The sequence below is a fragment of the Calypte anna genome, chromosome 13 (genome assembly GCF_003957555.1).
Source record: "Calypte anna isolate BGI_N300 chromosome 13, bCalAnn1_v1.p, whole genome shotgun sequence".
Lineage (NCBI taxonomy): Eukaryota > Metazoa > Chordata > Aves > Apodiformes > Trochilidae > Calypte > Calypte anna.
This window is the reverse complement of record NC_044259.1, coordinates 17029651-17099397: the sequence shown is the minus strand read 5'-3', so window position 1 is coordinate 17099397 and position 69747 is coordinate 17029651. Positions and strand designations below refer to the sequence as shown.

At 51.3% G+C, this 69747-nt stretch overlaps 2 protein-coding genes across 4 annotated transcripts; one reads left to right on the top strand and one right to left on the bottom strand.

Moving 5' to 3' along the window:
• Positions 1-12429: 12429 nt before the first annotated feature.
• Positions 12430-45894, bottom strand: KCTD16 (potassium channel tetramerization domain containing 16). Its single transcript, XM_008495445.2, has 2 exons — positions 45063-45894; positions 12430-12881 (listed from the first exon to the last, which is right to left on the bottom strand). Exons 1-2 carry the CDS (start codon positions 45892-45894, stop codon positions 12430-12432), a joined length of 1284 nt encoding a protein of 427 aa, XP_008493667.1.
• Positions 45895-50999: 5105 nt separating this feature from the next.
• YIPF5 (Yip1 domain family member 5) lies at positions 51000-56263 on the top strand. 3 transcript variants are annotated; one of them, XM_030459321.1, is made up of 6 exons: positions 51000-51063; positions 51384-51493; positions 53006-53178; positions 53777-53922; positions 55125-55306; positions 55977-56263. In XM_030459321.1, the coding sequence occupies exons 2-6, from the start codon at positions 51393-51395 to the stop codon at positions 56149-56151; spliced, it is 777 nt and encodes a 258-aa protein (XP_030315181.1). In that variant the 5' UTR covers positions 51000-51063; positions 51384-51392; the 3' UTR covers positions 56152-56263. The 3 variants fall into 3 exon arrangements, with proteins under 3 accessions (XP_030315181.1, XP_030315182.1, XP_030315183.1); XM_030459322.1 differs by having other exon boundaries at positions 55894-56263; XM_030459323.1 differs by having other exon boundaries at positions 51006-51063; positions 53056-53178.
• Positions 56264-69747: the final 13484 nt, after the last annotated feature.

Below are 69747 nucleotides of genomic sequence, written 5' to 3'. Positions count from 1 at the left end.
CCTGCAGCTGCTCCCAGGTTTCACCCTCTGGTTCCCTGCCCTCTGCCTGTCCCCTGCCCAGCTCCTGATGGCCCCAGCCCCTCAGTTACCTTCTGGATTGCCTCCTTGCATTCCACGACTCCAGTAACCAATGGAAACCACTTGCTTGATCTTCCTTTATATCTATGTCACCAAATTATCTATAAATCCATGTATATAAATATATAAATATATATATATAAATCTATAAATATAAATTATCTATAAATCTATAACACCACATTTCCTCTCAAGCCCCCAGAATGCATCATCTCACGTTTGCTTCCCAAAGGAGCAAGAGCTGTGATCCTTCCTCTCTCTGCTCAGCCCTGGTTTAGCTCGGGTCTCCATACTTCATCCCAGTTCCTTATTGAGTTTTCACCTGGTGTCACTGAGAGAAATAGTTCTGTTATTTTCCAGTGGTGACTCACGTGGCACCTCATGAACTTCAGCTGCTCCCAGGGTCGTTCTCAGTGACAGATTGCTGTGGGCTGCTCCACTGCTTGTTTGTCCTTGGGAAGATGTATGGCCCTAGGGAAGGGGTCCTAAGACTAAAAGAATCTCACTATTAAAATGCCTGCTTTTGTCATGGGAAGATTAAATACTTTTCCTTTCCCTGGCAGTCCTTGAGCAGCAGAGATCCAGCACCAGGTGCTCCCCAGAAGGCCAGAGGAGGGATGTGATCCATATGAATGTATGGAACTAATTCTGATCCACTGCTATTTGCCTTTCATTGGGGTGGTTCAGAGCTGACAGCCATCTCCAAGGAAACTGGAAATTCCTCTCCAGAGCTCCAGCAAAGCTGGGTTGGATGCTGCTGGTCAGGGGCAGCTGCTTCCCATGGCTCGAGGACAAGAAGCATCAAGCACCCCAGGTACTGACTCTCCCACCCCAGGTACTGACTCTCCTATTTGCCTTTCCCTTGGCTTTAGAGCCCTCCTGAGCCCCCCAGTGTCACTTCTGCCACCTGGGGCCACAACTCTGACCCCAGATTGGGTAAGGGAGGGACAGAGAGTGGAGAAGCTTTGGAGAAACTTCCCGAGATGGTTCCTGGAGCCAGGGAGCCCATCCCATCCCTTCCCTCACTGCTCCTGCAGCCTCAGATTCAAGGACTTCCCATAAAGGAGAATCCCCATTTCCCCCTTGCCCTCCCCACCCCATTAATGTCCTGTCTGCTCATCCCAGGATTGGTGGGGCTGCTGTGACTGATGCTGAGAGAGGCTCCTGGTGGTCCAGGTGCTGGAAACCAGAACTCCCCTGCTGACAAACTGCTAAAGCAAAGATTTCCTGCCTCTCCTTGGGGTCATTGGGCTGAAGGGAATTACTGGGGCCAGGGGGAGGGATGGAGTCCTGCAGGCTGACAGCAGCACGGGAGGCAGGGACTGCTCCAGCCAGGAATATCTGCTCTGGGATGCTCAGGTGCTCTGGGATGGGGGGATGGATGCACAGGGAACCCTCCTGAACTCCAGTGGGATTAATTTTTTCCCAGCACTGGAGTGGCCAGGAAGGACAGCAGCTCCCAGGCCAGGACATTTCACCAACACTGAATGCAGTGGCTTTTTCTGATGGGTTTTTTTGTTTGTTGTTTTATTATTATTATTATTATTATTATTATTATTATTATTTATTCAGAGATTCTTTGGAGATTTGAAATTGTCTTTCTGGGTGTTAACAGAAATGACTAAAATGTTTGCACTAAAATCTTCAAATATCCTTCCACAAGGAACATCTCCTGCCTCTGCTGCCTGCCTGAGTCATTTGCTATGGACAGGAATCCATAGCAGTGTGTATGGAACAGACAAGTGTGTATCCAGCTAACGAGAGGTAAATGGCTCTTCTGAGTGAGTTAGCCCACAAATTTCTACTTGTCTTATAATTTCTCCTTTTTTTGTATTTTTTTTTCATCTGGCTGCTCAGCTCTGCCCATCATCCTGCTCACCTTCAGTGTCTCTGAAATCCCCAACCTCTCCTCAACCCCTTCTCAGCACTTTGCAATGTCAGATGTTGCTTCCAGCTGCAGGAGAAATTACCTTTTGTAATTCTTTAAAGCAGGAGCTATTTAGAGCATTTACATCTGCAGGAACAGGAGCTCCTGGAGGAGTCCAGCACCCAAGAGGTGCTTGTTGTCACAGCCTGTCGGACTCCATCAAAGGCAGCATTGTGGAGCACTTAAGGATTTGCCTTTTCATGTCAGATTTTAAATTCTTCTGTAGTGTCTTTATTATTCATACCAATCTGTCTTTTAGATCATCTTCCATAGACACTCCAGATTAAATTTTCTTCATTATCATTACAGAACTAGATGAATAAGTGGCACATCTGTTGCTGAAGTGCTTTATTATCTGTTCTGATGAGGGCTTGGATGAAAAGCCCGATGACAAACGTGTACAGGTTTATGCATAATCTTAAATTCATAACCAGTAGTGCTAACTTCATCTTTCTCATTTTATACAGGAGAGGTAATCATTAATTAATGGTCCAGGCTAATTTGTCACCAGGGCCAGCTCAGCAAAGGGACAAGACAGAAAACAAACCTGTGTGTGACACAGCACATCTGCAGACCCACACGTTGTTTAACTCCTTCCCATTCCATCACTGCAGAGGAAAACTCTCTAAATATTTCATAAATACACCACTCCAGCCCTCTAAAACCAAATTGCACCAATAAATCTATTTAGCCAGAAGTTATTTCCTACTTTCTTATGGCTCTCACAAAGGAGGGTGCTGATCAGTTATCTGTCTCAGGGACCAAAAGGCTCCATCCCCACATCCATGTGCTGGTGATGGGTCCCAGGAGCACTCAGGAATATTGCCATGCCCCAGTCCCACCCAAGTGCTGGGAATACTGGAATAATACTGGAATAAAACCCCTGCCCTGCTCGGGTGCACTGAGCACTGCTTGGTGGCCAAACTCTTTGATGAGTCACAGGTAAAGGAGAGCATCAGATCCCTGTAGGATCTTTGTGTTTTTATTCTGGGAATATGCCATGTGAGAGGTTTGGATGTAAAACGTGAGCCCCAGCCAGGTGGAAGTGTTGTATCCTCTGCTCCCAGTGACAGATCCCTGGAGCTGTCCCTGTGTACAAGGTTGCCAGGAGGAATCAATGGAATCCCAGCCTGGCACTGTGTGGTTGTTTATCTGCTATTATGGAAATAAGGAACCATCAAAACTGTTGGAAAAAACTCAAGGATTACAGGATGCAGAGTTTGGGGAGATGACAGCAGCATTTAATCACCTTCTTCTGACAGGTTGGGGTTTAAAAAAACACTGAGAAAAGCTTGATAAAAAAGCACTGGTGCTGCCTCCATCAGTGAGATGCAGGCAGTGGGGTCTGGCAGCTGCCAGCCCAGGGGAAACAGGGAATGGTGCAGAGAATCCCAGGAAAATCCCCAGGTAGCACAGGTGAGATAACAAACACAAGGATGCTCATTAGCAACAGGGCCTCTGCCAAGCCAAAGGGCCCAGCAGGTAAATAAAATTTAACTGAAGATGCATAAGGCAAGTTAATATCAGGTGTCATTTAAGGACCAGATCATTTCAGGCTCTCTGCTGTTAATGAGGCTTTAAGGGCTTCATTCCAGGCTCGAGTTGGATCTGGGAGGGAAGAGGGATGTCCAGGCTCCAGGCTCAGGCCTGAGGAATCTCTCAATTAAAACGTGCTCATATTTTTAATTAAATAATATTCACTGATTAATGACACTTTCAAAAGCAAAGCAGGAAAAGCAGCTTGCCCCAGGACTGTTCTCACACCTCATTGCTGACTACATCTTTCTGAGCTGCTTTGCTTCCCTTGTGTCCCAGCTTTTACAGCTTTCCTATGTAAAGACTTGACAGGGCTTTCATGGGGAGGTATGATTGAAGCCTCAATTGCCATTGTAGAACTTTTAACTATTTTTTTATGTATAATTTGTGTCCAGCCTGGCTTTAGACTTTGTTTCTGTGATCTGTCATACTGCACTGAGCAACTCCATGTACTTCTGCAGACAGCATCAGTCACCTCTGCTCCTGACAAGCCCTGAGGAAAAGAACATTCCTCTATCAGAACAGGCTAAAAAAAAAACTTCTAGAAATGACGTTTTCTAGAGACAGCATCATCTGGTTGGAAAATAGCAGGAGCTTGATGCTTCCCCTCGAAAATCCTGTGCTGTCTCCTTTTATAGTTGCTGTCATCACAGCATCCACACATCTCACTCCTCTTATTTTAGGAGATCCTTTTTATACTTTTTTCACGTCAATCCCATGGAGGGAGGATTCCAAATGGGGGGAATTTTCCAGGCTCCATCCCACTGGTGTAAACCCTCCTTGGGTTTGGGCCACCTTTCCCCACATCCCAGGAGCATCTCTACATCCCAAGCTCAGACCCAGAATTTCCCCAAGAACTGCCCAGAACTTCATACTCCTCAGTTTGACACCACATACATTCAGCTATAACAGTAAAATCACTGGGACCATTAAAGTAGATTATGCACTAATATTTATGCTAATATTCCTTTGGTGAAACTATAAAAACCTCATGAAGATTTAGTACATGACTATTACGGGGGCAAAATATGTGGAAAATGAAAATGAAGATCATTAACTTTAAGGAGTTAGGGGAGGGTTTTTTCCTACCATTGAAATGCACGATTTGGGATGCCTTTGCAGGTTTAACTCGGAGGAAATGATCAGTCCTAACAGAGCTGAAATACAGCTGCAGGAGGAAAATCTGGTTCTGCCTGGAGAAAAGATTGCTGGGAAGCAGAGCTCCTCGGCTTCATCCTCTTGGAAAGAACTTACAGACTGTCTTAGGGCACTTACAAAAAGCAGAACATTTGTATTCCTACCAGGTAGGCCTGAAGAGAACATCCTTTTTTTTTTTTTTTTCTGTTTCAGGGCATAGAAGAGGAAATCACAAAGGGGTTTGGCTGCTGCCTTTGTCCCAGCTCTGCCTGGAGGACCAGGAGGGGTTTTTGCCCCCTGAGCCCCAGCGGTCTGGGGTTTTTTTACCATGATGGGTGTTAAGTGATGGAATATTGGCCAAAGAGACCTCCCAAAGGAGCAGAGGGGGTTTCACCCTTTGAGGGTGGGTTCAGCACCCAGGGATTTGCCTCTGGATGTGTCCCTGGCAGGTGACAGGAGGGGGAAGCTGTCCCCACCCTGGGTCTCTGCAGCACAGGACAAGGACTCACACTGGTACCTGGTGGTACCCAGGAGTCTGGGGGGAGGGAATGTTCCCACTTGTGTCTTCTGGCTGGGGAGGGAACTCTGCAGCTGCAATCAGGTCCTGGCCCTGCATCCTCACCTGGATTTCATTCTTCTCTGCAGAGCTGGGCAGATGGAGATGTTTGTGGGTGGAGGGGGCAGGAGCAGAGGGACAGGGGAGGGGGATGAGCCCTACCCTGGGTGCTCACCCCAGACCTGAAGGGAGGGATGTGGATGATTAAAAATACATGAAGCAAGGAGGGAAAGTCCTCTCTTTTGTGGTGGCTGAGAGCTTCGAAAATGCATGAAGAGGGTGGTGAAGCCTGCTCTGATTTCTGTGGGTAATCACATCAGGTTTGTGGGCAGGGCTCAGCTGTACTGTAGAGACATGTTCAGGGTTTTCTGACTTTGTTTTCTTCCTCCAGCTTGGGGACACCAGTGACAACGGGAGGATAACCTCGGAGGGGCTGGGGCAAGAGGAAAAATGATGTTCCTTGCTCTTGTCATTTCTGACACCAATTTGTGTCCATCCCCCCCAGGGGTGCAACACAGGCAAAATTCTGTGGTTGTTCCCAATGAGAGAGAGAAGGTCTGATAGCAAAGGAGAGAAGAGAAGAAAAGAAAGAAGGGGGGAGAGATAATGGTCCTAATGAATAATTAGATCATGACCAGTTCTTTAGGGTTAATGGTGAAAGGAAAAGCTCATAGCTACAGGAGTAGCACCATTTATTTTAGCACTGGTAATATCATTAAACTGCACACCATTCCATTAAAATTACACATATTAGATGTCTTTATTGGATTTTAAAAAATAATTAGAGTAGTATAATAACAGCTTCAAGTAGCAGAGATAAGGTCAGGGGGGAAGCAGAAGTGACACTTTCCATGTGTGTCTGGCAGTGCCTCTGCTCTTTCAGATGTCCTGGGCAGGGGCTGTGCCCATTTATCTTTGGGTTATAAATAAAAAAAGAAGGAAACTGAGGATTTATCTTGGGAGGCACAGCCAAGGCCATCCCTGGTTCCACCAGTACATTCATCCTGGGGGTCCCTTACCTCCTCATCCCCCCCAGAGAGGGGACAAGAGGGAACAAGGCTCCAGCCCAGCCTCTTGGGGTCGGTTTTATCAGCACCTGATGCTCCCACCCATGACAGCAGCTGCAGAAATATCCTCATCCCCTCATCCCCTGTGCTGAAATCTCCTGGCTTTGACATGCAGTGAGTAATTGGTGTCATTCCAACTGCCTGCACCTCCCGGGTGCTTCCAGGGGTTAATCCCAAGCAGCTCCCAGCTCCATTTCACAGGTAACTGGGCACTCACAGGGATCACAGAGCTGAATCTCGAAATTGGGGAAGGTTTTGCTTCAGTAAAGGCTAAAATAAATCTGATCAAAGGTTTCAGATCTGGCACAGCACTGCCTGGGAACTGGGGGAGAGGAGATGGGTTCAGTGCCTCTTGGCTACGATTTGCAGGGAGCTCTGGGGCAAAATAACCCCAATAGCTGCACCCCTCCTCCCCCTCCCATCAAATGGGCATAATAATAAAAGAACACCTGGAAAGATGTAACATTTATGCCAGGGAGAAGGTGTTTATAGTATTAATGCTTTTAGTGATTTTTAACTAGTCTCTGATGAATCTGTTTTTCTTGGGGAGGAGGCTCATTTACATGCAGTTCAATTGCCTGGAGTTTTGTTTGTCTTGCTGTGCTTTAAGAACCCTGAGCGTTTCAGGAGAATTTTTCAGTGGTATTTTTGTCATCTCAGCCCTTGCTTCGTGACTCAGTGTTGCCCCAGCACCCCCAGTACAGAGCAGGATGTGCTCAGATGGGAGCAGCCCCGCTCCCCCCCACCCCAGAGCTCATTAGACCTTTGCTCATTAATTTAAAGGGGTGGAGGAGATGGATTTTATGGGGATGTCACCCACCAGCTGCCCACGCTCTACCCATCAGGGTGAGGAGTTTGTGTTGGAATTCTTGAGGTTTGAATGGAGAAGGCAAAGTGAGTTTGGTGTTTAGAGCTGAGGAACATTGGGATGGGGTTAGTGGGGCTCTGGGTGCCCCAAGGTAGTGGGTATGTGGGCAGTGGGTTAGGGACATATGCTCAGCATATAGCTTGGAAAAGGATCCCCTCCCAAAACCCCCATCTCAGCAGCTCTGAGCCCCCCAACAACCCCTGAGCTGTGCCCTGGGGAGATGTGACAACAAACCCACAGGTGACAATAAACCCAAACCAGAGGGGATAGGGAAGCCTCCCCAGCACCCATGGGCTCTGGGATGTGCCAAGGAGGAGCACAAGCAGGGAGAGGACAAGGGAAATGGGTTAAAACTTGGAGAGGGGAGATTGAGGTTGAGTATTAGGAAGAAATTCTTTAATTTGGGGGTGCTGAGCCCCTGGTTACCCCCAGAAGCTGTGGCTGCCCCATCCCTGGCAGTGTTGAAGTTGGATGGGGCTCAGAGCAACCTGGGAGGGGTCTCCTTGGGACGGGGTGATCCTGAAGGTCCCTTCCAACCCAACCATTCCATGGTTCTGTGGTTCTAAAGGGTGGCATGGCCATGGAGAAGACCTGAGCTGGCTGCCCCTCCATGCCCCGACCCTTCCCTCTCCATCCTTCCCCTCCTGCTCTCTCCCTTTGTGGATCAGGCACTGGCTCTGACCAACCCCCCCCCAACCTCACCATGAAATCCCTGAAATTCCAGAGGAGAAGAGCATTCCAGAGTGTCCTCAGCATTACCCTGGCAGATGGTGACTCCTGGTGCAAGGATGAATTTCCAGCAGCACTGGAAACCTCTGCTCAGGACAGGGAGGCAGAAGGACCCCAGCTGCTGCTCTGACCCAACCCAGAAACAAAACACCCCAAACCTCCAAGGAAAAAGCATCCCCATCCTGCAGGGAAGAGGTGAACAGGAACCCTGCATCTCCCTAGCTGAGGGTTTAATGTGTGCATATAAATCTATGACAGCTGAAGGGTACCAACTTATTTATTGTCTGTGCTCTTACAGCGTAGATGCACTGAGTTATTTGAATGGCAAGACACAAATCAGGTGCAGTTTTCAGCCCCCCCAGAGCTGGCCTTGTCCCCAGTGCTGTGGCCAAGCCCTGACCAGCAGGCAGGAGCCAGGGGGGAGGAGTGGATCTCCCCGTTTTCCATCAGCCTGAACCAGAGGGCATCTCCCCCACCAGCTCCCCAGGGATGCTGGAGCAGAAGGCAAGAGCAACAGGGCCATTTGCCACCCCCCAGCCTCCAGAAATAGACATTTTTTAGCACTTGGCCCACAGCTACCTGGCAGCTGCCATGGCATCAGTGGCTCTGCACAGGTCACAGCTTTGTCTTGTTTGGGTTTTGGGGTTTTTTTTGGTTTTTTTTCCAACATGTCTCTCGTGGTGTTATCTGTACCAGGGAAATACAGCAGGCTAAAAGCTACAGGGGTTTTTGTTTTTTTCATTTTTTTCTTTTTTTTTTTTTTTTACATACCACAGTAGAAACAGTTACCAAGTTATATTTGTCAGAGTCACAGTAGTTTATGCATATTTGCTATTCACAGACTGCAGTATATTGCCAATAACCTCACTGGTGGGGACTGACAACACGGAGTTACATGCATTCATGTGAGACCATAACCAATGATGTCTATACTGTATTAAGCACATTCATTATTATTTTTTTTTTAAAACACCTTCCAGCAAAATCGATTCCTTTAACTTTGTAGTTAAAACTTTTTTTCTTTTTTTTTTTTTTTCCACAATTACTCACAAAATAACCTGTAAACAGTTTGACATCACACTTATGTACAAGTGAACCACGTTGGAAAGTAGAGAGGTAATTCAGTGGGTGCCACTTAATCTACATCAATGTGCAACAGACTGACTCAGCCTCAGCAAAGTCGTTAATTAAGTGCTTGTATGAGGTCCGAAAATGTTCCACGGGCAAGACCCCAAGGGGGTCATCACCAACCCCCCCTCCAACCCCTCTCTTGGCTGGGAAAACCTCACCCTGGCAGCTCCTCCAGCACCCAACTGCTCAGCTGGGCTCCTGCAGTCCCTGTCCCTCCTCTGGGCTGTCAGGGATGGGCAGGGGGGCTCAGGGGGTGTCGTCCCCCCCCGTGTCTCCTTCTGAACCCCCTGGGCCTCTGCTTCACCTCGGTTAAGTTCTGTCTGTTTAACTCTGAGCTCTGCTTTCTCCTGCTTGCTTTCTCTTTGCTATAGTAGTTTAAAATCTGTAATATCGTACTTATAAACTCATTTATTAATTATTTTTTTTTTTTAGCTAAGTGATATCGATGCCAAGAAAAATAAAGAATGTCTTTTTATAATATAAATAATTTAAAAGTGCTTTTTTTTTGGTTTTTTTTTTGTTTTGTTTTTTTTTGTTCTTTTTTTACTATTAATCTACAAAACCCCGCTGGGGCATAAACTATCCATAAGACTGGACAATTATTTTGTACCATGATACACATGGGGCCTTATGCATAAAGTACTCTGAAAGTCAAGTCTGGGAGCACACTCACAATGCTGGGAAGGGCTTCGGGGCAGGGGGCTGGAAAAGCTTCTCCAGGCTTTCTGAGCTGTGGCTGAAGGTCCTGGGTACCTGATGGTCACTGCAATAGGATCCAGCCTTGTCCTCCCCTCCAGCTTGGCAGACAACAAATGGCCTCACAAAATGAGGATTAAAAAGCAAAACGTGTCCCCCCGAGTGCTGGGAAGCACCTAAATGCCAAGAAGGGATAACTCGGGGAAAAAAATAAATAAAATAACACCCAGATAAACTAATTTGGTCCCCGTGGATCTCTGCAAACTCCCGTGCTCCCCCTGAGCCTTCGGGTCCTGTCTGAAGGAGTTTGGGCACATGAAGAAAATCCTTGGAAAAACATCAGGGAAGGCAGAAGCAGGGAAGGGGCTCGGGGCTCTGGCTGAGCAGTAGCCCAGGGCCAGTAAACACCCAGCCCCACAGAGCCAGACCTGCAGGGGGTGAGCAATGGGAATTGATCCCATTTCCATGGCTTTCTCTCAGCCTCAGGGACACAGGTTTCCCCTTTTCTTGGGAAAAATGCTCCAGGAGAGCCCTGGCCCCACAAAGGTCAATGGGAGGTTCCAAACCAGTAGCAGCAGAGCTCGTGTTTGGTCTCTGTTGTGGGAGGAAAGTAGCTCAAAGCTCAGTTTGCTCCCCAAAACGAATGAAGCGTTCTGTCACTGACCTCTCGTCCTGGCTTCCTGCCAAGGAGTCACCAAAAATCTCCCAGGGACAGACACGGGGTTTGGGGTTGTTTTTTACCCTAAAACAAAGCAGAACTGAGCTGGAGCTGAGCTGAGCTGAGCACCCTCTGGGCAGTGCTAGAATTCCCATTCCCTTTCCCCCCTCTCCCTCCTTTCCCACAGGTGAGCAGGGGGTGCAGGCTTTGGGGGGGCCCCCAGCCCCATCCCACCCCACAGCCCCCACCCAGCTTTGCCTGGGAGGACTCAACTTTGAGACCTTTGTTTCTGCCACACTGGAGAGAAAAATAACCATTTCCTTGGAAAACTGGAGACATGAAGGCCACATAAATCAAGCCCACTGGGGCGTGTTTCGTTTGGTCTCATTTTCCTACAGTTATTAATCACCCTGCAACCCTCAGCATCACTGGGAACACACACACACCCCCCATCCCCAGCACCTCTGTCACACCCCTTGCACGGCCCAAATATTTCTGAGATTCAAAAGAAACAGAGAATGATCCAGAGGGGGGGAAAGGAAAGGATTTTCCCAGTCTGCTGCCAAGAAAAAGGGGAGAAAAGGGGGAGCCCCCCCCCCCCCCAGCCCTGCACTCTGCTGGGAATCCCAATCCCCAGTTTTCTTTGCCTGGTGCCAGAGCAAAGGGGGCAAAAGACAGGAAAAGTTGAGCAGGAAAATAAATAAAATAAATAAAATAAAAAATAAAATAAAATAAATAAAATAAATATTATTACAATAATTATAATTAATGATGATGATAAATAATCATAGCAAAATAGTAATAGTAAAATCATAATAGCATAATAATAATAGAAGAAAACCTAACTAAAAAAATAAATAATTAACTGAAGACCTGCACAACATCTGCAGCTGAGGGATCTGCAGCCCTCTGTGTTCTTCTGGCAGATCAAGATGTCCCAGAAAGGAAGAATCAGATGTCACTGGCACACACTTGACACCACCGGCCACAGCAGCCTCTGGAATTCAAGAGGGGAAGCTCTGGGTGTGAAATGGGTGAAAAAAAGTCAGGATTTGTGTTCCCAGCTGGAGCGGGCTGCTCCCCTCCTCCAGCATCCCCCTGGATCCATCCTGGGAGGTGGGGAATTTGGGATATCTGCTCCTCTGTGCCAGACAGACCCCAGCATCCCCCTGCCCTGCCTAAAGCCAGCATCCTGACACCGCTGTTCCAACGGGGACCCTGGGAGGACACAGAGGGAACAAAGTCACCCAAAACAAGTGGAATGTTTTCCTGATGGCAACAAAGCCCCCGGGAGCTGTTCCCTGCTCCCCACTGCAACCCATTGACCCATCCTGGGGAAAAGAAAAGAGACACTGAGAGGAGTTTGCTGCTGTTCAGCCCTCAAAGACCTGAAGGAGAAATGGAATCCACATCCACAGACTGCTAAAAAAATGCTCTTCTCTGAGAAAGTGCAGTTATAAGGAGAGACAGAAAATCTTTAAGCAATATATATTGATATATATATACATATATATATATACACAGAGAGATATATATATACAGATATATATATGCACATATATATATACATATACACATGCTTAAGGTAAATTATCACGGGCTCTTGGAGCTGTGCATGTCCCCTGGACATCTGATGAGCAAATAAATCCCCAGGACACCCGGCGTGCCCCCCAAAACCCCAGGACAGGGTGTGCAGCCCCCAGCCTGCTTCCCCCCTTCCCCCGGGCAGCTCTGCTGTGGGTACAGCTCTGCCCTTAAGGTTTTCAGCTTCTGTAAGACTCAGAGTTTCCTAGGAAAAGCGTTTGTCATTGTGCTTCCACGGCTGGAAAAAAACCTCCTTGCCCTACGACTATAAACGTTAAGGTGAAATAGGCAGATTAGGCAGTACTATAGAGATGGATTTTTCTTTTTTTTTTCTTTTTTTTTTTTTTTTTTTTTTTCCTAACAAATCATTATTATCGGGAATTATTCCTGTATCACTTAGAATCTCGCCCTAAGGGTGACAAGGTGATGTCCCTTCCCCTTCCCCCCCTCCTCCTCCCGATCCTAGAGGTGGTACTTCCTCAGCAGTTCGGATTGCCAGGGATGTTTCCTCTCGGGAAACCTGTCGGGGATTTTGATTTTGAGGAAATCCTGGATGCATTTCTCCAGCTCCTCCTCGATGGAGAGCTTCTCCTTCACCACCTTCTTCTTGCCGGAGTTGGACTCCCGGGAGCCGGAGGTGAGAGTCCGGAGCAGATCGCTCTTCCTGCGGATCTCGGATTGCTGCAGCATCGGAACCGGCCCCTTCTTGGCGGGCCGGTCCAGAGTCTGGATGTGTGTCTGGCGGGTGACGGGGCCGCAGATGACAGTCTCCTGGGGGGAGCTGGCCTCGGACTGGCTGTCACAGCTGGAGCTGGAGAGCTCGTTGCAGGAGGTGCCGCTCTCCCCCTCCTTCTCCCCTTTGCCGTCCTTGCAGCAGCAGTCGCAGTGCGAGGAGGACCAGCGGGAGGGCTCTCCTGAAAGAGGGACAGACAGGCACCCGGGTTACCCCCTGCAGGCAGCCCCATCACCCCCCAAACAGCCTTGGAGAGGGTAACGAGGAGGTGGGAGGTGAGGATTTCAGGGAATGAAGCACAGAATCTCAGGTTGACCCCTTGGGATCCTCCAGTCCAACCATCACACCCCTAACATCCCCAAATGTGCCTTTGAGAGGTTAGTTAGGATCCAGGATTCATTCACCTAATGAAGCACAGGTTGGAAAAGACCCTTGGGGTCATCCAGTCCAACCATCACATCCCTAACATCCCCAAATGTGCCTTTGAGAAGTTTAATAGGATCCAGGAGATGGATTTCACCTCAGGAATCACACAATCAGGAAAAAAACCCCTTGGGATCACCCAGTCCAAACATCATCCCTAAAATGTCCTTTCAGGATGTTATAGAGGGATGAAGTCTCCCCTTTGCCTCCTCTTCCTCACACCCAACAGTCCCAGCTCCTTTCTCCAGAAGATTCATTCTCCAGGCCCTTCACCAACCCCACTGCCCTCCTCTGCACTCCCTCCAGCCCCTCCAAATCTCTTTTCTATCGAGGTGCCCAAACCTCAATAAATATGAGAGGTGAATATGCTGAAGATTCACCCACCAGGAGGCAGAAATTCATGGAATCCTTGAATCATCATGGTTGGAAAGGACCTTCAGGATCATCGACTCCACCTGCCAGTCCCACACCACCTTAACCACTAAATCATCCCCCAAAGTGCCACATCCACCTCCACGGATGGAGACTCCACAACCTCCCTGGGCAACCTTCCCAGAGCTTCACCACCCTCCTGCTGGGAAATATTTTCCCTGTCTGAGCAGTTCATGGGTTCCTGAGGCAGAACAGCAGAACAGTGGGTGAGAGCCAAGCACTGGGAGAGGCTGAGCTGGAGCTCAGGGACCACCAAAACCAGGGAGCTGGTGCAGTGGCATCAACCCCAGCAGCACCCACAGCTGGGCCAGGATGGGTGCTGAGCCCTGAGAGCAGCCACCACCCCAGTGCCAAGCTGAACATCATCCTGGTTTAACCACATAATTCATTAATTAATGTCTAAATGCTTTGAGATTCCGGGATAAAAGGGGCTAATTAATTCTGCCCTGGCCCTCCTGCTTTTCTCCCTGATCTCAGCACATTTCTCTCCCAGTGCCCTAATTATAATCATTATTACCAGCAGCATCTGAAGCAGCAGCAGAGCCTCAGATGTGTAATTGACACACAAACCACCAGTCCCCACCCCACCCCCTTTCCCAACAAACACCCTGCAAGCAGGGAACAGGAATTCCCTGGGAAGAGGGAAGGAGGGAGAAGTTCTGACACTGAGTTACATCAGACCCTACCCCAATCCATCCCTCAGGCTTTGGGGTTTGCAGTGCTCAGCACGGGATGAAGGCTCCAAAGGGGACAGGGCTGGCTCTGAGGGGCACCTCATCCCCCACCCTGTCCCCTCCACCACACTTTGAGGTCTCCAACCACCCCAGGCCCCACTGCTGCAGCAGGCTGGGCCACCAGGACCTTTGGGCAGGAGGATTTTGCACGGGGTCACCCAGAAAAAAAAAAAAAAAAAAAAAAAAAAGCAGACAGAAAATGCAATACCATCCAAACCTCAATGCTCTCCAGAAGTCCCTCCCTGCTTTACCCTCTGGATGCACCCAGCTCTGGGACCAGCACCAGGTTCAGCCCCGACCTGTCCCAGGTGATCCCCTCACCCCCAGGTATTGCAAATTATCACAAAGGAAACAAATAACCCTCCTTGCAGCCTGAGCCACAGCCTGAGCCCACCTGGGAACACAGAGGGAGCAGCACCAAGTGTGAAACCTCTGGCAGATCCCAGGAGGAAGAGGTGAGCCCTTCCCCGGCAGTTTTACCCTGATAAATGCTGCTGCCTTGGAACAGAAATGTTCTAAAGGAGCGGGGTGGTGTGGATGACATTGGCACTGGGAAAGCTTCAATTCCTCTCTGCATTTCAGCACCCAGATCACTGCCTGAGATGCTGCTGTTCACACCACACTGCACAGAGTTAACTGCCTGCTACAGCATTTCAGACATAAAACCACAATGCTGTGATCTCTCAGCATGGATGTTAAAATCCCAGTCCTGAAAGAAATTTAAAAACAAATTTTTTTTTAAACTTCTGGATTTGGAAGAAAAGTAAATGCTGGTGTGTGAGAAGAGGCAGTGGGCTGGAGATGTTCTTGGGCAGCTTCAACAGGCAGGGAGTTCATTGCTCTCAGAATTATGTTCCTTTTACTCAGCTTCCCTGCTTCCCACAGACCTTCCTCCTGAGATTTGGGGGGGGTTTATGGATGGTTTGGGCGTTTTTTCTTACTGACCTTTTTTTTTTTTTTTTTTTTTTGGTGGCTTGTTTTTTGCTTTTTTCCCAGGGAAAGAGGGATGGCTGAGCCTGTTTTACAGAGTAATGAGTGGCAGGTTTGTTGCCACAGCTATGGTGATGACAAAGAATTAATACTGAAGAGGCACAACTCACTTCTCTTGCACAGAAAAACACAAAGCACAAGTTCCTGGCAAGGCTCCCAGGTATCTTCAGCACCCAGACCCAACCTCCCATGTAGCAAGATGAACCTCTCTTAGGGCACAGCACTTCAAGGTCCAACCAGGTGTTCCAGCAGACACTCACAAACAGTGCTCTGAGCCTCCAGCCCTCAGGGCTGACCAGCCTGGATCAGTGCTATTGCTCCAAGAGCAACTGACCTCTCTGCTGGCTAGCTCAGGACTGAGCTGAGCCTGTGCTTCAAGCCTCACCTTTTATTGGCCCCCTAATCCTGCTCATGCACAGTGGGTCCCACCCTAATCAGGCACAGGTGGGCTTGACACAAGCTGATGCCACTCCCAGGCAATTAGTGGCACCTGGTTGCCTCATTTCACTGCACTCCCAGCCTGGGACCATCCCATTGGAGCCCCTTTCCTACTCCATTCCTCTCAATCCACTCTTCCCCATTTGTGCTTTCCTTTTGCCCTTTATCCTTCTGCCTGCACCTCCTACTTTGGGGTTTTGCTGTTGCTTTGGGGGTTTTTATTTCTATTTCTCACCCCTTTTCTTCTTCTTCCTCCACCTCCCAGCAGCTCTTGGGTTTTGCTGTCTCTTCCACCTTTCAACCCTTCTGCTGGAGCTGATGCCCATTAAAGTTGGGATTTCCAACAGTTCCCCAGATGCCAGGACCCAGGCAGGTGGCATAGGGTCCCCTCCCCACCCCACCCATCCCCCTAACCCAAACAGGGTCCCCTCCCCAACCCACTCATCCCCATCCCCCTAACCCAAACAGGGTCCCCTCCCCACCCCACCCATCCTCATCCCCCTAAGCTCCCCATCCCACCCGAACGCTCCTGAGCCCCCTCCCTGCTCACCTTTGTTTCCTACCCCTGTGAAGCCAGGTGTTCTCCTTTCAACACTGAAAAAATGGGGTGTTGAAGCTTTTCAAAACACCACACACTGTTCCTGTGGTAAATAACAAATGTTTTGCCTGCAGGCCTGGGGATGAGGTACCAGTGGCCAGGTGACAATTTGATTTACATCACTCACTGTGCCTCCAACAGGTTCTGCATCCCTGCATGAATTAAAGGTGCTGTGATTGATGAGAGACCCGGGCCTAATTGGTGTTTTAATAAATACATTCTGACTCAGTAATCGAGCTAGATTTATCAGCAGAAAATGCCCCTGTCTAAATAAAATTACCAAGGTAAAGCTTAGGAACAGTGACAAATGCTGGGTGGGTAATTGGCTCTGGGCTGGTGCTGGCAGCAGGAGGGGGTGCTGCAGGTTTATTTGCATTTAGGATCAAGCATCTTCAGTAAAATTTCAGCAAGCAAACAAAACCAGGGAAGGACTTGACAGCAATGTTATTGGTTTGAACTCTCCCATATGTTCCCAGACAGCATCGAGGGGGGAGGGAGGGAGGGAAGCAGCAGAGCCAGCCAGGCACAGCCAGAGAGCTCAGCCAATATTTTTACCCTTCTGCTTGGTGGCTGGGACTTGAGCCACTCTCCAGGACTCCTGGATCTCTCTAATTCTACTAATCAGAGTTTTCTATTTGAAAATGTTGCCATTTAAATGTTCTGGACTTGCCAACCCAGTGCCAACACCTGAAGTGTTCACCCCTGGTGTCTCTGCCAGGGGAGAGATCTCCAGTGGGTCTCAGCCCATCCCTGGCCAGCTCAGACCCTCACACCAGGGGTGTTTTGTCACCTTATCAGCACTCCTGGAATCTTCCCTAAACCACTCAGTTCTGGAAATGAACTTCTCTAAGTGCACCGAATCTGTTTGAAAACAAAGATGAGTCCTCCAAATGGCACAGAAAATGCAAGACCTGGTGTTAAAATACCAGAAGGCACATGAAGTGAGCCAAAGTATTTCTATCCAGAGCTTTCTCGGAGGAACACGTGATGAAATGAAAACCCTGAGAGGACAGAGAGGCTCCAAACGTCGAGCAGCAGCACTGTGAAAACCAAAGGGTTGGGGGAAGTTGCTCAGCAGTGGCCACCCCCTTGTCAGAGGGTTCTGGAAGCTGGGATGAGCCCTGAGCCCCACAGCCCCCTCCTTCCACCCCAAGATCAAACCTGGGAACTTTTAATTGGTGCTGATTATGTTCTCTTCACCTCCATCTGCCTTTAAACCTCTTCATCAGCCTGACCCAGCTGCCTGCTGACCCAAACCCTTCCCTGGGAGCCCCTCTCATCCTCTACAACAAAGCCTTTGCCCCCCCAGACCCTGGCAGAGCAGAACCCATTCAATGCTCCCCTGGATTTCCCAGTCCCAGTTCAGCCAGCACTGGCTTGCTGGAGGGGTCCTGGAGCAGCAGGAATTCCAGGAGGATTCCAGGGATTGCCTGGTGCTCCCCTTTCCATGTTCTGGGGTCAGAAACAAGATTTGGGTATCAGTGGCACTGGCGTGGGTCTTGCTCTGGGGAAGGGACACAAACTGAGGCAGAAACCTCTGCTGCCAAGTGTCTGCTTTTCCTCTCCTGCTGCCAAAGATGTCAAGTTCATTTAAGTCTGATGCCAGAGGATTAGTAACTGCTACTACCAACATCTTCCTTCCTCAAGCCCAGCCTGAACCCCTCAAATTGAGGGTTTTTCTGTACTTTTCTCCATTATTATTGATTCGTTAAAACCTTGTCCTGACACAACCTTTCCTCTTACCTCCTGCTGCTCCAGGCTTTTGATTTCTTGAGCATAAATGAAGTTGGACTGAATTGAGGCAGCCTGGGTTACAGTGAGGGCTTTCCCTGCTCCTCTGATCAATGGCAAGAGCCAAATCCTGCTCCATGGGAGCCCCTGGCAGGAGATGAACTGGAGCAGGCAGAGCCCAGGGCAGGAGCTGGGACAGGTTGTGTATTCCTGATGTTTATAGGGAAAGGGATTCCCACCCCCGTTCATTAAAACACAGGAGGTAAAACCACCCAGAAAACTCGGTGCCTCTCTCTGGAGGCACAGAGAAAGTTGGATACATGGCTGTGAATCCTGCATTCAGGCATCAGCCCTTTCCTGTTCTAGCAGAGCCAGAGCTGCTGGATTCCTCCTGAGTCCTGAGGAATCCACCACAAACTGCTGAGAGCTGGCTGTGATCCTGGGGACACCATCCCTGAGTCTGTGAAAATTAGAACACATGAACACCAAAATGCTCTGGAGACATGGAGATACCATGTCAGCCTGTGCTGTTCCAATTAATTGCAATCAATTGATAATTGAGAGCTATTTTAAGGCTTTTCATTACTCTGAGCACAAGGTAGAATAAGTTGTGAGCTCCCCTTTGCCCCCAGCCACAAACGACATGGGTGCAAAGAAACCTCAGGAGGAAGAATCTGAAAAACCAAAAAAACCCAATAATAATAGGAGCCAGATTCCTGATTTCCTTCTCTGGCAGGTAAGATAAAATTAGGAGATAGATAGATAGATAGATAGATAGATAGATAGATAGATAGATGGATAAATAGGAAATAAGGACTTATACAGGGAATCTCAGTCACTTGCTGAGGTTTCATCTCTAAATCTTTGCCAGCTGGTAGCTCTGCTGCTCCTGAGCAATCCTCTGCTTCCTCCTTGGGTTCCCAGCCAGCACAAATCCCTCCTTTGCTGAACCTGATGCCTTCAAAGCCCTTTGCACCTCAGCTCCAAGGAATATCAGGGATAGTCCCAGGCAGGGGCAGAGTGGGCTCTGCTTGATCTGCTCCAGCCCCAGAGGCTCTGGGGAGGAACTGGAAAAATGGGGTTTAAAGGCAGAAAAAAGAAAAGCTTGAATTATACCTGAATTTATATCCTTGGTTATAATTTATATCCTTGGCTGGATGCTTCCTGCAAAAGCTGTGGGGGTGCAGCAGGGCCAAGAGGGATGGGAGGCAGGGGGCATCCTGAGCCAGCCCAGGGACAGCAGCTCTGTCACAGCATCCCCAGGCCCCAGCCTGACAAACCAGTCAGGATGTCAAGGAGAGAAATCCCCAGGCAAAGGGATAACTAATTCTTAAATGAGGAAGTTCTGCTGGTTTCAGCCAACCCCTAAGACTTCTTTTAAAAGTCAGTCCACAGCTCTGTTGTCTTTTCATTGCCTTTTATTGTGCTTCCAGCTGGAGGCTCTCCTTTAAAAATCAACCTTTTTCCACCTGAAAATTTAATTGTCTGCTCTCTCCCTTTCCAGCTTCCACCCCATCCCCAAACACAACCACAGAACTCCTCCTGTCCTCTCAGCCCTCTGTTTGCCCCCACCCCATGGATAAATTCACCTCTCCCTTGCTCTGCTCTCCCAGCTTTCTCTGTTGCTCCAGTTTCTCCTCTCTCATCTTTTGCTATCAAGTGATTTGCTCTTCTTGGAGTGCTCTCCCATTGCCTCTTGTCTCTGCCCCTCTGGGAAAATCCCCAGTTTGCCTTTCCCTGGGGGTCACTGACTTCTTGCCTTGTTCCTTTCCCTTCCCTTTGCACACCCACAGCACGGGGGGTTCTGATGCCACAGATTCTCAGATATTAATATAAATGAATAAATAATGAAGCTGCAGTCCCAGGCAGACTCACAGCTGGAACCATTCAGATGAATTTTCAGCCCCATTTTGCCCATTTAGCCCCCTGGATAGAGCCCAGGGAGGTGATGTCTGGCCCTGTTCTGGGGTTCTTTACCATGTTTTGTGTCCCTGGAGCAGGCAGCAGCCAGAGAGCCAGCTGGAAAAGCTGCTCCTTGGAAACAAATACTTTGGACATCACTTTTCCCTGCTTAAAGCCATTACTAATCCCCTAATGGCCATGATAGGGTTTGCCTCTTATCCCAGGTTCCTTTAAAGACCCCAACACCCCTGGAGAAAGGGGCAGCAGCTGCCAGGACCAAGGAGGGACCAGAGGGGACCAAAGGGGAGCTGGAGAGGGGCAGGGATGGTGCTGGAGCTCTGTCCTCTGGGAGTCTCAGATATCCCTTGCTGGAGGGGAAGAATCCCTGGTTCTCCTTTATAAGCTGTTTCAGTCACTCTCTCTGCAAGTTTTCTCTTTTTTTTTTTTCCTGTCTGAACCTCACAAACCAGCCTGCTGCTCTATGGAGATAAATTGGGTTTATGGGAGGAAAACATTGCCAGGCACAGGGGGCTTTGCCTGAAATCCTGCATCTTGCTGCTCAGTGTTGCTCTGGCTTTAGCTCGGGTTCTTTTCTATCCCCTAAGTGGGGAGCTGAACTTTAAGCACTGAATGGCTGGGATTATCAGCTTCAGCATCCCAACCAAAGCACTGTGCAGTGGGAGACCCTCCAGGTGCTGCTTTCACAGAAACCCAGCAGTTTATTCCAAATATTTTTAGCACCAGTTTCCAGACCAATTAAGTCCCCCTGTGCCTGGGAAAATCCTAAATGTGCTCTGAGGTCACAAATCTCCCTCTGCCATGAGGCTGAGGGGATGGACAGGGGGTGAGGAGGGTGCTGAGCCACAGCAGGGACAAAAAAACTCCTAAGTTAAGGTCTCTGTGTGGGTCACTGAGGCTCTGGAGGGCAGCAGGGCTGAAATACCCAATCCTTCTGGGTTTGGACTGTATATATATATATATAAAATGTAGAAATCAAGCCAAGCCCAGCCAGCCCCACAGCTCTGACTTGGAGGAGATCCCTGTGCAAATGGGTCCTTCAGTCACATCTGTAAGTGAAACCTGGAGCCACCCAACAAACCCTGGGGTCTTATGGGGGTTATGGGGTATTTTTGGGGGGTGATGCTGGGTGTGAGGCTGCTCTGCCCAAGGGGTGTCTGCTCCTCACCAGGGGCTGTGGGGAGCACAGGTTCAGGATGTGCCAAGCCTAAAAACCACCCCAAGTTGTTCCAAACTCCCCCTTACTGCACTTGGTCACTTGGAGAGCTTCCCAAACCCAACCCCCATGGGGTCAGCCTCTCATTTACACCTCAGAGCCTCCTGATCCTTCCCTTACAAGCAGCAAAGTCATTTTTGCTGCTGCTCCAAGGCCCCTTTGCAGAGCCACAATGATTTATGGGGCCTCCCTGCACATGGCCAACAGGCCCTTAATATTTAACAGCTGTAAGAAATATTGCACAAACATCATGCATTGCTAAGTCAGGTTTTGGCCTACAAAAATATTAAGATAGCTCTGCAAGGGGTCAAACATTAATCATTGGCTCATTTATCTTGTGAACTTATTTCGTTTCGGAAAAAAAAAATCAAAAAAAAAAATCATCATCCAGCAGATAGATTTGTGTGCCCTGGTGCAAATACATATTTATGATATTGTTATTGGTCTAACATCTGTTTCCTGGCATCACCATTTCAGGATATACATAACAACAGGAGCCAAATCCCTCCCTAGGAAAGGAAAGAGGGGAGGGGTCCCAGGCAAAGTCTTCAGTGCAGGGCCAGGGGCTGCAGCCTGGAAATGAGCACTGGAACCCTTGGAAAACTTCCAGGAACTGCTAGGAAAGCACTGGGGAGAGGCCTGGAGCCCATGGGAGAGCCCCCCAAGCCATGATAAGCAGAGGCTGCAGCACCCACCCGAAGCCCACAGCACCCATCCTCTGGGTGTTCAGCTCCAGGGCTTGGGAACCCCCCTGAAAACCCCTGGAGGGGGGGATGGAAGGGGAAAACCCTGTGATTCCAGCAGGCATCAGCATCCTGGGAGGGACAAAGTCACCTGGGGGGCTACAGGACCCCAAACCAGGGCTGGGGGGATGTCCCAGAGCCAAACCCAAAGGGACCTTTGGATGGGCAGAGCTGGGCAGGGAGCTGGAAAACAGAGAAAATCCTTCTGCCCATGGTGAGAGGAGGCTGCTGGTGGTGCTGGAAGGGACCTGGGGACTTTCTGGGGAAAGCAAAGGGGTGAGATGTGCACCCAGGGGGCTCAGAAGGAGTCCAGACCATGAGCAGATCCCCAGAGCTGCCCGGTGGCTCTGCAGGCACCTGGGGCTGAGGGAGAATTCCCAGCAAAACCAGGAGGCATCCTCCAGCTCCCAGCACAGCAAGGAGCCTGAAGTTCTACCAGGCAGGAGATAAAACTCATTTCAGAACCCTCTGGAAAACTCCATCCAATGATTTATGGTGCAGCTGGGGACAAGGCTGCACCCAGGGGCTCAGCATCCATCCCCCCATTCCTCCTCCCATCCCCAAGGGCAGCTCCCAAAAAAGAGATGAATGGAAGGGGGAAGGAAGAAGGAACACATGGGCAGGGGATATTTATTTATCTCCTGGAAGGAAACAGAGACTTCCCTGGGACTGAACAGCTCAATTAAGCACTTGCTGGAATGACAGATTCACCGCTTGCTCAACAAATAGATCTCAAACCAGAAGGAAAACTGGGATGAGGGAATGAACTGAGAGGCTCAGAGAGCCCAGGAGAGGATCTCTCACCCTACAGAGAAACCAGAACCACTGGGCCAGATGATTGGGTTTGCAGCTTTTCATCCTTTGGAAGGGGGGGATGGCCCTGAGGAGCTGGTGCTGCCCCCCAGGCTCTGCTCAGCTGGGCAATCCCAAAGGATCCTCCCCAAGGAAGGTCCCAACAAACCCCCCCAGCCCCAGCACCACAAACCTGAGTTCTGCTCTAGCAAGTTAAGAATTGTGCTCCAACTGCTTGTGTGGGGGCAGCTCCCCCCCCCCCAAAAAAAAATCAAATTCCAAAGCACTCACTTGGTTTTTCTCTTTCCTGGTTCCTGCTTCCCAGAGCCTCTGGATGGGGCTCTGATTCAGTGCTGGGAACACCAGAGGGGCAGAGCAAAGCCTTGCAGCTACCCCTGGCACTTACTGAAAGCTCCAAAATGAGGTGCAAGCCCCATTCATCCCGTGCCCCCAGGGGTGATGGAAAGCTCTGGATTCCCCCCTCCCCTGGAGCATCAGGACCTGCAGGGACCTGGATCCCAGCAGGGATGAGCTCAGGGGAAGCTGTTCCCAGCCCAGATCCCAGCCAGGCAGCAATAATTCCTGGCAATAATTCCAGATCCCAGGTGCCCAGGGAGAAGCTCAAACCCCCCCATTACTGATGGCAGAGAAACCCCTGCCCCTTCCTCCCTGGGGAGGATTCTGCTTTGACCATTCCAGGCAGGTTTTGAAAGGCACAAAAAGGCTCTTTCTGTGTCAAGCTCCCCGGTGACATTTGGGCCCAGATCAGTCACTACAAAGGTAAAGATTCCTGAGACCAAAACCAGCCTATTGCTTCCTTGGCTCTCCACTCAAGTAGCAGCACCCACAGAGGAGGAGCTGTGCATCCCACTGCAGAGGGAGCCCCACAGTTCGGTGTTCTCACTGGTACCTTTCTTCCTGTCAGACAAACTTGGGGTTTCAGGCTGTTTTTTGGCAAGCCAGTTGGCACCCAGCAGGGTTTGAGGGGTCCCCACCCCCAGCCTGAGGAAGAGTGCAAAGAACACCACTGTTCACCAGAGCTTTTCCCCTGCAGATGTAGAGTTTAACCCAAGCCAGGGAGTGACCCATTTCTCACCCCTTTGCTCTGGAGGGGTTTTTGCAGTGCTCTGGGTTTGTGTCCGGCAGGTTACCATGGCAACCACCATAGCATCACCACTGCACCCAGGAGCACCCTGTAACCTGGGGGTCCCAGTGGAGTCACAGCCTGGGACTGGCTCCCATTCCAAGCAGGGAACCACCCCACAAAGCTGAGCACCAGAGGCTGAATCCCAAACTGGAATCTTCCCTGGGATTGGAAACCAAAGGGGGCTGCACCCTGCCTTACAGGAAGGTCATGGACTCAGAGGCAAGGCAAGAGAGGAACTATTTTTATTTTTTTTTTTAATAGGGGAGCATTTCTGTGGGAAATACAAAATAAATACTCCCTCCCTTCCCTCTTTTTTTTTTTCCCCCCAAGTCTTTCAATGTGAAAAACCATGGTTAGCCATATCCCTGCTCAGTCTCCTTGTTGTACTACCAAACTCCAAACGTCAGTGCTAAGCTGAGCTCAATCAAAGGAGGGAATTTCCCCATCCAGAGCTCTGCCCTGGGAAGCAGTCAGCAGCAGAGGGCAGGAGCTTTCCCACCTCTCTGGGCCCTGCAGTCACAGCTCCATCCCACGGCATCCCCCTGACCACTGCACACCCCTCCCAAAACCAGTCCTAAAGCCAAGAGCCCTCACCCCATGGCTTTGATCTCTGCTCCACGGAGCACAACTATCCTCTGGCTTTAAAAAGAGCAAAGCAAAAAAGGCTTTATTTTGATGTTTTAGTGTTTACTTCTCGGCAATATGTGCTTAAAGGGAAGCACAGTAATTCATCTTCCCTGTGCCTGCTTTCTAGACCTGAAAATAATAATAAAATAAAAAAAAAAGAATAGGAATAGCTGCTGTGCATTTGCATCTCAATTTTAGCCCAAGCATCTTGACAAAGATTCAGCTAAATGAATCGGCACAGTGTGCAAAGAAAGCAGCTGAAGTAAACAACCCCTCCGGGGATGCTGAGAAAAAGCAGGAGCTGCAGAGGAGTCCCTGGATGATCAGTCCCTGCCACCAGCCCCACCGGGACCGGGATGGCCCCGAAGGGCACAGCCACCCCCCAGCACCTGCCTCCTGCTACCAAACTCAGACCAAAACCCAAAACCTGCCCTGGGGAGGGTAAGGAGGAAGGCACAAAGCTCTCCATCCCGGCCCGATGGTTTGAGAACAGCTAAAAAAGGAGGAGGAGAGGAGGGAGGCTGAGAGACAGCCCTGGGACAGCCCCCGAGCATCCCTCAGCTCCAGGCACAATGTGGGACCAGGGACCAGCTCCCCTCCCACCAAACCCCAAGGTTTTGGTCACTCTGCCCAAGTTTCATCTGAGAGACTGAGAGAAAAAAAAAAAAGCCTTAATTTTCAGTTCACTAAGGAAAAGACTGAACAGCCCCAAAACCTGTCCAGCTCTGCTCTTCACGGGTAACTTGTGAGCACTGGGGAAAAAACAAAGTGTCCCGTTTTTGCGTGACAATTGACTTTCCTGTTTTTCAAGAGGGATCAGGTCCCTTCCCTGCTATGGACTCTGAATCCCAAATCCTCTCCCGGTCTGAGCACCCCCAGGTGGATCCTTTCCCCCTTGGCTTTAGCGCTGCCTCTATCAGAAGCTGGGGGGCTCAGAGGTTTGGGGAGCAGGGAGGGATTTGGGATGGGTGATCCCTGGTTTCTGGGGGAGCAGGGGAAGTCGATGTGGTTTCCTCCCAAAGCTCTGCTCCCGTTATCCCGGGATGCAGCCTGGAAGCAGAGCTGAGCATTTCATTACCGGAGCTGAGCAGGGCTGGGAGGATTTCATCTTGGGGCAGAGAAAGGAGGTAAAGGAGTGGAAAGGTGCCCATTGCCCCGGGTACTGCTCCCTTTTGTTACCCAGCTCCTTCTGCTCCGCAGCACTCGGTTGCTCACAAAGCTTTTGCTCATTTGATTTGAAAGGAAAAAACTTCCTGTGGCAGGGGAGATCAGAGGGAGCAGCAGCAGCTCCCAGGCTCTCTGCTCCTTTTTTCATTTTCATTAAAGCTGCCCCAAAGAGCCCTCTGAGGGACAGACACTTTGTTTCTGCTGAGGGAAAACCCCCCCTGACCCCTGGGCACAGCACCTTTGGTTTCCATTTCCCACCCATGTACCCAGGTCACCCGTGGGTTTCCTCTCAGAACCCCCAGACAGTGTTCCCAGTCCCTGCTGGGACTCACAGCTTCACTTGGGATAACCACCTGGGATCCAGGGGCCCTGCAGCACGCTGGGGATTCACTGAACTGGACTTTACTGGTGTCCATCCCAAGATCCCAGCAGACAGCCAGGGGAAGCCAGGCCCCCCATCACACCAAAACCTTTGTGCCTCTTGCAAGGAGCAGAAGCCCAAGCTCATTATCACTAATTATCCTCACTGGGTGTATTAGCCATGGTGGTCAAAATCCAACCAAAAAATTCTGCCTTTTTTTTTTTTTTTTTTGAGCAGAACTGTAAAGCCAGCCAAGTGTTTAGTTGTGCTGAGAAAAGCTTCACACAGGAAAAATTCAGTTTAGGACTCTGCTCCTCCAGAGCTTGATGAGGCAAGGGACACAAGAAGCTATCAATTACCCTTTCCAGAATAATTTCCACCTGTATGGCCATCTCCATCCAACCCAGGAGCAAGGAAAGGCCTTGGACACACAGCGCTTTCAGTGAAATATCTCCAGAGCACTTTGAGCCAGAAATGAGCCCACGAGCTCCCCTCTAGCAACAGATTGCTCTCTAATTCACAGAATGCAAATGCAGATGCTGTTCCTGGCACTTCACCAGCCTATTGCACAACACGTTTCTTTCTGGAGTAGCAGCATTTAATACAGGAGCAATAAAAGAGAAAACAGTCCCTGGCATCCACCTGTATTTGCCTCCTTTTGTGATTTCTGCACAGGATGCTAGGAAGAGCATAAACTGAAGAGAAAACCCAGTCCTGCAGTGATCTCGGGCTGACTGCCCTGGGGAAGGGTGAAGAGGGAGGAAATCTAACAAATAATTCCCTGGTGTCCAAGCCCTCCAGCACTGTGGTCACCTCAGGGGTCGTTTTGCAGAAGGAGGTTACAGATGCCACCTGCATCTCAGCCAGGAGAGACAAAATGGTTAAACTACAAAAATAAACTATCCAAGCCAGCAGCTTCCAGCTCCCATCTTGGCTCAGGATCAAGAGGAAGACAATTAATCTGCATCAGCAACACCCAGAGCCCATGCTCTGAGATTCTGTGCTGATGAGCATCACCAGCAGGTGGGGGGATGCCTGGGGCTGATCCAGGGAGGAGGCTCAGGAAGGGGGCAGGGAGCCCTCCCAGCCTGCTGTCCATGAACCAGGAATAAAATCCAGACCAGTGGAGACATTCGGGAGAAAAGAAGCTATATTTTAATTTATTTTTTTTCTTTTTCCTTTGCCAGAATGACTCCAGAAAACCCTCTGGGCAGCTGACACCTTCATCCCTCCTTTCAAAGGCTGAAACTCCTCCATTGCCTTCCAGTCCAACCCAGTGAACTGCACCAGGGTCCCAAAGATGCAAGGGTGACCTGAACTGAGCTGCTCATTCCATCTCCCCCTGGGAACCAGGCTCTGCCTCCTCTCCCAGGTTCCAGCCAACCATCTCCATCAGCAAAACAACTTTCCCTGTCCAAAGGCTTTGGAAACCCAAGGGATCACTGCTTTGCTTCCACCCCACAGCACTTACACCTTACCAAGGAGAACTCAGGTACAGAATGTGATAATTCCAGGACCAATTTGCTGGTGCCAGGGCTGGGATTTTACACGTGCCCCTGAGTCTGCAGCTGGAGACTGAACCCTGCCATGGGCACTGAGCTGACACTGCTCCTCCTTTGGCTGGGTTCTTCCTCCCTCCTCCACCTTCAGCTCCTGCTGGAATTACTGACCAGCAAAACAGTCTCAGCATCTCTCCCAGAGCAGAATAACACCTGTAACAGAGCCAATCGAGTCAGACACCCTGTATCTGATAATCATATCTGTGTGAGTTTACTGAAAAACACTTCCCCAGGGGCTCATCCAGGGGGTTTTGCTCTGAGGACATGACTGGTATCTGGATGTACCAATACACACCCACAGGAATGCACAGCTCCTGCACTGCTCAAAGATGAAAAGCATTTGGTGCTTGTGCTCACCAAACCACCCTGAATTTCTGTGGTCAGATTCCTAACCAGGGACACCAGGACACCCAGGGATGTGCTGGCTGCCAACTCAGGACAGGCAATGGCACCTCCTGCATCTTCTCTGGAGGTTAATTATAAACATTTTTTAGATTTTTACCTATTTATCCAGATTTATATCCATCCAGTAGCCTTATTTACCCAGGAAGGATGTTGCATAGAGAAGTAAGCAAATATTTGACAAGCATTATCTGAACCTTAAATGTTATTAGTAATAAAAACGTCAGCTTGAGAAATCAATTAAGTCCCATGGAACCAGATCCTCAGCAGAGATGAATTGGTTTATTTCTGTGGAAGTCAATGGAGTTAAACTAATTTACACAGCTGCTAATGCCATCCAGATTTCTGAGCAGTAACAGATAGGCTGGGACTTCCCTTTCTTTAAACAAAAACACGTTTAAAAAATAAAAAGCTCAGTAGCAGTTGCAGTGAGGGGTTTTTTGCCTTTTTTCTTTCCAAACCAGCAAGCTGGAGCCGTTTCCTGAATCCTTTGCCTGGTTTTATACAAAGCACAATCTGCACAACCACCAGGAAATCAAAGAGGAAAAACTTCCTTGGGGCTCTGATCGATTTCCCTTTGTTTCCTCACAAGTTCCCCTTCCACCTCTGCATTACCCCAGCACCAGCTTCCCAGGGACCATTTCATCCAGCTGCACAGGGCAGGGTGAGGATTGTCCTGGGACAGGAGCCTTGGCCCAAGGACCTCCTGGAATAAAACCAGGGTCTCACAAGGCAGGAGCCTGACACAGCCTGTTAACCTTGTCACCAATCCAAGGAAAGCACCCCAGTTTTATGGCCCTGCTAAGGCTCCCACACAGCATTTTATATCCTGAATTACAACCCCTGACAACGTGATTTAAGAGGACAAACGCTGAGAGCTCCACAGCTCGTGATAAACCAGAGCACATCCCAGCAGAAGACATGAAGGAACCCAGCAGGGCAGGTTTGCTGCTGTGAAAGATCCCTGGGCTTTGCCCTTCCTGGCCTTTTATTTCTTGGTGCTGAGAACCCAGTTGGGCCCAGGGCTGACCCAGAACCTCGGCCAGAGCAGAACCCAACCACCAGCTCCTGCTTCTCCTTGTGGGGCAGCCCCCAGCCCCACACCTCTGTTAACCTCAGTCCCCGTTTCCTGAACACTTATTTCCTCTCTGCTTTCAGTATTTTACTGAAGTGTCAACGTGCTGTACCATAAATATTTAATTACAGGCAGCTAATGAAAACAGGGGAGTTAATAAAAACTCAAGGTAGCGTGCACAAAATACAGCAAGGAACATTCTCACAGATACTGGGGGAAAAACCCAGACAGCAAGATAGTCTGGGTAAAACATTGAATGCCTGCTGAACTGAGTGCACCCCAAGTAATTAAATCCTTCTCAGTGATCTGTTTCAGAACTGATTGCAAACACCTTCCTCCCCTGCCAGGTAGGCAGCAGCAGTCCCTGTGCTTTGATGCTGCTTTGACTCCTCTCAGCTTTTGTTCAGATTTTCTTGCTAAGCACAGGGGAGGATGAGGAATCATCCCCAGCTACAACTTCCAGAAGCTGAGCCCCCGAAGAGGGCAGAACATCCAAGTGAGCTCAGCCCCCTCCCAGCAGCCCTGCCCAGGGTTTGTCCCCTTCCTGCAGCTGTGAGCCTGATAAAAAGGGGTCAGACAGCTACAACAAGATGGGAAATTCCAGGTGTCAGGACACAGAAGTCTCTCACACAAATCATTCCCTGTGAATATCCAAGTCCATGATTATTTACAGGACAAGAGGTGAAGCACCCGGAGCTGCAGGCAAGGTGCCACCAGCCCTCCTGCTCCAGAACCCTCTGTGTTTCTCCCCAGTTTCCTTAATCCACTTTTAATGAAAATGGGAAATTCAGGTCTAAGTACAAAAAGTGGCAAACAACCCAGGTTGGGTCAGGAGGGAGCATCAGGTGTCTGCCCCCCACATCCTGCACCTGGCTGGAGCAGCCCTGGAAGGTTCAGTACCAGGGGGTTTAAAACATGAATGAGAAATCAGTTTTATTTTTTTTTTAAATTTCACATTTGGGAAGCTAAGAATGGGTCTAATTGTGGGAAAGAGTGATTAAGCATTTGCAGTGAAGGCTGCAAGCAGGTGGGGATGGGGATTCCATCCCATTATCACACCTATACATTACCCCCACTGGGGCAATGGGAGCTTTAAATGGAATTTAATCTCTTCCTGGGCTCCAGAAGGAGTGAATAATGGCTCAAAGATGAGCTGCTACGTGCTAATCGGTATCTTTAAGCCCCTATCATAACATGAAGCAATCATCAACACACAGAGAGCCAGAATAATTAGCACATCATCACTAATAAAACGGGGTCAGCAAATTAAAAGATGCCAGCTAATTGTATTACACGGCCACCCCGATGGAAAGGCCCGGGAAAAGTGGGGAAATCAGAGCAGATCCAGCAAGGATGGGGCTGGCTGGAGCTGGGGTGATGTCACTGCAGGGACACACAGACAATGTCCCTGTCCCTCCCCGGAGGCAGCAGCAAAGTCACAGCCGGTGCTGAGGCTCCTTCACCCCCTTCCCCCTCCTGTTTCTCACCCCAAAAACCCGGTGAGGAAATTCCTCTTCACCAACCTCTCCTCCAGCTCCTTGGACATGCAGCGAATTCACCCCGGGATGAGACAGAGAGCAAAGCACAGAGGGAGCTTTGGGAGCAGGGAATTATTAATACTGGGGCTGGAGCAGGGGGGGAATGGCTCCTTCCATCCATCCATCCATCCATCCCATCCATCCATCCCATCACAAAGGGATGCATCCATCCATCCATCTCATCCATCCATCCCATCACAAAAGGATGCATCCATCCATCCCATCCCAGGAGGATGCTGGTGGTGTTGGAGGGCTCAGCTCTGCTGGGGAGGAAGGGAGGAGCCCTCACCCCCAAACCTCCCCCCAGAGGGGAACTCACCAACTTCCCAGCAGCAGAAGTTGGTTCCTGGCTCCTCACAGCAGAGCCCAAAAGGCAGGAGCAGGGACAGAGCTGGCTTGTGCCTGTCCTGCCACCCAGGTGAGCCCAGGGCAAGCAGCAGCCACCAGAGAATGGACCTCAAGGATCCCCTGGTCCACCCCTTCTGATATTATTGTTGGTATGAGGTGTCCCAGCACCCCGTTCAGCTGAGAATTGGTATTTCCAACTCCACCACTTCCCCTGGGAGACCATTCCACTCCATTGCCCACGGGCCCTGCTCCCCACCTCCACTTTGTGCTCCCATTTTCCCCAAGACAGAAATCTTCGAGATAAAATGTGGGGCTGAGGCAAGCAGCCATCAGTATCATGAGCTGAAATGCTTCCCTTCCTTCCTCTCTTCCAACTGGACTCAGCTACAGCACATTTTGTCCTTGTGTATCACTTGGCCATACCATTTATTTCCATGTAACACAAACAGTGTATGGAGGAGGGAACAACCAGATTCATTTTGTACTTTGGACTCGATTTTGTTTGGATGATTATCTGTCCAACACCATTATCCTGGTTTTTTAAATAATCATATTGAAAACATGAATAAAAAACCCCAAACCCCACTTTTTCCTTTAAAATTAAACTGCACTGATGATACATCCTCAGCAGTAGTGAGCTTGGTGTGCTCACCATCATTTGAGTGGCAGAGTCAGGCTAAAAGGCCCTGATTAGCACAAGAAACAACATCAGAGATCCAGACAAAAGCAGAGCTTCAGCTTCCCCGAACACCCCAAATAAAGAAAACCTCGGAGTGAGCAAAGGGGAAACTGGGGAGAGAATCACCCCCTCTCCTGGGGACACTCCAGGGGCTGGTGCTGCGTTCCTGACCGTGCTCCTGCTCCTCTTGGGGGCAGGAGGGACCCTCAGGAGATGAGCAAGGGAAGTCCCTGTGCCCCCAAATCTATCGGGGTCCTAAACACATCGGTCCTGGATTCCTGGCACACCTCAGTCTCACCAGCATCCCCTCCATTGCTATCAAATTCAGGCTGTGACTTTTTGAGCCCTTGCAGAGCACCCTTTGCCCCCCCTGAGCCCTCCTGAAGGAACCTGAGGAGCAGAGCAAAAGAAAAGGGAAAGTTCCCCGTTCGGTTTTCAAGGTGTTTGGAAGCCTGCTGGATTCTCAGACTTGAAAACAAAGCAGCTGAGCTGCATCCTGTAACACCAAGAGCTCTTAGAGCTGCCCTCGGAGCACGCCCATCAAACTTCCATCAAGTAATTACCATCGGGCTGGCTGGGGGGAGGGCTTGAACCTCACACTGCATAATTGGGGGGAAATTAAAACAAACACAAATCTAGCTGTACCTTCTGATTTATGGAAGGGATTTAACACTCTGCCCGGCTGCCTCCCGTGTTCCCATTTGAATTTCCTGCACTTTGGGGAGTCTGAGCCCACCCGGGCAGAGCTCAGGTGCTGCCCTGGCTCCCAACACACGGAATTATCTCTCGAGGACACCCGACCCACCCAGATCCAGAGGCCTGGATGCCAGCAGGGACAATCCCTTCCAAATTCCAGCTTCTCCCTTCCAGTAATCCCGATAAACCTCAGGAGCTTTTGTCTCACCAGAGATGGGTCTGACCTCCCCACAGCCCCATGGGGGGACTCGGTGACCCTGGGACACAGCCCCATAGCAGACATCTGCTCTACAAAAGACCCCTTTTTGCCTCTCCCACCCCCCATAATGCCCTAAAATGATTTTATGGGAATTCCGCACGTGGTCCCGCTTTCATTTCAGCCCGTTCAACAAATAATTGTTTGGATGTTAATTCTGAGGCTCCTGCCCAGCGATCTGCATTTCAATGCCTCGTCAGAGAACTTCCAGCAGTCTTTAACCAGACACCACATTCGCATTTTAATGCGCACTCCAAGAATTCCAGGAAACCTTTCCGGGCGGCTGAGTTATCTCAGCCACGTTCCCTTCCGAGGGGAACCAGGGCTGCCCGACTGACAAAGACAATTCTAATGAAAAAAACCCCAAAAAACCCCAACAGCATCACCTCTCATCCTTTTGATTATCCAGCGATGCACCAATCCTAAAGCACCCCAAAAGCCCAGACTCCTGGTACAGCTGCAGCCTTACCTGCACCCCTGGAACCTCCCAGCACTCTGCCCTGGGATTGGGCTCATTTAACCTGATTTTAGCTCGGCTGTGCCCAATGGGATGCAAGGGATGGGGGGGTTGGTCCCCATTCGGAGGGGTCCTCAGCAGCATCATTAGCAACAAGTGGAGGAACTCAGAGCATCTCCTGAGATTAAAATCACGTCCTGGAAGCCTGAGGAGCTGCTTCCAGCTGAGGCAATGCCAGTGGGGAACAAGACCCTGTCCTGCTGCCCAACAAACGCTGAGGCATTGATCAAAACACACGAGTTGAAGAAATGAAGGGCTTTTTTTTTTTTTTAAGCAGGCAGCGCATTCCCTGCCGGGGCTCTGGGCACAGAACTCGACTGCAAGAGGAACTCAAGAGCTCCTCAGCTTTTCCCCACAGCCCCAGACTTGCTGGGGTGCAGAGCATCCCTGTCCCGGCTATCCTTTTCCCCCCCATCCCTGTCCCGGACATCCCTGTCCCGGGGCTGGACCCGCAGGCACCGTCCCGGGGCTGCTCCCCCCAGCTCAGCAGCAGCAGTCAGAAATCCAACCCATCAGGTGCCTGGCAGCCCCACGCCAAGCCCTGAGAAAAGAAATATGATTTTCCCTAACAAGACATTCTTTAAGGTTTAACTTAATCTGTTCTCTTCAGTGCCTCCATCCCTTGGGAATAAGCACATTAAAAGACTGACGATCTGTACAGGCAGGAAGAGGCATTACAATGCCATTACCAACACAAACCAATTTAAAATGCTTCCAATATTTAGAGAAGAGCTGCAGCATGATTGCAAACAAAACCTCTGATCACTTTTTCAAACAATGCTTAATCTGTCCTGTGGCCACGGCTCTGGAAAAGCTGCAGCTGCAAACAGAGCCCCCCCCGTGCTGCTCAAGTTCTCACTGCAGCTGAGCAAACACATTCTGGCCAAGGGTTCCCTCTGCTTCTTCTTGGAATATCTTCAGAATCAGGTCACAGAACTCACAGATGTCTTCATTGGGGTGCTTGGTTTGTCTCTGGGTTTCTCCTCGCAGGGCAGGGGGGGTGCAGGGACATCTCCCTGTCCCCAGGGCAATGGTTTGGGGCACAGAGCAGCCCAGGGGACACCTGGCCCAGGATCTCTGGGGCCAGGACTGGTCTGGGGTACACCTCAGCAGAGGTACTGACACTGACCCCAAAGCCTGGGGAGGGGGTGGGGGGCAGCGTGGGATGATGTGATGGGGGGAGCAGACGTGGGACATGGCTTGGCATGGAGGAAGCATCCCGGTGCCAGGCTGTGCCAGCAGGCAGCTTGGGGACAGCTTGGGAACAGCCTGGGGACAGTTTGGGGACAGCTTCACCCACCTGGAGAGGGGTGGGTGGCAGCAAAGCCCCTGGCAGAGGGGTCACCCCTGCTCAGTCCCATGGAGGCAGAGTCCCCAGGGGTCCCAGCAGGAAAAAGGGACAGGGAAAAGCTGGAACCTGCTCCCTGCAGCTCCCTGCCCCAGCACACAGGGTACAGCCCCACCAGCTCCTCCCAGCAGCAACCACAGAAAATCCAGCTGGGGGGCTGCTGGGGTGCCAGGGACCCACTGGTTCTACTGGAGGTGCTGGGATGGTTTTCCCAGCTCACACCCATCCCTCACCCCCCTCACCTTGTCCCCAGAAGGACCTGGGGTCCCACACCCCCAGCTGCTGCAGGGCCTTCCCAGTCAGCGTCATCCGGGATAATTATAGGAGATGCTAATTATCAGAAAGGTTGCTGTGCTCCAGGGCATCCCCAAAGCCCTTTCTGTGTCACCATGGTCACCCCAGCAGGAGGGGACGTGGCAGCTCCATGGGGACAAGATGTGGTTGGAGTCCAGGATCTTGGGGTTCTTCCCAACCCTCGTGGTACTGAGAGCTCACAGCCTGGGGAGGGGCACGGGGGCTGCAAGATCAGAGGGGGGCCCGCAGCCCCCCAAAACAGCCCTGAGCAGGGACCTGGCTGATTGGCTCTGGGGTGATGGGTGCTGGGGTGATGGGTGCTGGGTGCTGAGTTGGTGGGTTCTGGGGTGATGGGTGCTGGGTGATGGGTCCAGGGTGATGGGTCCAGGGTGATGCCCTCACACCACACATGTGCCCCCTGCTCCATGGAACCCTCCCCTGCAGCCAGCATTCCCAGGACATCCGTGTCAAGAAGGGAAGAAACACAGAGGTATTTTTGCTGGCCCAATCCCTTGCTCATAGCTAAACCTGCTCCCTTCCAAGTTGTTTGTTGTTTTCCCTGCAGGTTTTTTCAGCCCTGGGACTCCCCTGCTCCCTGGGCTCTGAATTCAACCCCAGCAGCAGCAGCCCAGAGGCCAGGGCAGGAGCCCCAAACCTCATCCCTCTGAGATGCTGCTGCAGCCCACACAGGATCGGGGTTGGCACCCAGGAGACCTTCCTGGGGCAGGAGCTGCAAAAAGTCCTTCCCTGGGGGATCTGCCATGGAAAATGTGGGCAGGTGCCTTCTGCAGAGCACCAGCAGCTCCCTGGGAACACCACAACTCTGTGTTAGCTGTAAAATATTCAGGTGGGCATTAATAATTTGTAGCAGTAGATTTGAGTTTGGGGTGGGTTTTTTGTTGTTTTGGGGGGTTTTTTTTTCCCCATAAAAAATTAAGCAAGCTTACAAACGATGATGAAAATCTAACCCTGCATTTCACCACTGGATCAGAGGGGAAGTGTCAGATCATTGCTGGTGTAAATCTGGAGTCAATCTGGATTCATCCCAGGGCAACCAAGCCCAGGAGGCTGCCCTATCCCCCTCCATCCCCCTGGGTGGGAACAGAAAGCACAGGGAGGCAGAAATAGGGCAGGATCCAGGATCCAAGGCAGAGGGAACCTGAGCAGGCACAGGGAGAGAGAGAAACTGAGCAAAAAGTTGGGGGTAGGGAGACACTGGAAGAGGTTGGGAAAGGAAGTTGTGGCTGCTCCATCCCTGTCCCAGCCCAGGTTGGATGGGGCTTGGGGCAGCCTGGGCTGGGGGCTCCCTGGGTGGAACTGGAGCAGCTTTAGGGTCCCTCCCAACCCAACCCATCCTCTGATTCTGTGCCCTGAAAGGCTCAGCAGAAGGTAAGGACCAGATGATCCTTGAGGCCCCTTCCATCATTTTGTGGTGCCAGAAGAGAGACCCATCACCCCCAGGATGGGGTTCAGCAAGATGCAGATGGATGGGTTTGGATTTAAAGGCCAAAAGAAAAAGAAAAAACAAGTCTTGTGAAGTGTCTAAAAACCCTACCTCAGTAAATTAGCCTGGCAAGCCCTATGTCATCTTTTGACTAATTATTACTGGAGAGGCTGTTGAAAGCCTTCACATGTTTTTTATTGGTCCTACTGGGAAAAAAATCCATTTTAAAATGGAAATTAATGTAATATCTGCCCAACCTTCTTCAGTGAGGTGGGTCTGGGGTTTTTTGCTCAGCAATAATGCAGAGTTACAAACCATACATCATGTCCCGTGCTTCTCAGGATCAATTTCTTCAAGAAAGGAAACCAGAAATGTGTTCCCTGAGCACTGCAGGAGGTGAAGTGAATGGAAGTGAGGAGGGCAAAGCTCTGTCAGGAGAGCAAACCTGCCAGACATGGCACAGACCCCATTTCTTCTGATCCAGGGGACTGTGGGAATGTTAATTAAATTCTCCTCCCCAAGCAGACCCCAGCCCAGCTCTCAGACTCCATGGGCAGACCAAGCTTAACCAGCTCCTCCATCCCTCTGCAAAATAGGGTGCTTTGGTTCTGCCCTGACCCCCAGGGCTCTGGAAAGCAAGATTCTTCAAGGAAATCTTGGCCAGTGAAAGCATTTTTCTCAGCATCCTTATTTAAATATTCCTTGTCAACCTAAAGCAAAGCAGATTGGATTCTTGTCTGCAGCCCCTGAGCTGAAGGAAGGGACTGATTTATTCCCCACGTCATGTAAGTGCATTGACTGGAGAGAATAGAGGATTTTTATCCTCTGAATGCTCAGAAATGAGTGAAATCAAAGATCCCTGGAACCTGCTAGGACACACACAGCCCTCTGCATCCTGATGATCGTGGCTTCACCAGGAGAGGCAGAGACATCCTGGGGCTGACACAGCATCCAAGGGGATGAAGGATTCCAGGGAGCCCTGGGCACCAAATCCCTCTGCTCTCCACTCCTGTGGGTGGGTGGAATTCAGGAATTCCGTGGCACAGTTTGCCAGGAGATCCCTTCCTTACAAATCCTCCTCCCCAGGCAGCCCCTGGGATGTGCTGCAGGGACCAGGATGGGGACAGCACAGCTCCTGCCACTGACCTCAGCACCCCCTCTTCTGCCCATAAATATAGCACAGAACTGGCAATATTAGCAAGAATTAAAAAAAGAAGCCACAAAGAGTATTATTTATGCATAAACATTGTATTACCACTAACCACTACTGGGCCATTAATTCCTAAACAGGGTTCCCTCTGTAGTTCCACAAGAAGCATTGATAATTTATTTTTCCTTGCAATTAAGCTGCAATTGTGCTCAAGGAGAAGAACCAGGACCAGCTCCCTGCACTGACTTTGGTGACCACCAAAAGGCTGGGAGAGCAAAGCAAGGGAACACCAAAGCCAACACTCTTCCCAAATAACCAGCATCTCCTCAGGTTCCTCCTCACTGATTTTTGGGTGTTATCACCCAAGGGGTTTTAGACCTCCAGTGCATCACCTCTGCTTGCCCAGGAGCCTGGTGCCCATCCCATGCTCCCTGCCACCCAACCCCAATGACTCTGCAGGACAGAACTCAGCTCAGACTCTGTAGGAAAACCTCCACTGTTGATACAGGGATATTTTTAGTTGCTCTGATGATGAGTAATCACATTTTCATAGGAGCAGGCCAGGAGTCAGGTTGCAAAAAGGCATCTTCAGCTCCCAGGCTCGGGATTAGCCTCTGCAATCCCCCTGCTCCTTTGTGGGACAAAACGTTGGACTTGCCTGCACTGCCACTGGAGACCCTGAGCTGAAAAAAAAAAAAAAAATCAGTGAAATTCTCTTTGTAGGAGCCCAGATAACCATGTTTTGGAGCTCCCTGATGGCCTGCTTTTTGCTCACTCAAGCTTCGCTCGGAGTTTTTGGCTTTGAGAATATTTAAAGTGCAAAATTCAGTCAAAATCAGCATGTTCCACTGGGTTCTATTTCAGCCTGATTTAATTCTGCTGTAAAAATACCCTCTGAATCAGTTTGATGGGAATTCAACCTGAAGTCTGGAAATCAGTCTCCTCCAAAAAACACAGAGAGAGAGAGAGATTTCTCCTCTTTCCATTTGGCTGCCAGGCCCTGGCCAGGGATTTAATGCCAGGAGAGGTGCTGAGTCTCCATCCCCACCCCCAGTGCCAGCTCAGAGTCAGGATGAGCCCATCCCTTGGGATGCTGCTGCTGCCCCAGGCCCCATTCTGCCCTCCTAGGAAGGCACCAAACCTCATTTTCCAGCTCAGAATTCCTGTCTCAGGGATGCTGGGGGTCTCTTTTTCCAGGCAGCTCCAGAATCCACAGCTATGGAGATTTCCACCTCACAGACTGCAGGGAGTTTGTGGTGTGGGAGGTCTGGGGGTGGGTGGCCAGGGTGCTTTTCACTACGTTTCTTTAAGGAGAGGGAATTTTTTTTGCTGCCTTAGCAGGTAATCAATGAGCTCCTATAAATCACTGATCACTTTGTTGGTGGATGCAGAAGCTGCCAGTGATTTATGAAGCAGGTGCCCAGGTCTGATGGGCTGGTGGGGGGAGCAGAGTGCTCCCAGCAGTGCTGAGCATCCCACAGGACCCAGGGGCAATGGGAAGGGTCAGCAGGATGAGGCCCTAATGGAGCACTTGGTGTTTATGGGTTTTACATACAGCTCCTGAAAGAGGAGAACCATCTCCACAGCCTTGGCCTTCTGGCTTCCCTTGAAAGATCAGAAAACCATTTAACAAGCTGACCTGGGGAAAGAGCCTGCCCAGAATCTGTTCAGTCCCTGGTTTATTTACCCAGCTCCCCCCAGATAAACCCGAGGAAGATGAATTACAAAACAAAAGCCCAAAGCTCCTGGCAAGGCCTTAGCAAAGCAGCAGCATCCTGCCCAGGGGGACATTATCCCATCATTTTACCATTCTGTGGCATCATCCCTCCCACCAGATTTGATGGAATCACCAGACCTGAAGCTGAGCTCCCCTGTTCCTTAAGGATTTGGGTAACATGGGGAACCCTGACCCTGACCCCTCACAGTCTCCCAGGATGAGCCTGGGCACCTCTCCTGGCTGTAGCAGGGGAGGTCCCTGGAGCTCCTTGGGCTCACTGGTCACTGTCACCCAGTGACAACTTAAGGAATCCCAGCAGGGCTGATCCTGCTCTCTGCCTGTACAACAAACAGAGCCTCAAGGAAGCCTCCTGGAAAGTCACCCGTGCTTTTTTGCAGGGATGTAACTCAGATTTTGCTGCTTCTCTCCACAATGACTGCACGTTAGCCCTGAACTTGAAAAGCTGAAAAAAAGGCGAAGAAACTGAGAAAATGTTGTGGTTACAAATTTAAACAAACCCAGGATGGCTGGAAGGAAAAAACCCCAACCTGCGGGAAGGGAGTGTTTGTCTGCATGTGCAATATGTTGCTGATGCTCCCTGAATGGCAAATCTCTGCCTTGTGTTTTCTTATTTACACTCCTTTGCTCTTTCTGGTTTTGTTGTCAGCAGAACCAGCACCGTGTGTCAGCAAGTTCTGACACGGGGCAGAGCTCCCCGGGCTGGGGAAACCTGCAGGCAAGGGGCTTCCACTTCCAGGGCAGTGGATGGAGCACTCCCTGCTCCCAGACACCAGCAGGGAACATCCCACTGGCACCCCCTCCCCTTTTTGTTCCAGTAAACCCCTCCTCTGACCAGTCTGATGGAGCTGGTGCTGTGGGACCTCACGCTCACTCTGCCTGGAAAGCATCCAGCTCAAGATTGCAGTTTAAAATACATCGATTTTTCTTTTTTTCCTTTTTTTTCCCCTAAGTGCCAGCTCTCCTTGGTTAATCCTTTAGTCATTACGGCCTCTTTCTGGATCACAGAGCCCTGCCCAAAGAGCTTGCAGCTCTCCTGCCAGCTGGGGAAGAGAGGGAAGATGCAAACCCCCCATCAAAACCCTCCCTGCCACCTCTGTGGGCATCTCCCAAACCTCCTTCCACCTGTGCCCAGGACACTGGGACAGGGATTGTTGGCTTTGCAGTGACAGGGGGAGGATTTTCATTGCCAAGTGGTATTTTGAAGCAGCTGGTGCTGAACATTTATCTCAAACCTTCAAGTCAACAAAGAGCATCTCCAAAAGGCCACAGAATAAGCAGCTGTGCTGTGAAGGATGGGGAGAGGCAAAGGGCAGAACCCAAAAGCCATCCTTGCTCCTTCTGAGCATCCCTATCCACACATTGCTGCAATGGGCTCAGAGCCCCACACCCAAACAACTTTGGAAACTGATTTTTAGGTTGCTGGAGAATTCCTGACTGATCCTCCCAGCAGATCCCACACCCCTGGCATCTAATAACTAATAGCATTTTCCAGCTATGGAACAACCCTGAACAAACCAACGACTCCACAGGCTTTGACAAACTTGGGGCAAAACTCACCCAGCACCCAAGTCTGACCAGAAAATCCAGGAGCAAGATCCTGGTGCCAGGAACACACCCTGGATACTGCCCTGGCAGATCCCACCTGCAGCATCCTCCTGAGGGGATGTGGTTTGGGAAAATGGAGCAGATTCACTGGTGGTGACAGTGACTGTCAGGTTGGGCAGCCTGAATTAGTCCCTGGATCCCAGTTTATTCTTTTATCTGGGGGTCATTTAGATCTGCACTGATTTTAAAGCAGAGAGAACCAAGTGCTGGAGCAGAGAACAGGCTCAGTTTGGAGAGAGGGGAAAACAGGGGAGGATCAGCAGCTCCTCCCTGGCTAACCCGAAACCTTCCTGTCCCAGCAAGTGCCAAACACACCCAGACAGCATCTTCCCAAAGATGCCAAAACTCACAGCAGTCCCCAGAGCCAGCAGGGGCAGCCCGAGGCCTTCAGGAGGAAGAATTTTGTTAATCCATGTCTGCCTTCCAGAGCAGGAATGTCTCCGAGTTCCCTCTGGACACCTGGAGGTGTTTTTAGGTGTGAGCTGGGCAGGGCTGAGCCTTGTCCTGATTTTCCTGGGCTTGCTCAGACTCTGAAACTGGTGCTCAGGAAGGGCAGGGACAGCTCTCTGCCTACATCCCCTTTTCTTTTCTGCCAGGGAACTTGAAGGCACATTTGTCCACCCCCCTCTGCCTGCTTTCTGAGGGAAAACACTGGGGTTAAACTGAAGCCTGGATGTATCTTAACAAATTCTCCCTCCCCGTGTCTCGGTGCTCTTCTCAGTACCCTCAGCTTTTCCCCAGTTCTTCCTCTCCAGTTTGTGTGTGAATTTTCTCTCCTTTTCCTCCATCTGTGCTTCTATATTTGTCCCTTTTTTGCCTCCCAGCTCCACTCTCCCCCAGCTCTGCTGCTCCAGGTGAGCAGAGGACAAGCTGCTCTTTACTGCCAGCCTTGGGGTGCTCCTGGAGGAGCCAGGAGGGGGGGGAAGGGGACAGCCTGGGGTCAAGACCCCCCCTCTGAGCTGTTCTGAGAAACTACTGCAGTTCCAGGCAGTGACAAGCAGAGAGAGAAGGGATGTGAGTCCAGGGGTGCAGACAGGGGCTGCTGGGCAGTTTCTCCTCACTTCTCACTCCACCTCATCCCATCCCACACCACCCCACTGCCATTCTTCTCCTGGGATGTTTCCAGCCTCCTGACCTGCTGCCTGAGCCCCAAGCCTGCTCCTCCTTATTTTTTTTTCTTTTTTTGGGAGGTGGTGGAGAAGAGGGTGGTGCTGCCACCGAGAAGTCAGGAACGGGGCCAGGCTCCAAAGGGCTGAGCCAACCCATCTGCTGCAACACCCCCGCCCCTGCCACAACATTTCACAGCTGTTCAAGTGCACATTTTTTGACTCATCCCGTGGTGGCGGTTGAAAACATTTAAAAATGAGGATCCAAGCACAGGCTATCACCCTCTTCAAAAATGAAAAGTGGAGACGAGGTTTTGGTTCGTGTTCATCAAAACAACAGGAGGAGAGGGAGGAGGGGGAGGGAAAAAAAAAAAAACCCAAACCACAAAATAGTTCAAGTCAGAAACCCAACCTCAGCGAGTGAGAAACTTAAATAAATATCTCTGACATGAGAGGATGCACGGGCAGAACCTGCCTGGGTGTGAGCAGAGCTGGGCAGTGATCCCTGCCTGCCCCAGGAGGAACTGGGGAGCAGCTCCCAGGGCTCAGCCCAGCTCCAATCCAGCCCCCTCTGCATCAGCCTCCCAGAAACTGGACTGGAGCCCAGGACTGCACTGTCATCCCCAGTGCCAGCTCTGCAGCCCATCCTGACACCCCCAGCCCCCCAAAAACAGCATCCCTGGGATGCTCCCTGCCTGCCCTGCATTCAGGGCAACCTCCCCAACCCAGAACGTGGCTCTGCCCTCAGGCTCAACATATGAACAAGGGGAGAAAACCTCATCCAACATTAATCATGCAGCTCTCCTACCAGCACAGGCTGTTCCCATGTGAGCAGCTCCCACCCTCTTCGGTCCATCTGAGCTCCTTTCAAAAGGATTTGCTCGTGAAGACGTTCTTTGTCTTCCTGCCAACCACAGCCATCCACCTTCTGAGTGGTATTTGGAGCATATAATGTACTTGGTGTGTCACAGACCTGTCCCTCCCTCTGCTCTCCCTCCTCTGGAAAGGAGCTTTCCTTGCTCTTGGGAACCTTTCTCTGCACTGACCACCTCTGCTCTGCCTAACCACTTGCACTGACCACCTCCCACTTTTAGGCCCCCATCAACCTGATCCCAAGAGCTTGAGGAGTTAAAGCTCCTGCAGGCACAGGCAGCAGCTTCTCCTTATGGCCAGGCAGCTGCAGAGAAGTTCCACTGGAAAGCCAGGTGTCAATGGTAATGGTCCCCCAACAGTTTCCAAAGGAAGGTCCTGGGGACATCTGGGAAGGGGATTCTTTGGCTCCAGGTGGGTTCTGTGGATGTGGTGCCTGCTCTTGGGTGTGCAGCCCCCGAGCACCTGGGCAGCTCCACCCGTGGCTCCATCCCAGCAGGCAGCAAATGGCACAGGGAGCTACAGAGGGATCTGGCACCATGCTCATTGCTGAAGCTTTTACCTGGGGAAGGGTCCCTGGAAAACTCTATCTCTGAACCACAGCAGTGTGAAAACCCCACAAAACTGATAGGAGCCAAGTGGGAAGCCTGTTGGTCAGAGACTTTCCAGGAACTTCAATGGGACTGGGCTTTCCTGGGTTGGTGAGGGACAGTTTTGTGACCCCACTAGAGACACTCAGTCCCCAGAATCTGCAGGTACCTCTCAGCTCAGAACCTTCTCACTACCTGGCTGCAGTGATACGGAAGCAAGGAGCAATCCTTAAAGGCAGTAATTTGAGTAAGACAGAAACCAGGAGTCTGTGTTTGTTAATTCATCCTGAACCACCCTCTCTTCAGTTAGCCAACCACAAAGGACTTGTGTCTTCTCCTGCTCTGAAGTATGAATGCAAACACAATTTATTTTAATCCATTCCTCTCACTGCATTAATCCTCCTCCTGTAACTTGTCCAGGACACTCTGATTTCAAACACAAGAACCCAGGAGCAGGAATCATTCATCCCGACGGGGTGTAAGCGGATCCCTGACCTTAAAACTATTTTGCTAAGAAACGCGGCTAGAAAACTAATTTTAAGTAAATCTGCATGTCAAGAATACAGATGGCTCCTGAGGATGCTAACTTAAGCATCCTTACATAAGCAGATTAGAGGTGCCTGTTGAGCCCAGACAGCAGAGTAGATGGCGCTGAATGCAGCATTACACACAAACTGTTCCCTTCCTGCTACATCATCCAGCTGAAACTTTTGTCACCCCTCCCTGCCCTGCCTCTCAGCTCCAAGCACCGTGCTCAGCCCAGCAGGGCCCCGGCCACAGAAAGCTTTGTCCTCCTCGGAACCCCCAGAGCAGCAGCTGGATAAATCCCAGCCCTACAAAGGAACCAGGGAAATGCTCCCTGCTGACACGAAAATGGAGGCAAACATCCTCTACAACCTCTCAAATATTTCAGCACAGTCGTGGAACGATTTATTTTATTTTTTCGAGACAGAAATTGCCAGCACCCAAATTCCCCTCCTGTCACCACTGGTGCCTCCACCTGAAATATCAACTTCAAAAAGTTCAGGAGCCTTCTGGAGCCACCAGCCGAGGTGACCACGCAGGAGGGGATGTGGCATGGGTGTGGGGAGTGGGGCAGATCCCCCCTCCGTGGGCAGGGGTTGATTCCCAGGCATCACCAGCGTTGCATAACCAGCCCTGCAAGTTGGCTGCCTCTGCCCCAGCCCTGCAGAGCACAGCAGCAGCAGCTGCCTCCGAGAAGGGCCCTGCTGAAAAGCAGCCAGGGGGATGGGATTTGGTTTTCCCTCTGCCTTAAGTGTGTCAGCCTTTGCTGACAGATGGCTTGGCTGACTGGGCTCGACAGTCATCAAGCAGCTATTACCTTTGTAAATGGAATCCCACGGGAAGGTTTGGGGCTTGGGTTGCTTCTGATGGTGTTTTTTGGTTTGGGGTTGGTTTTGGGTTTGTTTTTTTTTCTTTTTTCTTGGTTGTTTGTTGGGGTTTTTTTCCCTGTAATGAAATCGGCATCGTGTTGGGAAGGCTGATCCTTCCCATCCCTCAGGTCCCCGGGAGCGAGCAGGGCACCCAGCGCAGCACCCGCAGCACAGGGCTGATGGGTGATGGGTGATAATGGGTGCTGATGGGTGATTCCGGCAGCCTGTGCTGCCACCTATCCAGGGCCACGCTGCCGAGTCGTTCGACCTCGTTTTACATTTCGGAAGCTGGAACCGAAGCCTCATCCCCCCCTCACCCCTCACCCCAGCTCTCTCTACACGGAGCCTCGGCCCGCGGCAGGAGCAGGGAAAAATCCGCGCTCTGCTGTGCTGGGAGAACTGGGACGAGTCCCTGGGAAACCTCTGGTACTTACGGTAGAAGACGTATTCGGTGTAGCTGGACCAGACCTTGTCGTCTGTGTACTGGTTGACAAAGGAAGCGGTCACGGAGGAGTTACAGGCCACCATGTGGAATCCACACTCGGACAACATGTCGAAAGCCCTCTCCAGGTGCTTAAACTTGAGATAAAACCTGGAGGTGTACCTCTCCGGGGCCCTGTCCGGGTCTCTGCTTTCGTTCAAACTTTCTCCAAAGACCTCCTTGACCAGCGCAATCCTCCCACAAACCAAAATCCTCGGGACCCTCCTGAATTTGGCGTCTGCTTGGCTCTCCCTGCCCACGGTGCAGGACCCGCGGTACCCGATGGTGATGAATCCCCACTTGCGATCCGGTGTCAGGAGCGACGAGGGCGGGCAGATTCTCGTGTCGCTGCCCTGGGAGACCTCCTCGTAGTCACTGTGGCAATAATCGTCGGGGCTTTGCTTGCTGTCATCGGGAGTCAGGAGTTTAACCAAGTCCGGGAGCTGGAAGTACTCAGCCTCCCTCTTGAGCCTCCCCTTCTCGGGGAAGTGGTCGGGCAGAACCACTTGCTTGTCCCTGAGATAGTCCAGAATGTAGCGGAAAAGGAAACCGTCCCTGTCGATGAAGAACCTTCCCTTGGAGTCCTTGGCCAGGTCGTTGGCCGTGTCTCTCTTTGGGGTGAACATTTTCCAGAGCAGGGAGTGAGGGGTGCCGACCAAGGTGGAGTGGCGGGTGAAGTAAACCTGGCCGCCCACGTTCAGCTCCACCACCTCCGGGAAGGGGAGCAGCCCCGTCCCCTGCTCCCTGGCAGGCAGGTAAGTCCTGCAGTTCCCACTCAGAGCCATTCTACTCTAAACCAGAACCCGGCAGCACGCAGGACTAGCAATCACATCCAAGTGTGGAATAAGGCTCCCAACATTCAGGAGAAACAGGAGGAGGGGAGGGTGGGAGGGGGGGGGAAGGGAAAACGTGAAAAGCAGCCAAAACGTTGTTTTTTTTAAAAAAAAACAAAACCATCTGAAGTGTCCATGAGTGAGTGTGGCAGAAGTGGCTTATGCCCTCAGCCACGGAGGGTGGGGAGCGATCACTTCGTGACATGCAATCACATCACCAGATCTTCCAACAAAGCCATCAAAATCAAGGTCAAGCCAAACCTATGGTCACTCACAGGTCTGCCAGGAGGGAAAACAAAACAAGACACAAATCACTCAATTAATCGCCACAGAAGCTGCAACAGAGAAAAGCAGATCGGCTTGGAAAGCCAAGCTTCATCTCCTGTGCTCAATGGGTCTAAATTTGTATTTATTGATTTGCAAGTTCTGTTTCTTCACTAACCGATGGAAGGGCTACGTGCGACTCCGACGTTTAAAAGAAAATTCACACTTCATCTCTACCGAAACACGCACAGGGGGAAGAAGAACCGAGTCCTACCTGGGTTACAGGGGCTGCGTGGATCCTGTAAAGGAACGCGGAATGTCCGGACACAGCCCGAGGCACCCAGCGCTCCCTCCGGATGGAATCCGAGCCCGGCACAGGGGCAGCAAAGGCAAGAAAAGTGCTCCCGGCAAGAGCAGCATCCAGGGAGTGAAACGCAGTCACCGGAAAGTTAACGGCGGCAGGTGAGGAGGAAACCCACCCGTAGGGAGAGCTGGGGAGAGGGGGAAAAATAAAGGCAAAAAGAAATAAAACCCAAAAAGCGATGAAGACCCCTGACTAAATCCTCTCGGGGGGGTCTCAGATGACTTGCAGAACGCCGGCAGCTTGCGCTAGGGGCGGGCGGGCTCGGGCGGCTCCCGCGGCGGGGGGGCGGGGGGGTCCATCTCCCCCCCCCTTCCGGGGCCTCCACCGGGACCAGGACCGGGGCCGCCCCCCCCTCTCCGCTCCGCCCCGCCCCGCTGAGCCGGGCCGGGCCCTGGGGCCGCTCCTGCGGCGGGGCTGCGCGGTTCGGTGCTCAGCGGCGCGGGGCCGGGAGCGCGGAGGGAGATGCCGATTGCATCATCTTAAAGGAGTCGGGGCGGGATGCGAGCCCGACACCCGCACCGGGACCGGAACCGGGACCCACACCCGCACCGGGAGGGGCAGCAGCAGGGCCGGCCCCGCTCGGCTCAGCCCGCGGAAAGTTGCGCCCCTCCCCGGTCCGGTGCGGTCCGGTCCGGCCCCTGCCCGGAGCTGCCGGGCGGGCGGTGCGGGATTGCCCGGTGGGTGCGGGGTGCCGGCGGGGTTTTTCCGGCAGAACCGTGGTTTTGTCAGGGTGCTGGCACCCATCATCTCCCCGGCAGGGCGGGAGCAGCTGGGGCGGGCAGGGACCCCCGGGGGATGCTCGGTGTGCGGGAGCTGCCCCGCACCCGCTGGGTTTGCGGGGCTCTAAGGGGGTGCGGGGTGGGCAGCAGCGGCCGAGGCTCCGATCCCGTTCTCCCGTTCCCCGTGTCCGCGGCGGTGCCGCCACCTCGTGTCGTTGGTGGCGATGTGGCAGGAGAGGGGAGAGGAGGTTACACGGAATAAAATCATGAAGCCTTTTCCTCAGGCATTACCCAAAACCCCGGAGTTTTGGGTGAAATCCCTGCGTGAGGAAGTTGCGGTGTGCAGATTTGCTTTGCTGACCACTCCAGCTGCAGGTGTTCCAGGGAGATTCTGCTGGAAACGTGGCCATCATTTTTTAATAAAAGGGATCAAACCCCAGAGCAGATAAACCCAACGTGGCAGGGCAGGTAACTCGAAGTGAGGGGGTAAAATCCTCACCGTGTGCAGGGACAGACTTCTCACCTTCCAACCTGGGGGCTGAGCACTTACCCAAACCCTCGATTTTCACCTTAATCTGTTAATTAATTCCGAAGCAGCTGCTGGGCCTCGGAACCAAGGTTCTGCCTGTCACCTCTGGACCCGATTTCTGATTTCCCACCAGCAGATCCTGCCACAGGAGCTCAGAAAGAGCAAAGTGTGGTGCCTCCTCCTTGGCAGTGCTGGTGGGAGAGCTGGAGAAGGAGCCATGGAGCCCTTGGGAGGGGGATTTAAGGGTCTGATGAAGATGTTGACCCTTTTGCCTTCACCCCCTGTTAGAGGTCTGGCAGAGTCTGACCCCTTCCTGGGCCGGGCAGATGCAGCGACGGCTCCGGGTGGGATCTGAGCTCCCTGGTGCTGCCCCTGCCCAAGGCACTGAGCATTGCACCAGCTCCTTCACACAGTTTTCTTCTTCATTTTAGCTGTGAGTCTGTCATGACACGAGGATCAGTTTCCCCAAAGCCCGTGGTGCTGGGCTGGGGGGCACTGAGGAATTATTTGACTCCACTCAGTCCCAGGAAATCCCTTTGTAATGGCACAGGAGGGTGAAGATCCAGACCCCAGAGCTGGGGGATACAGACAGAAGTTTAGGGGTGGGTTTTTTGGGTTTGGTTTTTTTTGGGGTGTTCTCTGGGGTGTTGTGCAGGTGCTTCTGGAGTGTCACGGGGGCAAAGGAGCCCTGTAAAACATTGTGATTCCTGACAAGCTCCTGTGAAGCAGCCTGACACAGCCACCATGTCATCAGTGAACAGAGAGGCACTCAGGCTCTGAGGCTTTCTGGAAATCATAATCAGAAGGGCCCTTTGAAAAGAACAAAAACCTCAGGATTTTAATCACAACAGCTCAGAAACGCACCTGCATTTCCAGCTGATAAAGGGGAAATATTCAGCTCCTGCTTTGCCCCCTCCACAGGATGTTCCAATCATTTGGAGCTCGTTTCCCCTGATGAAATGACTTCAGGAGCAAAAGCATCACCTCGTGCTTCCCAGTGCCCAAACCCACCCCAAGGAGAAGGGAGATGGAAACTCTGGAGATCTGGGACAATGACACCAGTGACCTAAATGTCAAATATGTGCCAGGACCAGATGTGTCAGGAAGGGGAGGAAGGGGGGGAGGGAGAGCAGTGGGATCGGGGCTGCAGCAGCAGTGGGAGGGGGATACACCAGCTCTCCATCCCAACCAAGGCACCCCCACAAAAGGAGGAATGTGAAAACACCAAAAAAAGCACCCAAAAAAAGTAGGAAAAATGTCCAGCAGCAGCTGAAGGAGTAACCCTGGGGGAAAATAAACATAAAAGTCTCTAAGTTGGGTTTGGGACAGAAGATTTCAGCTGAAATGGCACACGGGAACTTCCATCACAAGTCTTGCAAACTGGGGTGAAAAAGGGCAACGTGCAGCCCTGGGTTAATGATGTTTTGGTTCAGAAATGACCCCAAGGTGCCCCCTGAGGGTCCTGCAGCCCCTGTACCAACCCCAGCAGCCTCATCCCTGGATGCTGAGGCACAGGGACATTTCCCAGGGGAAAGGAAACCTCAGGGAGCAGCCACAACAAGAGGTGCCCAGCCCAGGGCTGGCTTCTCGGCAGAACAGAGGGGATCAGGCACCAGGTCCTGGGGTGCTTCCAGTCTGACCCCCACCTGGAGCAGAGAATGGTGAAAAGCCCTGGGAGGAAGAGCTCCAGGCTCTGGTGGGGTCCCCAGCCTTGAAGCCAAAGCCTTTCCCAGGACAGGGAGGACATTCCTGCTCTTCCCATCCCTCCAGCAGCTCTGGGAATTGCCTTCCAAGCAGGCAGCCAGGCAGAGGGAGGGAGGATGGTGAGCTAACCCCACACGTTATCCTCTGATCCAGCACTCTGGATTACACACAGCCAGCATCTCATCTGCTGAAATCCTGCAGGAGGTGTGAGTGAGCCCTGACAAATCCTTCACTTTGAAGAAAAAGCATAAAGCAAAAGTGACAGAATCTCCCCAGGAAAGGCTCTGCCAGCAGAAGGCCCTCGGGTTCATCACTGAGGCACCAGGCACATCTGTCCTGCAGCTTTTAGTCCTGAGAAGAAGGGGAAAAACAGCCCCAAGTGCTGAGATCTGCCCCTGGCTCCTGCTCCCCTCTCTGCCCTTCCCTCCAGCATTCCCAAGGTTTCTGTGTGATGTTTTTATCCCCACACTGTGCTGTCACCAACACGGGTGTCACCACAGTCACCTGCCCTGACCCCACCAGCACTCTGTGACCACCCCATGATTCCATCAGGAGCTTGGCTCTGATTTTATGGGATTTTGACTCTCATTTTATGAGGATCTTGACTCTCATTTTATGAGGATCTTTGTCCCTCTAGGAGCCATTTCCAGGTCCCCTGTTCCTGGTAACCACTGCCCCCCCGGGAAGGGGTTTGTCCAGGGGGAGTTTGGTGCCTCACAGGCTTCCAGAATCCTGGAAAAAGATTTTTTTTCTTTTTTCCAATAAAAACACCACTTACTAACAGGTTTCCCTGTGACCTCGGATGCACCAGTCCCTAACCCTTACTGAAACCCCTCTGCTGGTGCCCGTGTCCCTCCAGGCTGAGGGGAGGATTTACAACCAGAATTCATGTATTTGGTGTCAGCACCAGGAGGGAGCAGGAAAAGGAGTAACCCTGCCTGGTTCTGCAGGTTCCTGAGGGGACAAAGCATCATTTCCTCTCTTTGAGTGGTTCTGCAGGTTCCTGAGGTTCACCTCAGGATAAATCACCATTTCCTTCCTTTTGCACGGGGAGGTGTGTGGGGGGTGACCCTCAGCACAGCAGAGGAGCCGAAGCAGTGGAAGGGAGTTCCTGAGTGCCGATGCGGACACAGCTTTGTTCCTCGCACGCATTTAAACCCCAAAACCTTCGCTTTATTTCACCTTTCCGGCAGAACGAGGGGGCTCGGGGCCCGAGGCCCGCAGGCCCCTGCGGTAACCGACCCCCCGGGCCCGCCTCTCCGCAGCCTTGCGGGGTCACGGGGCCTTCCCGCAGGTGGAACCCGCAGCCCTGGGCCCGGCGGTGCGGGAGCGGAGCGGAGCGGTGCGGGAGAGGCCGCGGCCGCCATCCCGCGCTCCCCCGCCGCCATCTTGCCCGGCCGGGGCGTCCCGTTCCCATGGCAACGGGGGCGGGGCGGAAGGGGCGGTGCTCACGGCGGCGCGCTCTCAGTGACGTCATCGCGCTGCCCCGGAAGTGCTGGCGCGGCGGCTGACACGTCGCAGGGCCCGGGCCGGGGGTGCGGGTGAGGCCTTGGGGTCCCCCCGGGGTCCCTCTCACACCCCGGGGATCCCCTTCACCACCTCGGGGGCCACCTCAACCCTCCCGGGGTCCCCCTCAGCCCCTCTGGGGTCCTCGCAGCCTCCCGGGGTCCCCCTCACCCCCTCAGGGTCTCCCGCAGCCCCCCCGGGGTTCCGCCGCCTCCTCTGAAGGGCCGGGGGGATCGGGGTGCCGGGGTCCCGGCTGCGGGGGCGGTTGGGAGCGTTGGGAGGTGCTGCCCCAGGGGGTTCTGTGATGGGGGGGGGGGGGTCGGTCCCCCCCTGACCCGTCCCGGTCTCTTTGCAGAACCCGGCGATGTCGGGGTTCGACAGCTTCAGCACCGAGTTCTTCCAGAGCAGTTACAGCATCGATGAGCAGGCGCAGGGCTACGACTACAGCGGGAGGCCCTACGGCAGGTAAGGGCTGAGACCCCCCCGGGACCCCCAGGGCTGGCAGGGGGCTGGGAAGGTCCAGTCATGGAGGGGGGTCCCTCGGGGGGTCCAATCCCCCCCCCAGCAGGGCACAGGGAACACATCCGGGGGGGTTTGGGTGTCTCCAGGGAAGGGGATTCCACACCCCCCTGGGCTGGGGCTCCCTCACCCTCCCAGGGGGAAGGAATTCTTGCTGATATTTGTATGAAAACCCCGTGCTCCAGTTCACACCCACTGCCTCCTGGTGGCTCTGTCCTCCTGCTTCTTGTAAGCCCTGAAATCCCTCCCTGCCCAAACCTCCAGCCTGCCCAGGGCCCTCTGAAAGGAGTGGGGGGAGGCAGTGGGGTGGTGAGTGGGTGCTGCTCCTGCTGCCTGGGGAGGCAGAGCTGGGGAGTTGGATGGGCTGGGTGTTCCTCAGGGCTGCAGGAAGGGACTGAGGGCTCCTCTGCAAGCTCAGGAGCCTCTGGTGCTTCCAGAGTCCCAGAAATGAGCTCTGGGTTCAGGGGGTTCAGGAGGGAAGTGTGGGGGCTGCTCACGGGTCCTGGCAGCCCAGGCTGTGGGGTTTGGGGTCTGTGAGCTGGGTGAATCTGTTCTGTCACTGCAGGGTTGGAATCCTGCCTGAGGCACAAGGCACTGAAGCAAAAGGGGGGAAAAAGCTGGGTTTTAAAGTCTAAATTCTTTTTAAACAGTGAGGGAACAACAGGGATTGTGTGAGGAGCTTTGTTCTCTGATGGTGGGACAAATAGAGGAGCAGGAAACCCGTGCAGGCATCAAGTGAGTTGTGAGGAGGAGGCAGTGAGCAATGTGTGAGGTGTAAAACATTGCTGCTCTTCTGCAGCCTGGAGCAGGGATTGAGTGCCTGGGTAAAGCCTTAGGATCAAAAGAAAGGGACTTAAAATCAAAAACAGGAGACTTGGAATCAAAAGTAAGAGACTAAAAATCAAAAGTAGGAGACTTAAAATCAATGAAAGAGACAAACTCAAAGGAAGGAAACTTAAACTTAAAAGAAAGAGGCTTAAAAACAAAAGAAAGAGACTGAAAAGTAAGAGACTTAAAATCAAAAGAGACTTAGAATCAACAGTAGGAGACTTAAATTCAACAGTAGGAGACCTAGAATCAAAAGTAAGAGACTAAAACTCAAAAGAAAGAGACTTAAAATCAGTGAAAGAAACTTAAACTCAAAGAAAGAGACTTAAACTCAACAGTAAGAGACTTAGAATCAAAAGTAGGAGACTCAAAATCAACAGTAGGAGACTTAAAGAGAGAGACTTAGAGTCAAAAGGAAGAGACCTAAACTCAACAGGCAGTGGTGGTGTCTGGAGCAGGAGTTTCCCTGGGTTAATAAAAGGCTTTGAGGAGTCTGAGCTCCTGAGCAGGGCTCCTCTGGTGCAGCCTTGCTGCAGGGACCATCCAGGCAGTGCCTGGAGAGCAGCTCTGTTGTTTCTGTGCCCAGGAGGGGTGTGTGGGGTGTGTGTGTGATGCAGTGTCCCCTTGCAGGCAGTGTGGAGGTTATGAGTACTCCCAGCAGAGTGCCTTTGTCCCTCCAGAGATGATGCAGCAGCAGCAGCCCTACACGGGGCAGATCTACCAGCCCAGCCCTGCCTACACTCCAGCCTCAGCTCAGTCCTTCTATGGCAGCAGCTTTGAGGATGAACCTCCTCTGTTAGAAGGTAAAACCTCTGCCCCATGCCCCACAGCTCTGCCCCAGCTGGGCAGGGGGTGCAGCCCCTGCTCCCCAGAGGGATTTGGGGTTCTCAGGAGGGTTTTGTTCTTGTTTAACTGTGGGACAGGCCTGGGACTGTTAAACCTGTGCCTCCCTCCCAGCTGGCAGAGGGGATCAGTGACACTGAGTGCTGAGCTCTGCCTGGGATGGAGCTGGTGTCTGGGATGGGGGGGTTGGGTTCCAGCTGGGATCTGGACCCAGAACCTTTGCTCTGACCCCTCTCAGCTCCACCTATTCCTGACACCTTCCACCCTGCTGCCCTCGTCCTTTATTTGTCTTTATTTTTTTTTCTCCCAGGGTCAGGGTGCTGGGCTGAGGGGGTGTTTGGGCTGACCCAGAACCACCTCCTTCTGTCCTCACCTTCAGGACCCACTGGGTCTCCTCCAGGTCTCTGGGACCTGGCTCCTCACTCAGAGCTTCTCTGCCCCCCGTGGGGTGGGTGATCTCTGGAGGGTTTTGAGGTGAAAACTTCAGAGTGAAGCACAGGGGGGGAGCAAGAGGAAGGGAAAAAGGAAATAACTATGCATAATTCTTGTCATTTCTAGAACTGGGGATCAACTTTGACCACATCTGGCAGAAAACCCTGACAGTGCTGCACCCCCTGAAGGTGGCAGATGGGAGCATCATGAACGAGACAGACCTGGCTGGACCAATGGTCTTCTGCCTGGCCTTTGGGGCCACCTTGTTACTGGTAGGATACTGGTGGCAAAAGTCTCACTGGTTGTGCATGAATGTCCAAGGAACCTCCAGGTTTATTGGGAATGACTCCTTGGCATGGAATGGCAAAAAAAAAAACCCAAAACCCCACATCCTGACCATGGAGGGACCCGGAATTTCCCACTGCTGTGGCACTGCTTGGGTGCCAGGGGCACTTGAAGCCTGTTTTAATGAGTGACCTTCATGTATGGGATCTGGGCTGGCAGATCTGAGCAGCACATTCATAATGCACACACTGAAATGCTCTTTTCCTGAGAAATTCTCACTCTCTCCTGGGGGACCTATGGGGGCTCTTGGGGTTTGTTTGGTTTGGTTTGTTGGGTTTTTTTAAGTACATTGAATGTAGTGAGAGAAAACAAGCTTAGCCTAGCAAAAAAAGCTGAAAGCAGGTAGGATTGAGTTTGTTTTTTGTGTGTGTGTTGCTGGGGGAAGCAGAGAGCTGGGTGGTGAGGGGGCTGAGCTGGGAAGTTGGCAGTGGGAGCCTCAGAGCCCCCTGGAAGCTGCAGGAGCTGCAGGGGTGGGCACAGATGTTGTCAGGGAACAAGGAGCTCATCCCTGGATAAAAACAGGGGATGGAATGGGATTCCCCTGGTGGGAATAACACCTCTGCTGTCCTGAGAGCAGGGTTTGGGGTTTGGGGTTTTTATAAAACAGCCCCAGGTGAGTGGTGCTGGTGGCACAGCAGTGCTGCACAGCTCAGCTCCAGCTGCTCTGGGGAACCTGTGGTAATTTATTTACCTTGGGCTTTGCATTCGTGGAGCCTCTCACAGCTGGAAGGGCTTCAGGGCTGGATCTGTCAGGAATTTCCTGGCTGATCCATGGGGTGGTCTTCAGGCACAACTTTTGGGAAGGCTCCAGGTGCAGGGAAAACCAGGAGCTGGTTGAACCCTAAGGAACTCAGAGGCTTTTGCAGCCCAGGTCAAAGAGTAACAGCCCAAAATCTGCTTGTTCAGGTAGAGAAAATGAGGCTGAGTGTGTCAGGTGGGTGCCTGGAGTCTCCAGCTTGTCCTGGCTGTGGGAAAACACTGGAACTGGGACACAGGGAGCGGGGTGGGGGGCGGCGAAGCGAGAGGAGGGAAACACAGAGACACTTCTGTCCTTGTCCCCTGGGCTGTGGGGTCAGGGCTGGCACTGGTAACTAACCTGTTAACCTGGTTAACTCTGCTTGCCTTGCAGGCTGGTAAGATTCAGTTTGGTTACGTGTATGGCATCAGTGCCATCGGGTGCCTGGGGATGTTCTGTCTCCTGAACCTGATGAGCATGACCGGCGTCTCCTTCGGCTGCGTGGCCAGTGTCCTGGGGTACTGCCTGCTCCCCATGATCCTCCTCTCCACCTTTGCTGTTGTGTTTTCCTTGCAGTAAGTGCCTCAGATTTTATAGCTGGGCGTTGGTTTCCCATCCCTGAGGGGGTGAAGGGAGCTCCTGAAGGAAACTGTCCTGCTCAGGGGTGAAGCTCCAGGTGTCTGAGCGGGGCGGTGTGAAAGCAGAAATATCAGAGGGCTTCTGGGTGTTGTTGGGGGAAAGAGAAGGAAATAGGGTTTTATCTGTAAGTCAGTTAAATACACAGGCTCAGGTAACAGCACCAAGTTTGGGGTTGGTCAGCTGGGAATGGCAGAAGTGTCAGTCCTGTAAGGTTGGGAAATAATTATCATTTAAGAGAGAAATCTGAATTGGACAAGGGGAAGGGAAGCAGTGTGAGGATTAGGAGTGGAGAAGAAAGAACCTGCTACAGTTCCATTGCTCACCAGGTCAGTTAATTCTGCCATAATTGAGTGGCAAGGCTCTGAAGCCCTTACTGGAACTCATTTATTTTAAGAAGTGAAAGAAAAAACTTAGAATTCACCTTGGAGCCTGGGAGAGGCCTCAGAAGGAGCCCAGGGACAGCTCCTGCAAACGTACCTACACGAGCCTGACAGGAACTCTCTTTTTATCCCTGCCTTTCCAGGGGAGTCCTGGGGATTATTCTCACAGCTGGAGTCATTGGCTGGTGCAGCTTTTCAGCTTCCAAAATCTTTATTTCTGCCTTAGCCATGGAAGGACAGCAGCTTTTGGTGGCCTACCCCTGCGCCCTGCTCTACGGAGTCTTCGCTCTCATCTCCGTGTTCTGAACAGACTGTCCCAAGCTGCTGGACTCCAGTGGGCCAAAAAAGCATTAAAAAAAAAACAAAAAAAAAAGAAAACATCCCCAGGGAACATTATTTAGTTGGACCAGAAAAAACAGCTGCAAACAACTGTAATAGTGTTGCTCTCACAAAACTTAGACCTGTTCTGAATCATCTGGAGCAATTAAAAGTCTTGTGTTCACTTTTATAGGACTTTGGATACTGTTTTCAATTGACCTGAGGTGTCTATAGCTTTAATAAGTGTTCATGCTCATCAGGTTAATGTGATTTCTTTCTCATTCCTTTTATCTTTAGAAAAGTAATTTCTGGTTGTTTATCTGAGGCTCGGGGATTTTGTTTGGGTTTTTAGGGGGGGCAGAAGGATTGCATCCACCAGCTGATAGATTTCTATCAGCAGAGCTGCAGATGCCCTGGATTTGGGGCCCTCTTGGAAGAAATCTGCAGTGATAAAAGAACCTGTTTCCCCTCTTACCAAAATGCACAAATGAACACAAGCAATGGAGAGTGTTTGCTGTATCCTAACAAATACACTCTTAAGCTCCTTGATCTCATCTGTTTGTTCATTTGGTGTGATAGTACTTCAGGAATTAAGATAGTTAAATTATCAACTAGAAAACGAGATGCTTAAAAGCTAAAGGGATCTGTAATTTTGTCAGACTTGAAACACAAACATGTGGGTGTCTGGGTAGCCAAAGGTCAGCTTGGATTTCTGAAGGTGACTTCAGCTGGGGTTCCTTTTCCTAATGGTGCACATACCAGCTAGATGAAGAGTTCTCTCTCTGGCAGTACTTCCAAGGAAAACACCATCTTGAAACATGTTCTGCTTGTCAGTATTGTAGTTACTGTAAAATAATTTAAAGCATATTGATTAAATTTTCCTTAAATTTTGAAAGAAGTGTTTGATTTTTTTTCTGATCTTTTTAAGGTGGGGGTCAGTTACTAAAACAGACACTTCAATATTGAGGAAAAAAGTGATATTTCAGCTGTTCTCAGTGGGTTTGCTGCTTGCTTGTGTCACAAGTACTGAACCTCACACCACCTCCTTTGTGATCATGGCTGCTTGCAGAAGCCTTACAGGTGTGAAGTGGGAAGGGAAAAGTTGTTGTTCTTCACATGAGCCCTTGGTGACACTTGAAATGAGCAGGAAAAGGGAACAGACCCATTTTAACTCTTTCTGGGGAGGTCATTACAGAGGCAGGAACTCCCTGCTCTGACCAGGGACCATTTCTTTGGCAGCTCCATCCCAGGGATTTAATGCCATTGGATTTACCACAGGTGCTCATTTGTCCTGTCCATGGAATGATCTGTTCCTAGGAGGGGGATCACAGGTCAGGCAGGGGGTGGTGACACTTTTGGGTGACACTTCTGTGTGAAGGCATCCCCAGAGGAAAGCTCTCAGCTCCCTGACACCTGGGGAGTCACTGCAAAGCCTCCCCTCCCATCTTGCTTCCCTGCTCCCACAAATCCCTCCCTGGTGCCTCTGGAAGCTCCTGAGAAGCTCCCTCTTTGTGGGCCAGAGGGAAGTTGTGGTTGTGTCCCTGGAGCTGTGGATGGGACCTGTTTGTCTGTCACCCCTCCAGGACTCAAACCCTGATGCTCAAGCCCCTTCTGCCCCGTGCTGCTCCTGGCTGCCAGGATGGATTTTCCAGCTCTCACAGGTAAAAAAAAACCCCTTCCATTTCCTTCCAGAAGGGACACCCAGAGCCCAGCTAACTTTCTGCTTCACATAATTACAAATTACCATTCTAAATAAATCAGTGAGTTGGGGTTTATGTAGCAGAATGTTTTACTCTGTGCTGGGAGGTGCTGGTTCCTGGGGCTCAGCACCCCACCTCTGTCTACCCTGGTGCACAAAGTTCTTACTCCTCCTAATGAAGAACATTACCTGCTGGTGGAGCACGATGTCCTCTATTTGTGGAAATAAATTACAGTGATTACTTTTCCTAATGAGGTCTAATTAAGCACAGAGTTGCTCTGGTAAGAACAAAAGCTCACATACTTTCTTGAGCACGTCAGGTTCTTGCACTCCAGTCCTGTATTTTGGCAAAGGGGACTAATTAAGCTTACCTTGCATACACAAGGGTTTTCACTCCTTAAAGCTTCCACCAATTCTGTGGCTTCCACAGTGATTATTTACATATTAAACTGTTACTTACAACCTTTTCTCTTGCCACAGCAGGAGCAAAGTAAGCAGGCAAGGACAGCACAACAGTGAGCTCTTCTTGGTGTGGCACTGGCAATGCATAGCAGAGGAAAAGGGGTTTATTTACATACAAACATTCACCAAGTCCCTGCTCTGGCAGGAGAGGATCCTGCAGGTTCTGCCTGAGCAGTGAGGTTGGATCAGGGAGGTTTCAGGAGGGTTTTGTGTTCCCCAGCTCACCTGGGGAAGGATTTGCTGGTGAATTTCTGACTGGGCTCTTGGGGGCAGGAGAGAAGCAGATGCGAGGAGATTATCAAACACTCTGACTCAGAGAGGACTTTATAAACATGTTCTGTCTAGACTAGTAGTCTTGAAAATCCCAAATTTCTGGTGCATTAATTAATGTGACTCCATTGACTCTGCCTATGGCCGTCCCCAGGTCAATCCCATTGATTTCCTGTAGTAACAGTTTGTTCTGGATCCCACTTCAGTTCCAGTTACATGTCAGACAGTTTAATCACACTGAATGACAAGACTCTGTGCTGTAATTCCCACATATTCCTTTCAAATCTAGTAGGACCTTTCCATTCTCTGGGTCTCAGCACTCCCCACAGTCCCTTCATCAGCATTCTCTGATTTTCAGGTGAAATACCAGCACTGTTTGCCTCCCCCCCATTATCTCTTGACATTGCCACGTTACTCAGCTTAAAGCCCCCAAACAGGAGTGTTGCTGGTTCTGTTTTAAAACCCTTTTTGTTGGCACACCCAGTCTTGAAGTGGCTTCCTATTCTACACAACCTGAAAGTCACATTTCCCCAGTTTGTCCATTTTTTTTTTTTTTGTCCCAGTTTGCTGATGTTTTGATAGTGACTTTATTTTCCAGGTCACTTGTTATAGAGCCCTGTAATCATGGAATGGGTTGGGTTGGGTTGGGTTGGAAGGGACCTTGCAGGTCACCCAGTTCCAGCCCTGCCATGGGCACTGGAGCAGTGGGAGGACTGAGCAAAGTTTTTCTAGGAACCCACAAACTACATTGCTTTTTTTTTTTTTTTTTTTGACTAAAAACCCCAGGTCTGGGGTAAGGCTGTGGAACACCCTTGGACTTGGCTCTGGGTGTCACCCCCAGGCTCTTTTCTCTGGATAATTCATGCAGGAAGGAGCTGGGGTTCAATCTCCTCTCAGGCCCAAGGGCTGGAGCTGTGGTTAATTGAGTAGAATCCCTCTCAGGACTAAAATGCTTCATTTACACAATCAGTGGGATGGGAAGAGATTTGAGAATAGTTTTTAGGGATATTTAGAATACATTCTAGGGATTGCAACCTCAGATTATTTCTTGTGGTTGTCCTTGAGCACCCCATCAGATGGGGAGGTTCTGTGGCTGAGGAATGGGCTAAGTTTGTAATTCACACAAATCCTGCTGCTTTTGGTCATATTTATTTCATCAAAACGTGATGGGGGGGAATTTCCCAGGGGGGAATCCTCAGCCCAGCTCTCTGGGACACGGTTTGGAAGTGTGAGGAGGTTTTGTAACTGGGAGGTGTGTTGCTGGTGTTTGCCAGCTCTGTGCTTTGTGACTCCAACCAAGCAGCAGCACCCAAGGTGTGTACATTTATTTTTTCTGTTTTGCCTTCTATTTCTTTGCACACTGAGCTCCACCACATCACTCTGGGGATGACAGTGCTCTTACCACACACATTTCCATCCTCAGGCTCAGAGCAGACCCTGCCAGGGGGTTACCCCCCAACACTGATCCTCAGAGTCAGCATTTACTGCTCCAGAGGCATCAGGAACCCTCCCCATCTCCATCCTGCTCCTTCCCCAGCACAGGGTGAGTTTTCCCCTTGCTGAATGTGTGCTTTGCATCTCCTGCTGGTAGATGTCTTCCAGGAGGGTGTTTCACCTCAGACCTGCAGGGGGTTTCCTCCCGCAGCTTCTCCAGCACTGGCCTGGCAGAGGGATGTCACCAGGGATGCTCAGGTCCGTGGTCCAGCACAGAGCTGAGCCCAGGACTTCCTGGCAGAGTTCTTCCAGGCCCGCTGGCAGCAAGCACCAGTGAAAGCTTCTTTCCAGCAGGTCTGGTGGATCCAAGCTCCAGGTCATTTGGCCCTCGGGGTAACATCCATCCCTTCCTGCTTGGGGTGTGATTTATCCCACTCCCGTGGGCACCAGCTCCTCGGTTCTTTTTCAGGCAGAATTCCCAAGTAGCTCAACAGGAGACTTGGCTGGATCAACGGGGTGGATGTTTGGCCAATAATTATGTCAGGGAAATCTGGACAAATCTCCACATTTACCACTAGACCTGAGGGGCCAGGACCCTTGGCTGGAACCCCTGTCCCAAGCTCTGGAACCTGCACAGCCACGGAGCTCAGAGCTCTGGTGCTGGGAGCTCAGTGCCAGCTCCTTGCCTCAGGAATGTTCAGTCTGAGAAGAATGGCCATGGAGTTTTAGTGAAGGCCACAACCTGCAGAAGCAAAAATCCATCTTCCAAAGCTCCTGTTTTGACCTGTTCATGTTCAGTTACCCAAGGAAGCTGAAGGTCATGTTGTCCTCATGCCTTCCAGTCAAGCACTCGAGGCTCCTGAGAGGTTCTGAAGGGTCCCAATGAGTTCAGTGCCTTTTGCTTTCTTTGTTTAATCTTCACTTCATTAATATGATTCTGATTGTTCATGCAGCTAGCTCGGGTGTTAATTGTCAATAGGGGAAGATAATCAATCATCTTGGTGAGGCTCTGGGGCTGCGTGGCAGACAGAAACATTGACATTCAGGATGGCTTTTCTCATTCCAGTGTTTTGTCCCACTTAAAAATTACTGGTTCAGACAGGGTTAGGAGGTCTGAATAGGCAGCAGCTGCACTTATCCAGTGCCAGCAGCAGATGTCACATCATTTGCCACTCTGCTTTCTAACAGATTAATTTAGCCAAATTCTGCCAAATACCCACGTGGTTGGTTTGAAGAGCCCCCGAGGTGCAGAGTTACCTCTAATCACTTGACATGGGATTTGGGAGATTTTAACATTCCCCTTGAGGATACAGAGAGTGGTTTTGGACCCGAGTGCTGCAGGCACAGCAGGTACAGCAGGAAAAGCAGATTTGCTCACCTGCTCTGGGCTGCAGAATTCTGATGGCCCCAGAGAAGCCCCAGGACTGCTGGGCAGGTGGAGAGATCTCATTTCTGAGAGCTGGGTCTGACCTGGCCTCTGCATCTCCAGCTGGAGGGAAATGGCACAATGCCCCTGGAATGCCTTGTCAGGGCTCTGCTAACTTTATGATCAGAAAATGGTTGCTGATGTCAGGCTTATTTCTTCCTCCCTTTAGTGCACTTTATTGCTACTATTCTATCCACAGCAGAGATGAAGGACAGCTCACTCCCTTCCTTTTGGCAGCAGCCCTTGCAGAACGTTGAGCTTGCTCTCATTTCCCCTCTCATTCTCTTTTCTCTTTTTCTCAAAAAAGCCTGGGTGACTCCACTGCAATCCCCAGCTCTGCTCCTGCAGATGCTGCTGAGCCCCTGGCTGCACATCTTCTGTGCAGGCACTGAGAGCTCTGTAAAGGATCCTTGGGCACTCAACTCCAGCTCAGCAACTGGGATTATTTCTCCAGTTTCTGCAGCTCACTTGGCACCCTCAGCCCTCTCCCAGAGCTATTGCAATGCCTTCCCCTTTGTTACCTTTTGATTTCCCCTCCCAGCTGGCTCAGTGGGACACATTTGCTCCTCATGTTTCAAGCTTTGTAGTCATTTTTTCTGCTGGGTGTTTCTTGTAAGCTCTGCAGCTTCCCAGTTACCTGGGGAAGGAGATAACAAGGGTTTCCTTGCCTGCTTTCTCCTCACACTCCTGTACTGGTTCTTTGTTATCACCTCATTTTCTCCTGCATACTCACAGCCTGATTTTTCTGATCTTTTCCCAGCCTCCTTTCAGGCATTAACATTCCTGTCCCAGCTCCTCCTTCTCTCAAAAACTGCTTTATTTGACAGTGCAGAAGTAGAGAGTCCCTGGCCCATCCTGCTCTGCTGCCCGTGCTCCCCAGGTGATGGCAGGGGGCTGAGGAACTGCTCTGTCCCCTGCCCTGAGCACCCCCTGGCATCATGTCATAAACCTCCCTGGACCCAGTTAGCAGGAATCATCAGAACCCATTTCTCTCATATTTTCATTGAAACTTTGGACTGTCTTGCAGCTTTGTTTACTGCTCACTTCTTACTCTTCCCTTCACCTCAGCAGAGTCAGCTTATTTCTTCCTCATCTTCCCTGGCAGAACATGCACCAGATTTCCCTTGATGGGCTCATCCCCTGTCACCAGCCCCTGGGATGTTCTGAAATAATCAGACTGGGGGAGGATCATCAAAACCCCTCTCTGCATTCCCACCTGCTCACTGCCTTCCAGACCTACAATGTTCTGGAATATTCTGCTTCACTCTTTAAATACCTGCAGAATGATGGCTTAGGGCTGCCCAAGCCATGAGAAGAAGAGGGTTCTTGTTTCCCTCTGTTTGTTTGTTTGTTTGGAGGGACCCAGCAAACCAGGGTGGTGTTGGGTTTGTGTTTTTAGCAGCCAGTGAAACCAATCTGGGAACCCGCTGGCCCAGGCTCAGTTAATCACTTGGAAAATGCTAATTCTGGAGCTGCAGCATCTGCCAGGAGGTTGGGGGTTTGCCGGGAGGCAGATGGGAGCAGCAGGAGCAGAGCAGGGCAAGGTCACCCCCTTCCCAGCACCGAGCTGCGGGTGGGAGATGCTTGGGCCACTTCCCAGCCCCCTGCTCTTCCCCATCAGAATGGGCACTGCAGGAAAGCAAGGAGATCATTTCCTTATGTTTCATCCCAAAGCGAGCCACAGCAGCTGAAACGTCCTGGAAAGTGGAGAGGGATCTGTGAGCACAATCTCAGGTGGAAAGAAGAATCCCCAGGTATGATCTGCACAGCTTCAGCAGCTGCCTGATGAGCTGCAACTGGCTGGAACATTTTCTCTGGCTATTTTACACCCCCCCTGGAATTCTTAGGCTCCAAATCCTTTTATCTAAACAAGCTGTACTTAACTACCATGTAATACCAGGTTTGATCTGGAGGTTGGGAATTCACAGCTTTGTATGCCAGTAACAGCTTTCTGGGAGACGCAGATGTTCCCCTGCTAACTTAATTCCAGTGTCTTTTGGGCTGAATGCATTCATTTATTCACATGTTTACACAAGCAAGATAACAATCCTGATGCCACAGGGTAGTTTATTTCTGTTCATTTATTTAATGTTTAAACAACATTATCTGCTCTAAATATCAAGGTTTGCCTGGGAGGGGGCGTGTTGGCTTTTGAAATGGAGCAGGTCTCTCTCATTTCCCTCGTTAATCTCCAGTGAGTTCATTGTCATAGCTGAATAAAGCATCAGAATTAAATTTGAGCTGTGCATATTGACAAAAGACAAGCAAAATCACAATTATGAATGATTGATTGGTCGGGGCCCACATCAGTGGATTAATTCCTCCCTCCCTCGCACCGCTCTTCATTTGGAATAAATTTGCAGCAATCAAGTGATCTGAGCCCGTGTGGCAAGTATGGAGATCTTAATGTTCTGCCTCAGCTTTAATTGAGCTCAAAAGGCCTCATTCTGCCTCAAATCTCCTCTTGCTTTTGCCTCAGAGTCAGCACAGAGCTTTAAACCTGGAAATGCTCCTGGCTCAGCATCAGTCGGTGGCTGCTGCCCCATCCTGCTCCAGGAGCAGCTCTGAGCCCCCCGTGGGGATGGGGGACGTGGCAGAGGGGGCTGGAGCTCAGCACCTCACCCCAGCCAGGTAGGGAACAGGGCTGCATTTTCCACGTGTTAATCCTAAGGCTCTTTTTCTAAGATTTATTGCAAATACACAGGGATTTGTTTGGAGGGAGCCAGGAGGGACTGAAGCCACAGCAGGTCCCAGAGCTTCAGAGTGAGGTAAAGAGTGGGTTGTAATCTGTTTAACAAATGGTCCTGGAAAGACAGGGAAAGAGAGAGGAAAACCACATTCCCTGGCTCTGGAGCTGTCTCAGTGTAAGAGGCAGGAGCTGAGCTGTGCTTGGCTTTTCCCTCCCTCAATAAATCACCCTGGGCTGTGGGGGGAGATGTGATGAGTTCTACCCCAAAAATCCCTCAGCCCTGGTGGGGAGCCCTGCACAGGGCTGGGCTGGAGCAGGAGCCTGGGCAAGGGATGGGAGCAGTGGTGGGGACGTGGCCCTGGGATGCTCCTGGCCCTGGGATGCTCCTGGCCCTGGGATGCTCCTGGTCCTGGGATGCTCCTGGTCCTGGGATGCTGGCACAAAGCTGGGAGCCCAACCTCCTGCTCAGCCACAGCAAGTGACTCCTTTGGCATCCCAGTGTGATGGGTTCTGGGGCAGATTCCTGCCTGTGTCTAAATAAGCCCAGAGAAATGGTCAGAAACCACCCCACAACAAACCCCAGCCCTCAGGGGTTCTCCTCACACCTGGTCTCTCTCAGATGGTGTTACAGGACATTTAGAAATTAACTTTGTTAAAATACACATCTGTTTAATTAGGATTATGGGACAGAAAGAACCAATGCACACCAAGGGTGAAAGAACTCACTTTTAATTTTTATTTTGTAGGTTCTTTTTATCAAGGATTGAGAAATGGATGCAAAAAAAAAAAAAAAAAAAAAAAGAAAAAGAAAAAAGCAGTGGGCTGTCTCCTGGCCTCACAGCTGAACCAAAACAGCTTTTCCATAAATTAGGAGGAAATTTTCCTCCCACAGTGACACATTTTAGGTTAACAAATGGATCTGGTGTGTTCAGGCCAGCAGAAGGGCTCAGCCCAGGTAAAGCCCAAAGCCAGGGAGAGGAAATTTGCCATTGAGTCAGAGTGGGGCTGGGGACAGATTATCTCAGAGGAGGACAAAATTGGGAAGGGGAAAGAGGCAAAGTTAAAAAAAAAAGAAGTGGATTGAGTGTAATTAAGGTGATGAGCTGCTGGGGGGAGAGGAGGAAGAGCTGGCAGGAAGCTACACAAATGATTATTTCCTGCTGAATCACTGAAGCAGTGAAATCCATCAGCCCAACTTTGGTAACCATTAAGTAATCAAACCAAATATTCCTTCTCTCACATTCTCAGATAACACACTTGATATTAAATAGTTTGTCTCCATCATGAATTATGGATGAGTGTGGTAATTATTCAGCATCTATGAAAATGACCCCATTTTGAGTGGCATGAAAATATTCAGATTAGATTGTTTTAGTTCATGTTTTTAAAAGCAAGGAAAACTTTCTTGTTTTCTCATTAAAACAAATCCCAGCAATGCCTTAGAGTGCCTGCACAGCCAGAAATCTGGGCTAAGCTGATAGGAAAATATCATTTTTCTGATGCTCAATCCCTGCTTCAAAGATTTTTCCTGACTCGGAGAAACCTCGGAGGTTAAAACTCAGCAGAGTTCCCGGGGATCCCAGAGGCCTCCAAGTTCTGGAGGTAAGGAAAAGGAACCTTTAATTCAGCAGCTCCTCTCCTCGCTGAGCTGGAGCTGCCTGCTCAGCCAGGCTGAAGGTAAACAGGACAATTACTTCCCTTTTCCTTTTTCCCTTTTCCCTTCTTTCCCGTTTTCCCTTTTCCTTTTCCGTTTTTTCCCCTCTTTCCTTTTTCCCATTTGTCCTTTTTTCCCCCTTTCTCTCTTTTCTTTCTCCCCTTTTCTTCTTTTCCCCTTTCCCTTTTTCTTTTTCCCTTTTTCCATTTTTCCTTTTTCCCTTTTTCCATTTTCCCTCTTTCCTTTCCCCCTTTCCCCCTTTCTCCCTTTCCCCCTTTCTCCCTTTTCTTTCTCCCTTTCTCCCTTTTTTCCTTTCTCCCTTCTCCCTTTCTTCCCTTCTCCCTTTCTTCCCTTCTCCCTTTCCCCTCTCCTTCCCCCACACCTGATGGATCCCCCTTTAGCCCCAGCACTCCAGATCATCTCTCACACACATTACATTTCATTTATCTCAGATTACACACTATTTTTTTGCTCCTGTTCCCCTCAGACCCTTTCCCTGCCCCAGGACACCTTCCTGTGTGCAGCTGGCTGCGGACACCCATCACCCCGCAGCCTTCCCATTCAGCTCTCCGCTTGTTTTTCCCTCCAGCACTTTGATTTCTTTGCTTCTTTTCCCTCTGGATTCGCTGAGCAGATCCCCGAATGACCGCCGAGGCCATTCCCTGCTCCTTCCCTCAAACACCAGCAGAATTCCCGGCCCTGGAGCACCCGCGGCCGGGCGGAATTATCGAGCTGTAAAGTGCTGGCAGGAGCTGGAGACCGCTCACTAAATCCATCAGGCTGGAGCCCTGGAGCAGCCCCTCAGTTTACACAATCATTCACTGGAAGATTGTTCTGCGGGAGGGGTTTTTTTTCCATGGAAACCTGAAGTGCAATCCCCCAAACAACTCCGCTCCCTTCCCCTCCCCTCCCCGTGCCCGGGCTGCGCTGTTCCGACACCGCCCGGCTCTGTTGGGTTGGTTGCCATGGCCCTGTTTGCTTTTCCAGGGAATTTCTGATGGATCCGCTCCCCGTGGCCAGGAGCTGGTATATCCAGAGGCCATCTGGAGTGTGCTGGGCAGAGGGGGAGGCAGCGAGGCTGCTGCCTGCTTCCAAGAAACCCTGGCAGCACAAACAGCCCTGGCTGCTGCTCAGCCAGCACCTCAAGAACCCCCCCGGCCCTGCCAGCATTTCTCACGGCAGAGAGGGTTTTTTTTTTATTGGGTTTGGTTTGGTTTTTTTTTTGAGCCGTCATCCCCACCCCATCACTCAGTGCTGCAGCCTGGAGGGGTTGCAGGGGGTTTGCAGCCCCCCTGGCTGCCCCCCAGCTCTCCCCCCAGCCCCGGGGTCCCACAGCACAGGGGTGCAGGCTCTGAGCCCCCCCAGGGAAATGGGAGCAGTTTATGCTCAGGCCCCCGCAGCTCTTTTTCTGCCCAGTTCCTGTTGTTTGCAGGCTCCAGAGGTGACAGCCCCCAGGTGACAACCCCCAGGTGACACATCTGGGCCAGAGCCTTCCTGGACTCCCAAGCACAACCTCAGATGGAGCTCAGAAGGCCAGCATGGGTTGTAACTCTGCTCCTTTTCCCTAGAAAAATACCTTTTCACTCCTTCCAGCCTCAGACAACTTTACAACAATTGTCATTATTGTCACCTCTGTGTCCCAGAGGGAGAACCAGATGGGGAGAAGGGGAATGATGCTCCTGGGGGACACTGAGCAGGTGAGGCAGGACCACAGCCCAGGTCCCACTTCTGCTGGGAAGAGAAAACCAGAACAAAAGCAGCTCTTTACCTTTATTTTTTGCTCCTGAATGTGCCCCATTACCAGCAGCTTCTCTGCCCCGTTCTCCAATCCAGCTGAGCTACCCGAGGGGCTGCATTTCCCTTGCTGTGGCTCTCAGTGCTGTTTGCAGACTTTATTTTGGGAGTTTTTTGGCAGGTTTCCCCAAACCTCCTGCTGTGAGCACCCCTGACCTCAGCTCTGCTTCTCCCAGGACCATCACCCTTCTTCCCACCCTCGGGCTTTAATCCTTGCCCAGAATGTCCTGGAAAATGAATTCACGGGAGGCAACACGGCAAATGCACCCCGGGGGCACCCTCAGCACCCTTTCCGTCGGGAAAACTCGAGTGGGCCAAGCCACGGACCCCATTTCCAGGTGCCACTAGATGGCAATCTGCGTGTTCCAGCGTTTCCCGGTGCTCAGTCCCGGGATCCGAGACCGCTGGATCCCGTCGGGAAAGCGCGGCCGGGGGCAGGGGGAGCTCAGCTCCTGGGGATGGCAGGTTCGGTTTTAGGGTGATTGGGTTCAGTCTCATCGGAACCGGGTCCCTGATCCCCAGCTGGTGTCAGGCAGGGCCACAGGGACACCCGAGGAGGGGACAGAAGGTGTCACAGGGGGTTGGACACTGGGATGCTCTTCCAGGAAAACCCCTGCTCTGCTGGAGCAGAGGAACCTGTGAATTCATCTGCTGGCTGGCTCTCAGGTTTTTCAACAAAACTCAGTTCCCCTTCCAGAGGAGGTGGGAGGTGTTTGGGTTCTTCTGCATTCCCACCGAATAAAGCCCAGAGATGTCTCCAGGTCCTACAAGAGCTCACGGGGCCCTTGGGGCTCAAGCCCCACAGCAAGCTGGGATGTTGTGTGCACTCAGCTTCTCCCCAGAGAGCTAAAAATCCTGTGTAACTATGCTAAAAAAAAAAAAAAAAGGGCAGAGGAAAATCCTGCTTTTTTGGCCACCTGCCACTTCACTCAGCAAGGAGAGGTTGGTGGCTGTCCCAGTGACCTCCAGGGTCACTGCACTCATTGAACCAGTGGCACTGAGTTCTGCTGAGTAATAGAAAAATTCCATATGTTGGGTGAGCACATTCCTCCTGGGTCTGTGGAAAAGAGGAATCCAGCAGGAGCAGGGAAGTGCCCGTGCCTGACAGCACCAGCTGTTTTTAGCTGAATTTCTCCCTCTTCTTCGTAAAGGAATCACTCTCCTTCTCCAGCCAGAATTCCTGGGCCAGAACTCAGGCCCAAGGGGCAGATGGACACAGAGCTACAGCAGAGCCTTAGGAGAGGAGCAGCATTTTCTGCTCTGCAGCCACTTTGCAGTGCTTTGATTCCAAGTCCTTCAGTTTCTGGAGTCTGGGAGATGCTTCCTGCAGCCAGGCACCCTGTGTCCATCCTGGCTTCTTGTGGGATCTGCTGTCCCAGGGCTTCCCCAAACCCCATCCCGGATGGACAGAGCAGCCAGGGGCATTGAAGCTGCTGTCAGTGCCCCTGCTCTGTTGATTTTGTTGTTTGGGAGGGATACAGAAGGGAAACATCTAAAACCTGCGTGTGGCCACTCCTCAGGTGCCTGCTGGGGGGTTCAGCACCCCCAGATCCCTCTCCCTGTTATCTGGTGAGCAGGAGGATGCTCTGGGGAAGCAGAGCAGGAGCTGAAGCTGAAGCCATGGACACTTCAGAGACTGGAGTGATGCTGAGGGGGCTCTGCCTGGGGCAGGGGGACAGCACCAGAGCCCATCACAGCCCCCTGGGGGCACTGGAGTAAAGCACAGGGTGGGGGGGTGGGTTGGTTGGTTGGTAGTTGGGTTGTTGGGTTGGTTGGTTGGTTGGTGGGTTGGCTGGTGGATTGGTGGGTTGGTGGGTTGGTTAGTGGGTTTGTGGATGGGTTGTTGCGTTGGTTAAAACTCTGCTCCCCCTTCCCCATCACCCCCCAAGCTCTCTGCCCAGCAGGATGAGCTTTACCAGCTCCCTGGGTCCCCAGCTGCAGAAAAGGGGGATTGCATCTCCTTACACCCTGAGGCACTGGGGCTGCAGCAATAAGACTGTTTACCAACAAGACTGATAACCAAAAGGTCTGGGTGGGGATTTTTTTTTTCCTGAGCTGGTGCTGTGTGTGCCCAGGTTGTGGCAGCTGCAGTCCTGGCTCTTGGGGGTGGCTGCAGCATCAGCTGAAGGAGCTGATGGCTCCAGGGGTGTCCTGGAGCAGGGGAATTTGCCCCCCTACAGTGCCCTACAAGGGGGAACAAACTCATTTCAGTATATAATATACAGTAAATGACTTTATGTTGTTATGGCAA

Excerpts from the sequence above, each read along its gene's own strand:
- KCTD16 (XM_008495445.2), bottom strand. The coding sequence starts at position 45,894 with ATGGCTCTGAGTGGGAACTGCAGGACTTACCTGCCTGCCAGGGAGCAG. Across the intron at positions 12,882-45,062 it reads CACCGAATACGTCTTCTACC|GAGAGCCCTCCCGCTGGTCC; the intron begins GTAAGTACCAGA and ends TCCCTCTTTCAG.
- YIPF5 (XM_030459321.1), top strand. The coding sequence starts at position 51,393 with ATGTCGGGGTTCGACAGCTTCAGCACCGAGTTCTTCCAGAGCAGTTAC. Across the intron at positions 53,923-55,124 it reads TTGGGGCCACCTTGTTACTG|GCTGGTAAGATTCAGTTTGG; the intron begins GTAGGATACTGG and ends CTTGCCTTGCAG. Across the intron at positions 55,307-55,976 it reads GCTGTTGTGTTTTCCTTGCA|CCATGGAAGGACAGCAGCTT; the intron begins GTAAGTGCCTCA and ends TTTCTGCCTTAG.